The sequence below is a fragment of the Marmota monax genome, unplaced genomic scaffold, assembly GCF_021218885.2.
Source record: "Marmota monax isolate L192 unplaced genomic scaffold, Marmota_monax_Labrador192_F-V1.1 WCK01_AAM20220418_F8-fsc00011, whole genome shotgun sequence".
NCBI classification, from domain to species: domain Eukaryota; kingdom Metazoa; phylum Chordata; class Mammalia; order Rodentia; family Sciuridae; genus Marmota; species Marmota monax.
This window is the reverse complement of record NW_026693082.1, coordinates 21,915,450-21,987,538: the sequence shown is the minus strand read 5'-3', so window position 1 is coordinate 21,987,538 and position 72,089 is coordinate 21,915,450. Positions and strand designations below refer to the sequence as shown.

Genomic DNA, 72,089 nt, shown 5'->3' with positions numbered 1-72,089 from the left:
TTGCCAACCTTCCTGTATTACAAATTATTAAAAAGAATTCCAACAATCAGTTTTAGGAGTTTGTTTTGCCACATTCTAACATAACATCTGTTAAACAAATTGTTGGGAAGGTTGTAGTCATATTTTTAATACTAATTCATCCAGGTTGATCTTGGATTTTAAAAAAAGTCTGAATTACTTTGACATATTTTTTTCCAATCTGAAATCTATACTGTTCTGACTCACTTTTCCCAAGAGTTTATATGGAGGCATTCAGACTGTGTACATCTGTGTAGAGAAGTCAGCAGGAGCTGCCTAAGAAAACAGAATGGCCACTCAGTTTCAAATTATTACAGCCAGTGTTCTAGAAAACCAATTGCCACCCATCCTCCCTAATCTCCTCATCTGCTCATTCTTACCTTCTTCATCACACAGTGTGCCTATTTATTTGTCCATTGTGTAGGGCCTTATCGCTCTCAGAACATGTGTAATTTGTGGCAATAATATCTACATAATAATCTGATGTCCTCTTTACCTGGATTGTGTTCTCACTGCACTGAAGACCAAACATGGGTCAGACCCCAGCAATTTTGATACTAGCAATTTTCTCCACTTTATTGCAGGATGACTGATATCTTGACTTTTCAAGAATTTAACCCCTGAGATGTCATGCCACAAACATCATCATGAGCTTTTTAATCCGAATGCCAAAGGTGAAACAATTCCATTAAAAAAACAAGTGAGAACTATAGTACCATTTTGTAGGTGGAAGAACTGAAACTTGACCAGAAACTCTATCAATATCTGAATTCTGTACAGAATCAGATATTATGCAGATATCCCATAAGAAGACCAGATAACATACAAATTTCATTAACATTAATGAGAGTTTTTGAATATTGGTAAAAAATGAAGAGACAGTGGAGAGTCACATCTAAGAGTTCTGTTAATTCAACAGCAAGACTTTTTCCAAGCTGATGTGGGTGGTCAAAATAATGGCTCGCTCAAAGCCAAATGCTACCCTGGGATACCCCCACAGAACAGAGAGGAGAAATGTGAAGTTTAATCAAAAAGAACTCCTCAAGAGGTAAAAGATAACATTTATTGCTTAATTGTAGACAGTTCAGAGCACTGAACACATCTCTTACGTCTCAGGCACACTTTGTCTGATTTTGGACTCTTCTGCACTGAGTTGGAAGCCAGCCAAATAGTGTCTTTTTTTTCTCCCTAAGGAGACTAGACTGCTCATTGTTATGGTTCCACTTAGGATTTCTTTTCCAGGCCAGTAGGGCTAAGGCCGTATGGCATTCCCCTCCCCATTCCCTTCAATGAGGCTTCTTTCTAGACCTTTGGCACATTTGGGAATGGCACCAAATCCCAGCCTTAAAAGGTCACATGTGCCCACATGAAGACTGGTTCATTTTGGAGATTCAGAGAGAAAGATAATGGTGGTATGTGCAAATCCTTGCTGTTGATGTTTCCCCCTCTTACCGACAAGACTCTAAGGAAAGTTGAATCTGAATGCTAGGCTACCTCTCTTGATTTAGCAGAGCCCTGAGAATTTTCTGCCCTCTAGGAGCTGAAATACAAGTACGTTGTCTGGTGAGACTTGTGAAGTATCTTGATTCTCCACCCTTTTCTGTGGGTATTCTGGTCATTTCCTTGGCCAGTTGAGGACAGGGAGGGGTCTCACAGCCAATCAGCTATAGTCTTTCATCTTTCCCACCAGTTGATCCCCTCTGGAATGGGATGTACTCCATAGGATGCGCCTGAAAACTAGCACTTATTTCCTAGATGGTTCTCCACAATCTATTCTCAAATCCCTTCCATTAATTCATCTCATAGAGTCAGGACTGTCCGTGGGTGTAAATGGAGGTGATCTGTGAGAACTAAAGGACCCAGTCATTCAAACTAATATTTCTTTTGAGTTATGCCTCAATATTTATTTGCTTTCAATATTGAAAAAAAACCCTTTGAAACATGAGAAGACACAGTTCCTCAGGGCACCCAAGGTAAAGTTCAAATGGAAACATTCACCCAGTTAATACCCACTAACATTTTACCACAGTCCAGTTGGTCCCTCATATAAGCTCGTGGTATTGTTAGCTGAGACATGGAATCAACCTCTGTGTCTATCAGTGGAAAAACGGATAAAGAAAATGTAGCATACTTACACACTGGAATAGCATTCTGCTTTAAAAAGAAGGGGAAAGTCCTGACATTTGCAACAATGTGGATGAATCTGGAGGACATTAAACTAAGTCAAATAAGCCAGGCACAGAAAGAAAAGTACTGTATGATCTCACTTGCATGTGGGATCTAATAAAGTTGAATTCATGGAAGTAGAGAGTAGAACAATGGCGACCAGAGGCTGGAGTGGGTGAGGATTGGAAGGGAAGGAATGGGAAGCTGTGGATCAAAGGGTACAAAGTTTCAGAAAGACAGGAGGAATAGGTGGAGATCTCTTGCCCAACGGAGTGACTATAGTCAATAATAATGTATTCTACATTTCAAAATAATTAAGAATAAATTTCAAGGGTTTTGAAATTTAGTAAAATTTTAAGAAGAGATAAGTAAGTGAGCTAAGTAAGTGAGGTATTGGATATCTTAATTAGCTTGATCAATCATTTGTCATTGTATCCACATATCAAAATATCACATTGTGCCCTGTGAGTATACAGCTATGATTTGTCAATCAAAAACAATATTGATAATAAAGAAGATTTTGATACTGATGAGTAGGAAGAATTTTTTTCCCATTTTAAAAATTTGTTCTTTTTAGATATACGTGACAGTAGAGTGGATTTTGACATATCATATATGGAGTATAATTTCGCATTCTTGTGGCTGTACATGATGTGGAGTTACACTGTCGTGTATTCATATATGAATGTAGGAAAGTTATGTCTGATTCATTGGGTAGGAAGAACTTTAAAGCTTATGTAGACCTTGTGCTTTTCAAAAGTGGAAAATGAGACTCTGAATTTAAGTGACATGTAGAAACATTGAAGTTTGCAGTGGTGTAGAATCAGAACACAGGTCTTTTACTCCCTGTCAGAGGCTCTTTCTATTTTTTTTTTTTTTTTTTTTTTGACTTGGAAAAGTTTAGCACAACCAGAAGAGACTGGGATATGGTATTAGTCATACCACAGGGAAGGGGCAGGTGCCGGGGATGCATATGAGCTCTGGATAATGGGAAGAGTGGAAAACAAAGTCAAAGCCCACAGCCATCTACACGGACCAAATTCTTCTCACAACACTAACAGGCTCTGTGCCTATTGGCAGTGGACACAGGGACAGATCAGGGGGTCAGTAACATACATCTGTAAGTCACAGCCCTAAGGGAATGGGAATCAGAAGCCATGCTACATTTGGGAAAGATTATCAACCAGCATAGGAGATCCTTGGAGAAGTAAGACTCAGGAGAGCCAGTTGGGGCCTGGCAGAGTAAGGCTAAAGGTGCCCAAATAAGTCACAGAGCAACAGAAGACTAATTTTTCTCCCATATTTTGGTCTAGAATAGGCCCCATTAGAGTCAATAGTAGAGATCCACACTGCTAATCTCAGAGTCCAAATAAGAGCCATACCAAACGCAAAATTGGGTAAAGTCCCATCCTGACGTTAACACCTTGATATTATAAAGCAAATTATGTCAATTTTCTCTTGATGGGTGTGTGAGATCTTTTACAATCTTCTTATAAAGTGGATAAGTAGTGTAGATTTCAACTTATAGACAGAAAAAAAATCAATGTGGCCAAACAATTTACCCAAGAATATAAAATGCTTAAAAGATGAGCATAATCCACGAGTTGAAGATATAAGTTCTTAAATCCAGGATCCTGTCCATGGCTAACCTGTGGTTCAAATGGAGTTCCAGAAGTTCCAACATGCTCTATTCCTCTTTTGTGGTTTTCAAATTAGTTTTAAAAAGTGTTTTTCAGTGAGCTAGGGTTGTGGCTCAGTGGTAGAGCATGTGCCTAGCACGTGTAAGGCACTGGGTTCGATCCCCAGCACCACACATACACATGAAATAAAACTAAATAAACAAAATAAAGGTATTGGACTGGGGATATAGTTTAGTTGGTAAAGTGCTTGCCTCTCATGCATGAGACCCTGGGTTCAATCCCCAGCACACACACACACACACACACACGAGTGTTTTGCAGCAACTGAGCTAAAGCCCATTTTATAGTTCAAATTTGTTCTTTCTTGATATTTCTTCAAACATCTACATAATCTCCCTATCTCACTGGCTGCCACTTTCCATTCGTCTTTGTCAGCTGGTCCTCCTCTTCCAAACCCCCAGGTGTTGGCGGGCAGTTCAGAGCCCCAGGATCTGCCCCATGACCTTACGTATCAGCTCTATCTCCAGGATCCCCACACTGAGTTCTTCAGGCTTATTTCCTTTCCCAGCTCCAGACTCATACCCAGCTTTTACTTAGTAACCCCATGTGGGTGGAGAGTAGGCATTTCACAGTTAATCGGTGCAAAAAAGAACTCCTGGTTCCATAGCCACTTCCGTCCCCAATCCCAAACCCACTCCTCCTTGTATTCTCCCCCTTGGTAAGTGGCACCTCCATTCGCCCACTTGCTACAAACCTGAAAGTCTTTCTTGTGTGTTCTTTTTCCTCACATACCCACACTTGCTCTGTCATCAAATTCCATCAATTCTACCTTCAGGAGGCATTCATCACTGTGACCTCTTTCATGGCCTTCAGCCTTACTCAAGCCAAGCTCCCCTTCCCTCCCCTCACCCCACCCTTTTTATCAGACTCTCCAGGGACCACTGGTAACCTTAGCAGTCATTCCCCATGCCGTAGTCAGAGTCACCTAATACATCATTTTACCCACTTCCTTACTCCACAACCTCCAATAACTTCCCCTTGCCTTGATAACAAACCTGACTTTCTGTAGCAGCCTACCCAGCCCTAATGATCTGCCCGCCCCCACCCTGTCAAGTTCAGCTGAGTTGTTGCTCTGCTCTTGCCTTCTTGCTTTCCTCTCATGCGTTGGCTCTTAACCTTTTCTGTGCCATGGACACCTTTAGTCAGCAGAGCCTATGGATCCCCTCTCTGAAGAAGGTTTTTAAATACCTAAAATAAAATGCACAAGATGACAACGATACGATTGCAACAAGATTTGGTTATCAGAGGATTGAGAACACATTTGTGTTTCAGTAATACGCGTGCATCTTCAATGTGTTAAATAATAACAGGGTTTAGCAGTAGCTCTCACCACTATCATCGTTTTGAAGTCATGATGAAAACAACATTTCCGGATATTGGTGACAAATGCAATACGACACGAAAGTGTCAGTGAGAGTCACGGGTGTTGCTGATATTGCTGCAGTTTGTTTGCTAAATGCTAGTTAGCACAGATTTATTTCCCATCTGATTTCAGGGACCTCTTGATTCTATGCGTGGACCCTCAGTTGAGAAGCTTAAAGCACCAAGCTCTTTCTTTCTTCCAGAACCTTATACTTGCTATTCTCTTCCCTGGAATGCTCTTCCTCTAGATTTCTACATTGCTCACTCTCACTGCACTGAAGCTTCTGTCTGAAGGTCACCTTCTCAGAGAGTCCCTCCCCTCACTACCCCCGCCCCATTCATCTGACATGTTCCTTCCCCTTGTTCTACTTCATCTTCCCACCTTATTTATCACTCTTTCAAGTCACATTGTCCGCTTGTTTACTGGCTTCCTAAAGGGAACCTTGAAGCACATGGTCTCTAGAACTATACCTAATACAAGAAGGCACTGAGCAAATATTTGTGGGATGAAAGAATGACAATAAAAGGATGAACACAATTTAGACTTTTAGATACATGATAGTGACTCTTCTGGAAAGAGATATTTTGTTCTGAATTTCAAAAGGGACATATTTCCACACATTTTCAAAAATGTTCAAAAGTAAGACTTTTAACGGGGAGAGTTTCATATTTTCTATTCTTATAAATATGGTTCATGACACAGCTTAGGCTTAGGCCTGGATGTCTACCAGAGGATTAAATGCGAGAGCCTCAGAAGGCTGGCAAACCTTTACTGCAGAGAGCGATTGCTTGGTTTGACTATGCCACATTCAAGTATGGCAAATTGCTTCTAAAAATGCTCACATTTTGAATGTGGCTAACCCAAAAAAGGGGCTTTCATTGATTTAACATTAAACTTCACTCAAAAGCAAATGGCAAACACAATGACTTATCACAGTATACGGAGGAAAATGAACCTTGTATTGCAAAATTTGACTTAATGTTGAAGACATTGTGTTTGGGCACTGTGGGACTTTATGGAATATCCCATTAGTTATTAAAAAATAAGGGACCTAGAAATCAGGAAAGTGAACACAGGTTCAGAGATAAATGGATGATATTTTTGCATAGGTGATACTGGAGCATTGGTAGTGGGTGGATTTCCCAGGTAAAAGGTATAGAATTGTATAGAAAGGTAAAGAATTGGAGAAGGAGCTCACATCTTCTCCAAATGAACCCACAGAAGAGGGAAAAAAAAACAAAACAAAACAGGAAGACTTAGAATCAGAAGCATTAAATCGTTCAAGTGTATACTTGCTCAAGTATAAACTGACTTACTAGTTGCCTAAGGTATGGTAATTTTTAGTTCTTAAAAAAGGAAAAGAAAGAGGGAAAGACAATGAATGCACTATGGCCTTTAGAGAGAGAGTGAGGGAGAGAGAGAATTAGATATAACACAAAACTAACAAGTAATATCTGAAAAATGTAAATCATTTCAATTAGCAAATTATCTTACAAAAGCAAACACCTAAATGGAAGAGTTGGCAAAATGTAGAGCTTGATAAAGAAAGCCAGAGGAAAATACTAGGGCAAACCTCAAGTGGATACAGGAATAACTCGGAGAGCTAAAAAGGAAATCTAAAGGATAAAAAAAAAATAAAGCTTATTAAATGCCAACCATTGGATGTGTCCCTGCTGTACCAAGAAATTGTTGGTGTTCCCAGGGCATTTGTGTTGAGTAACCAAAACAATATTTTTCTTATTCAAACAGCTGCATTTTGAACAGAAAACTAAAAATGAAGTAAAGCAGAAATAATGCAATTCGGAAACCAATATCCATGTCCTATGAACATGTAGTGAAACAGGGAATAGGTATGATCACCTAACTGCATTTATGCAACTGTTTTGACCAATAATCATTGGCAAATAAATTGATCATCAATAGTATTTCCAAGTGGCAGAGAGTACAAATCTAGGGAGCATAATGCTTGTTCCCCATGAAACTTAACTGAGAAAAATTTTCCAACATTTAAACAGAACACATTTATGTAATCCAGTTGAACCTGATTGAATCTGTCTGTCAGAGCTAGAGCTCTGTCTGCTGAACTCCCCTTTGCCCTGAGCACCTATTATCTGCCCACCTCCAGTGGCTCCAGGTGCCACCCTCCTGGAACCTTTACGGAAAAGCAGGGGTCTGTGTTGCAGGGTTTGACAAACACTTGATTCGAGAAGACAAGGTATGTGTAACATGTGTAACACGCAGAGCGTTTTGCTCAGTGACTGGATCCTACATGAATGTATCTGCCTATTAACTGGGATTGCTGGAAGCATCAGAAGAAAGCCAGCTCGGGACCCTGATTCCTGTGTCTTCTTCTTGGCAACAGCTGCCAAGTACGTGCTCATTCTAAGATCTAAGAGGAGAAAGGGGTTTGGTGGGCATTTTCCACTCAACTTTCTAGAGAAGCAAGGTGGGAGGTAAAGAAGGGAAGCCTATGAAGCTTGAGCTTTCGGAACCTCCCACACCCCCAGTTAATGAGTGTCACCAACCCAAAGAACACTGAAGATTAGATATTATGGAAAAAAACTTGAAATACCCTGGAATCTTACGGCTTACCTATGAAAGAAATTCACTGGGGCTTGTCCCCTGCCTAAACATTTACTTAAAGGTGATCAATAACATACCACAAAGTCCCAAATTGTTATACCATTAATAATTCTAAAAAATCATTTCCCACCAACCATGCTGGAAAAAATGACTAAATTATCTGGGATTGCTAAAAAAAATTGATGCCATGGAATAATGATAATATAAAGAAGCAATTAGTAAGTGTGCAGCACAAAGAAATAAAAGTGAAAAAAGTATTTAGAGAGGTATGCTGGGCAGTGAAACAATAAAAATTATTCTGATACTTTTCTAGGTTTGTCATTTTGTTTTTATTGGTCAACTTTTAAAATTGTTAAATGTGTTGTGATTTCTTTTCTCATTCTAAATACATATTTGTTTTTGTACATGACTTTGTATTTGACATTTTGTATTCTTTTTATGAAGGATAGTGCCCCAAATGGTATAGGCTCTGAAAAACCTGGAATCTGTACCTGTCCACCATGGAGGTCCAGAGGGGCTGGCTACTTGAGTCATATGCACTGTCCTATTCTGTTAGAGCTTGCAGCTTGCAGAACGGATGGGGAAGCACCGTGAATGAGAAAAGTCAAGGAACAAAAGCAAGTCTTAGTTTAGATCACATTCATAACAAAGGTCAAGTAATACCCCCTCCCCTCTAGCTAACCAGACCCTTTAATATCCAGTCATCACTGTGGACTTAGAAGAAGAAATTACTCATATATTGAGAACCTCACCTTGCATCTAAGCGGGGATTCAACTCTGGGCCTCAGTCATAAACCACTGGGATAGGCCTGTAATGAAAAACAGAGGAGCCTTCTGGGAAAGAACTCACCCTAAGGGAAGCAGGAACCTCGTGTTAGTAGCTTGACTTTAGTGATAAATTCTTATCACTAAAGGGAATGTGAAGTCTTGAGTATGACAGACTGTCACTAGCTTTTGCTTTTGACTACACATCCATGCTTAGTCACTTAACCACCCTGGGTCCTTTAAAGAGAGGACCATGATCCTCAGGCTCTGAAAAACCAACTTCCCTAAAGACTTGTGCAGATAAGGTAAATCATATGCAAAAGAGTATGTATAACAAGTTGCTCAACATGAGGATCTGGAGGACATTGTTGCTTTCCAGTGCCCTGGCAAGACATGCAGCACCAGTAGGTGTGAGCTGGGAAAAAAGAGAGACCTGGTGGACACAGCACCAGTAGCTGTGGGTACCCGGCTGGAGCGTTTAACCACAAGTATATGGAGAATCCAGAAATATTTGGGAGACATGCTGCAGAGGCCTGAAGAGATGCTGGCTTAGCTAATGTGGGCAGGAACAAGTGAAATTTGGTTTTTCACTCTGAACTTGGGCCAGCCTCAGGTAGGGGAGACATGGGGAAACTAGGGTAATGTATGTAATGATAGGGCAGAGGAGTTGGGGTAATCAGGGATAATAACAGTGCAGATGACCTGTGTGTTATCTGCCACAGACTTGCTATATGACTCACACCTCTGCAAGCATCAGATGGATGATTTGTAAGATGTCCACTAGCTCTGAAATTCCATGATTTAAAATAAAAATCTTTGTGAGTCTTTATTATAAGAGATTCTTTTTGAAAAAGTAATCATGCTGAGGAAAGGCAAGGACAAAGTGTTCCTAGTACAGTTGCCTCTTGAAGTTTTTGTTAGTCTCAATAATGAGCAAATACAACCATCAAATGAGGAAGCCAATGTAGGTCTCATGGTCCCAACACATGGCATCCACTGGAGATTTGTCATTAGAAGAAGGGCCCAGTTACCTTTTGTCTGGGCTTATGATTCAATGTAGTGCCTTGATATTTGGGGAAGCATCTCATTGTGGCCAGGTAAGGCAAGATCTACCAGACAATGACACATATGTGACTCTGGAAACAGCAGAGGAAACCTTTGTGTGTGCAGACTTGCTGCTTCTGAAGAGAAAGACAATCTGTTTTTTCTACTTGTGAGTTTATGATGAGAGAGAGTAGTATTTTATATGACTATATTTAATTGTGGATATTTATATGATCGTATTTTATATGACAGAGTGTGGCTGCTCATTGCATGATATAGTGAAATACCTTATTCAGGGTTTTCTCCCTGGTTGTTTTCTGAGATGTATTGGCTTTTCTTAATAAACTGGGAAATGTGATTCTTCAAAGAAGCACCAAATCTGAAATGTTTAAGACAAAGTGCTGAAGAGAAGAATTCCACCTCAGATCTGGCTTCAAATTGACGTTCTCTTTATTTTATTAAAGAGAATATATTCAAATGGTTGTAGTCATGCAAATGACTGGACTCCCACAGGCCTCTAGAAAGTGAATTTTAGAATCATGCCAACACCTGAAAAGCCCCCCTCAGTTTCTGGATGAACCAAGTGACCTGTGGAGCGAATGAGCCACCTTTCTGGCGCTACCCTTCTCAAAAGTGCAATGTGACCAGAACCAGGGCCACCAAGGTGCTGGAATTCAAAGAATGGTGCTTCTACCAGGATTGTAGGAGATGGCAGTGGGGGATGGGGAGTGGCATGGGCTTCTGGGACCATAGAATGCTGTGGCAGTCGTGTCCCTAAAGTTGTGCTGGGTCACCTGCCCAGCCATACATGGTGCCCCTGCTCTGTCTTCCTTGTCCCAACTCAGAATTATTTCATACCAAGTCCTATCACTGGCAGTCCCAGGAAGAGGATGGGTGGAGACCCTGGCCAGGCCTCTACCCTGCCCACTGACTTTTCCTCTCCTAGGACTGCATTTGCATTGGAAAAGTTGCTTCCTAAGCAGTTGATGACTTCCCCAGATGCCCTGCTATCAGACAAGGATACAAACACCGGGAAAGTTCAAATGAATTCTCATGTACATTGGAAAGGTTAGAAATGACAACAGGAAACTAGGGGAACACAAGGAAAACTGAAAAAATCCTTAGCTAATTGAGGAAGATGACAGGCTAGAATTCTCTAGCCTCTCAATTCTTTGCCAAACATAGTTACTGTTAGGGAGAATATGGGCTGAAGTGCCACAGTGTCTCTTTGAAGACGGTGACCTCCAGAGAGTGGGGGTCTTTGAGAGAGAGGCCGGGGGAGGATGCCACAAGAGTACCCACAGAAGACAAGGAAGTCAGATTTATTGTAGAAAAGCCGACCTCACTTTCCTCAAGCACAGCCAGACTCACTGACCCAGTGATATGGCAGAAAATAAGCCCAAGATTCTTTAGCCCTGCCCATATCCATGGCAAGGAAATAGAATTTGGTTTGGATATAAAGAACAAGCAGGCTTTGAACTCTTCTCTTACATTTTGCTCTTCCTGCTGGTGTCTTGGGTTTACTCACACACACAGGGCCCTGCTGTTCACCTCTGGGGTCCTTGCCTCCAATTTATCTCCTGTGTTCTCCTTTGTGCAATGCATATCCAAGCAGGAAAGAGAAGGGCCAAACAAGTTCAGGTTTAGAACAGTGGATCTCAACCCTGGCTGCACTTGAGAATCATCTAGGGGGCTTTGTAAAAATGCCCAGGGCCCTGGTTTCCAACCTAGACCAAATAATTCAGCATCTCAACCTGGAACACAGGCATTGATACATGTTCAAATACATGTTCAAAGCATTTTTCAACTATGAAAATTAAATCAGTGATTCTCAAAGTTTCCTCAAGTCCAAAACTATTTTCTTTGAATGTTAACTTTTTAGGAGCCCCAAATTCTGTTTGCATATTTTAGAGGAGCTTGAAAAAAGCTTCATGCCCAGACTGCAAGACTGCACTTTGAAGAAAGTAAACAAGAATTTCTGGGGGTGGGTAAGGCCAGGCATCCGTATTTAAAATATTTCTCAGATTCTTCAAAAATTGAGCCAAACTGAGAACCAATGAGTTACGCGATAATAATCTAACCCACACTGTAGGACCTAGGAGGGAGAGAACTGAAAGATAGAATGTCTTCCAAGCCAGGGATAAGAAATCAAGAGTTTGGCTAGAGCAGGGTTGGTGGTATTAACAAATCTAAAGATAGAGCATGTCGACCAAAGCAGGATATCTACATGGAACAGAGAAAGTGGGGTCAGAGAGGGGGAGTAGTGAGTGACCTCATAGGAACAGCCAGTCCTGTTTGGCAGGCCCATCTCCACAGAAAAGATGAAGGCATGAGCTTAAGAACATTTGACACCCTTTGACATTAGAACCATCCTCCAATGTCCCCTGGCCAGGCTGTGTACTGAAGCTACTTTCTCATTACGATTTGTCTTCCTGTTGAGTTTCCCACAGGGAGAGAACGCATTAGTCAAGGCGACACAAGTGTCCACTCTGCTTAAAAGTTCTTCTTTCTCATTGCAAATTAATAAATTGTCTGTTGGGTTTATGCAGCAGTCTCTTGAGAGCTTGAATGACGTGAATCTGTCCCTGAGAACCTGACCTATTCTCACATGTTAATAAAGTCCAGTTTCCAAGACTGCAGATCAATTTCACCAAAGTGGCGCCATCTCCAAATTCCTGGGACTTAGCACAGAGCCTTTTTCATGAAAATTCTCTGCCAGGTTGGGAACCCCTGGCAGATAGTGGTCAGTGTTTTATTCTTTTCAGTGTTACCAGCTTAGTGCTAGGACATTACAGGCAAGGGCAAGACTCTAAATATTTACACTGACCAATGGCAGTACCTTCTCTGAATGATGCCAGTCCAAGTGCTGGAATAGAATCCTGGAGGTCCCCAGGGGCCAGGTGCTAATCAGAAAGGCACATGGTCTTACAGGATTCAGGGGGTCCTGGGGAAGGGATTGGTATGTCTGTGGCAGAGAGAAACTTTCAGGATGTGTAGATATAGCCACACTGATGCATGACAGCTGAATGTCAGTTCTAAGTAACAAACATCAATGGATTAAAGCATCTTTCTCCTAGCTGGTGGCATTCCTCTATCTGCTGTGGCATAGAACACTCTCTTTCCCAGAGCCCTTGACTTCAGACCCAGGAAAGACTGATCATGCATGGTCTTGACTTTCCATCACATACCCTTAGGAACCAGTTGAACTTTGAAGGGTGAGAAGGGAAAGAGGTGTGACCTCTTTTCAGGATTAAGAATACAAATCACAGGGCTGATTCAGCTTTCACTGAAAACGAGGTTGCACAATGGAATATTACTCAGCATTAAAAGAAAATAAAATCATAGCATTTGCAGGTAAGTGGATGGAGCTGCAGAATGTCATACTAAGTGAAGTAAGCCAAGCCCCAAAACCAAAGGTCGAATGTTTTCTCTGAAGTGGAGGCTGATCCATAATGAGGGTGGGGTGGGGAGCATGGGAGGAATGGAGGAACTTCATATAGGGCAAAGGGAAGGGAGCGGGTATGGAGGTAGGAAAGATGGTGGAATGAGATGGACATCATTCTCTTAGGAACATGTATAATGACACAAATGGGTGACTACTTCGTGTACAACTAGAGAAATGAAAGATAGTGCTCCATTTGTGTACTATGAATCCAAATGCATTCTGCTATCATGTAAAATGAATCAGAATAAATAAATTAATTTAAAAAAGAGGTTACAAAAGTCTATGTCTTTTGCAGCTGTGAAACTTCTTTAACAAAAATCACCATTCTGCACCAAGTAATAGGAAAGCCCAAAACCTGCTAGTCTAATATTTGTGGCAAGACCCCCCAATCATATGAGAACAAGACTTTAAAGTGGGATGGACCCCAATTCCCCAGCAAAGCACCTGAGAACTGCCTTTCTAGCACACAGCACTCTCTCCTCCTCTTGATATTCTGTGACAAGTGTTGGGGAGGGATGTCACCAGGGAGAACACTGAGGAATACTTGTTTACCATGCCATTGCTGCTTTGTTATTTTGGTCTGTGTCCCTCCTCAGGGTGCATTAAGGAGACCTGTGCTGCAAGAGAAATAGAGCTGAAGAGTTCTTCCTGTTCGGTCGTGTTGTTATTGTGACATGCATATATGTTGGTTCATAGTTTGTAACTTTTGAGACCTTTCCCCTCTATCTAGCTCTTCCTCTTCTGCCTAATCTCCACTTTCTTAAATATTACTGACATGCATATAACGTGTCATGCTGTTGAAAATCTAGTCTAGAGATGTATTTAAAGAAGGCTGGCCAGGCGCGGCGGTGGACTCCTGAAATCCCAGCGGCTCAGAAGGCTGAGGCAGGTCCTTGCACAATGGAATATCCCCAGCCTCAGCAACTTAGCAAGGCCCTGAGCAAACTTAATGAGACCCTGACTCTAAATAAAATACAAAAAAAAAAAAGGCTGGGGATGGGGCTCAGTTGTTAAGCGCCCCTGGGTTCAATCCCTGGTACCAAAAAAAAAAAAAAAGATTGGTGGTTTTTTTTCCTAACATAGTTTATACTCTCACTAATACATAAGTGATTTATTTCCTAGCTTTTAGGTCTATATGGCTAGTAGAATGAGGGTTATTTGGTATCTGCTACTGATAAAAATGTCTGAACAGATGGATGAATACCTATCATGTTATAGGACCAAAATACTTCTCGAACAACCCAGGATGAGCCACAACAGCAAACCATTTGTTTCCAAGTTACTATTTTGGTGTCATCTTCTGGGCATCTCAGAAAACTCTCGGCCAAGATAGAAACAGAAAGAATTTCATTATCCAAAAGGAAGAATCTATTCTACCTTGTGAGCTCAGAGTGCACACAGCACGTGAACTTTGGGCTGCCAGCGACTCTCGCGCCAGCTGGTTCAATGGGCAGAAGTGAGAATGTTAATAAACACCCTCACGAAAGGAAGTTGGTGGATGGTAATTAACATATGCCATTAGTAACTGTCCCTTTGGCCAGACACAGCAGACAGGCTGAAACTATACATACAAATGAGTGTCTGCCAGGACTGTGTGGGGAAGAAAGAGGGACGGTGTCATTGTGAGTGGCTGGTGTTGTCAGCAGCTTTAAATCACAGGGCCACTTAGTAACAAAAACAGGGAAGGCTTTTGTAATCCACAGCAATCACAGGGCTGACTTTTTTCTTTTTTTTTACATTTAATACATATTTTTCATCCATGTTTGCTTTTCTTTCAATTTAAAGCATACTATTTTGGTTTTTAAGGAAAAAAATACTTTTTTCTTCTTTCTTTTTAAATCAATGAGTGCAAGAGTACAACTTCAGACTTTATTTTTTAAACCACAACTTCCTATTCTCTCCAGGAAGAGAGGCAAGTATGTGGGTCCCATGGAGTGGTTTTTCTCAAGATCAGTGTGGTGGCACAGGCCTGTAATCCCAGCAGCTGGGGAGGCTGAGACAGGAGGATCACGAGTTCAAGGCCAGCCTCAGCAAAGGTGAGGTGCTAAGCAACTCAGTGAGACTCTGTCTCTAAATAAATTACAAAATAGGGCTGGGGATGTGGCTCAGTGGTCAAGTGCCCCTGAATTCAATCCCCAGTATTTAAAAAAAAAAAGTCTAAATCTTACCAGCATTCTCCTGAAACATGGAAACTGGACACACAGAGGTCAGGTGGCTTTTATGGCCTCTTTTTGCCACTGAGAAGCAGATGTCCAAAAAAGTGAACGGAAGTTCCTTAAATCTCAGGCCTGGTGTGTTGACCATGGCTCAGGCCTTTCCCCATCCTAGGTCACCCTTGTCTCCTCACTAGCTTATTTCCCATTTTGACAATGACTTGGAGTGATGGATCTGACACTACTTTGGTCAGAAAAAAAGAATGTGGCTCCCCTTTTGTGTTGACCTTCCGGGTTCACACACAGGTAGAAGGAGACAGCAGGAGACGCAAAGCCGGGGCCATTTGGCTGTGAGGTATCACAAGGAGTTAAGCTAGAACATCTCACGGGAACAAAGGATCACTAGAAAAAGAAAAGAATTAGAAATCAGAGCGATTACAGTAAAATATGAGTTGCCAAGGAAGACGGATACCACAAATAAGTAGGTAGAAGCCTCTGGAAGAGTCTAATGTGTCATTTAACAAATAATTTTCCTATTATAATTTGAGTGACTGCATTTGGGCATCTGGGGATAATTAAAGCTGGCTGAGGTTTCTCTTTGTGTTGTCTTTGAAGAAAGAACTTATTAAACCAATTAAAGGATAAAGGAAAGTATAGAGAAATTAGTTCAACCTACTTAACAAAATAACTTTCCAGCATTCTTCTTTTTAATGCAATGCACTGCCTTTAAGTGAGTAGAATCTACCTGCTAACATAGACACTAAAATCCTTTATTGGTCTCTCTTCACCAGTGGTTAGTTCACCGTCGTAAATGAAAAATGAAGGGCTCTGTGTGGTGATAGATCAAAACGGCTTTTGTTTAAGAAGTCTGTGGAAAGAGCCAGGCTGGGGTGACAGTGTTCTTCTCATTCCCTGCACCTTGGGAAGCTCTTATCCATCAACATTCCCGTCCCTCCCCATCATTCACTTTGTGTTTCCTTCGGATTCATTTTTTAGAGGTAGCTACTGTTAACCATTTAATGCACGTATTCTTCCAAAAATAACTTTGTGCATTTTACATAAATATATTTATAAAATATCTATTTTAATATGCATGTTATATGTGCTTATTACCTGTGCTACCTGTAATGTATACATATAAACAATTTATAGTTTTGTTGGCACACATATGCATTTATAAAGTTTTTCCAACACAAATTATACAATTTCATATGTGCTTTTGTAATTTGCTTTTCTCATGAGACAACACATTATTTTATTTTTCCATGATGATACAATACGTTATAGGTATGGATATTCACATATTTATTTAATGAGTCCCAATTGATGAACATTTGGTTGTTTTCTTTTTATGCAGCATTGGGGATTGAACCCAGGGCTGCTTTACCATTGAGCTACATGCCCAGCCCCTTTTATTGTTTATATTGAAACAGTTAAGTTGCTGAGGCTGGCCTCAAACTTGCGATCCTCCTGCCTCAGCCTCTGGAGTTTCTGGGATTACAGGAGTGTGCCACTGTGCCTGGCCAATCCCTTATTTTGATAAATAACCTTCAATTAACATTAGGTAACTTTCTTGTTCTCTCCCACTTCCCTGCTTTAGTTCAGTTATATAAATGTACCCCTGTATCTTGATTCTATGATTAAACTATGGAGAGCCAATGATTTTAAAAACCGATAGTCACTCACGGAGCTGAGCCGAATTTAAATGCGACATAAAGACAATGACAAATGCATGGCCATTTAACATAACAGAAGCAGTGATGGGGAACAGGTTGAAAAGGAGAGGAAGGGAATTGTGAGGATAGAGGAGGATGCTGGAGGAGCCGGGAAGGTGGTCCCAGAAGGTGAGTCTCAGAGCTTGGGCTCTCAGGTCCAATGAGCATGGCTCCAATGCTATCTTCTGACCACTGAGCTTCACTGCCTCTTTCACAATTGCAGATGGCACAGCTCACACCACCATCAGCTCCTGAGCTCACAGGAAACAATCAGTACATGAAGCAGACATCCCCTGCTATAAGGGAAAGCCAGTTTCTGTGCTCTGCCACCGGAGTCTTCTCTTGACCTCTGAGGACTTTTTCTTGCCTCGACTTGCAGTCTTTTGTCTTACCTATGATCGCCAATAGCCAGATGCCCAGCCCTGGCATGGCTCCCTGCTCTCTCAGTCGTCGACGGCTCACCCCAGCAACCCTTTGCAAGACCTGAGGAAAGTGACGATGGTATTGCCAATGACTCAGATTTGGTTTCTAGACCTGGCTCTGTTACTTATTGCTGGGTGACCTTGAACAGCAAGTCACTTAGCTGCCCTAGGCTTCAGTTTCTCATCTAACAAATGTGGACAATCCTACAATGCCTCATGAGGTGTTGGGACAAGTGAGTGTGACAACCAGCACAAAGCTCTTGGCGCAGCAACCTGAGTGAGGCTAGCACCTGGCGGGAGTGAGCCAGGAGCCACTCCCCATTGTCCTTTCTGATGTGGGTCTGGCTCTTTGCCCTGCCTCCTGGTGGCCCCAGGTGCCCCCTCCTACCAGACCTCCTGCAGGGTTGAACGTTGAAGGGGGTGGGGAGGGTTGGCTGGATAACCTGCGGAGATGTGCTTACAGAAGGAAGAGCAGAGTGGTTTTACTGGGAAAAAAGGCTAGGTGTCCATCTGTTCATTTTCATTGCAGATGATCCCCAAAACACTTTACAGCCACATCCTCTTAAGTTATATAAAACCTTCAATTTGTAGGAAAAAAAAAATGACATGTTGGGGCTGGAGATGTGGCTCAAGTGGTAACACACTCGCCTGGCATGCGCAGGGCATTGGGTTCAATCCTCAGCACCACATAAAAATAAAATAAATATGTAGTGTCTACGGAAAACTAAAACATAAATATTAAAAAATTCTCTCTCTCTCTCTCTCTTAAAAAAAATGACATGTTCTACAAATCTATAAAAAATAGGAAAAAACATATGTTGGACAGGAGTTCTTAGGATTGCTTGATGACCTCCACAATTCTTTGAAGGCAATTTCTAGAAGGCTACTTGTTTTTAAGGCGAGTGTACAGCATTTGGAATATAATTTATGTGTTATGATTGGACTGAGAATGGTATACTGAGGAATACTTCCATGATTCTAATCTTTTAAAAAATGTAATTTTTTAAAATATTTTTTTTAGTTGTAGATGGACACAATACCTTTTTATTTATTTATTTATATGTGGTGCTGAGAATTGAACCCAGTGCTTCACACATACTAGGCAAGCGCTCTGCCACTGAGCCATGACCCCAGCCCCTAAAAAATGTAATCTTGGTACGATTGATAGAATTAAGAGATTAGTTGTCATGTTGACTAATATATATATATATATATATATATATATATATATATATATGTACATTTATTCATCAGATTTTCCCAAATTCTCCACTGAGGTTCTTTTCTATTCCAGCACTGCATACTGCATTCATTTTCCAGGTCTCTTTAGTATCTTTCAACCTGCTACAGTTTCTTGGTCTTTCCTTATATTTTGCGACCTTAGCATTTTTAGACTCCAAGTCAGGCATGTTGTAGAAGTTCCTTCCTTGTGGGTTTGTCTGGTGTTTCCTCCTGGTTAGTTTGAGGTAATAGAATTGGGGGAAGAATAACACACGTGAGGTGCCCTCTCAGTGCATCATATGAGAGAATATACAATATTGTCTCATTAATAGTGATGTTAACACTGGTCATTTGGTCAAGGGGACACCTGCCAAATTTCTCTCACATGCTGTTTCTCTCTCTCTCTCTCTCTCTCTCTATATATATATATATATATATCCCTAATTTTAGCACTTGTAAGTGCTAAGTACAACACACAGGACAGATTCTTGCCTGTTGGAATTATCACTGCAATATTCTATTAGTTCTATTGGTTTCCTTCATTTGTTGTCCATTTATTAATTTGAATTCTGGAAAAAAAAAGTTGTCCTTTCTTTCTTCCTTTTATTTACATCACTATAGACTCATGGATATTTACATTATTCCTTGTATTAAAATTTAATGTTATTGTTATTCATTTTTTAGTGCAAAATGTTCCAGTTTGGGCTACTGGAAGCTCTTCAGGTATCAACAAGTGCCATCCAGTTGTTGGGTTTTGTTTGTTTTTTGTTGTTGCTGCTGTGTAGGCTTTTGTGGTTGTGTTGTCCTACAAAATACTTCAGATTTATTTTGTATTTCCCTCTGCCTCAGTCCTGAAATCAACCATTTCCCTAAGAAGCACTAGTTCCTTTTATTGAAGAATGGTACTTAGAAACCAAAATCTGGGTGGGAGGTGAGCTCATTGCTCCTGGAGTGCCACTAAGTCCTCTCAGTGAGCAGAGTTGGGAAATTATATATGTATACTAAACCATGCATATACACACAGCTGCCTACTTCTAATGTCTAATTCAGTGGTTCTCCAATTGGGGCATTTTTACTCATACACACACCCCCTGAGGATATTTGGTTTCAAGACCTGGCTGTGCTACTTGTAGCTGGAGATATTCTGAGTGTTCAGAGGATGGGCTCTACTGGCATCTTGTGGGTAAAGGTCAGGGATGCTACTAAACATGCAACAATACACAGGTCCGTCCCCAACAACAAAGAATTATCCCATCTAAAATGTCCATAGTGCCAAACTTGAAAAGTTCTGCTCTCACGTATACATATTTAGAAACACAAAAACATACATGAGTTCGAGCTGATACTTAAAATCCAGCCCAGCACATTAGGGCTCATTGTAGCATTCTTTCTTTGTTTATATGTGGTTTTCATTATCTATTATGAATTTACTTATGTAGAAAAAGTACTTTCAAAATTGCTAACCCATATCTTATGAGAGACAAATGCACTTTCTAGAGCACAGGGCTTGTGAACATTCTCTTTAGTCTTTAGTTTTACAGTGCCTACTGAAACTTCTTTCTGAAGTTCCCCAGGTTGGCCCCATTTCCCCCCACCATCCCCACAGCATGGTATAGCATTCGTTTGTCACACTGTTAAAATTTGTTTGCTATGGTCTGCATACCATGTTAGGCCTCTGACTACCTAGATGATTTTTTTTCTTGTATTGAGTAAAATTTATTCTTTGGGCTGTACAACTCCATGGATTTTGACAAATGCAAAGAGTAACACCACCAGAGTAACATCAGGATAGCTCCATCATCCCCCAAATTCCTTTGTATTGCCCCTGTGTAGTCAATCCCTCTTCTATCCTGACCTGCAGCAACTGTAAACATCTAGGAGTGGGATTGCTGGGCTGTGTGGTAGGCATACTGTTTTCCAAAGTGGCTGTGCCATTTTGAATCCTCAGCAATAATGAAATAAGATTTATCTTCACCAACACTTGGTTGTTTTCTTATTTTTAAAAAACCATTTGAAAAGGTAAATCTCATTGCTGTTTCAATTTGAACATCCCTGATGACTGAAGATGCTGAGCATCTTTTTTTATGTGCTTATCTGCCACCTGAATGTCTTCTTTGGTTAAGTGTGTGATCATCATCCTCTTCTCACCATTGTAAAAATCTTGTCCCTCTTAGCCTGGCACAGTGGCGCACGCCTGTGATCCCAGCAGCTGGGGAGGCTGAAACAGGAGAATGCGAGTTCAAAGCCAGCCTCAATAATGGTGAGGCAGTAAGCAACTCAGTGAGACCCTGTCTCTAAATAAATAAAACACAAAATAGGGCTGGGGATGTGGCTCAGTTGTCAAGTACTTCTGAGTGCAGTCTCTGGGTACAAAAAAAAAAAAATCTTGTTCCTTCTTCAAAAACATCAAACTCTCAAACCTTCTTCTGCTTCTAAAAAGCCAGTGTAGAGGGGCTTTCATAACTTCGCCCCTGTTGCAGTCACAGATTCTTCCAAATATCCCCATCCCCCAAGATGGCTTGTTAATTTCTACTTTTTGTAGTTTTTATTATGTGAGCATTTTTATTTACATGACAAATTTATATCTTACCTTTATATTGATCTGCTTTACCAATCACCACCCCTAAGATTCTGACATGACTCCTTAGGGGACACGGTTTAAGTATTTAGACTCCTAGAGACATGACCCATTAATATTGCCAAAAGAGTTGTGGAAACTCTCTTTGTCAGGATGAAGCATTAGAGGGGCTCAGTGTTGAGGGTTGGGAGAATCTCAGCGCAGGTGTCCATTGGTGAGGGAAATGTCTATGTGAGTCTGTTGGGGAGGAAGGAATTTATCAAGTCCCACAGGATTCCTGAGTTAATTAGACCAACCTCACTCTTAACTTTTTAAAATTATAATTCACGAAACTCTTAATAATAATACCTACAATGGGGGGGGTTGCTTCATATTTATTTATTCGTTTAATCCTCACAACTCACTGAGGAGCTGAGGAGCCCATTTGGCAGATGAGAAAACCAAACCTCTGAGAGTTACAGGGCTGGTGGGTTGGGCCAGAGCTGTATCTTGCAGCTGTCTGACTCCAGAATTTTGTCTCCACAGCAACATTTTACTGCCTCATGGATGGAATTCGTATGTAATGTTGAAAATACCTAAAGTGGTAGCAGTCTAGAGAGTCACAGGTACCCTGAAAACTGGAAGCCATTTGTGGTTGAGACTTGAGAACGCCAGAACTTATTGCTGGCTCTCACTGTGCTTAGTGAATTTGGAGAGGGGCTTTTGTTTTTGTTTATGTCCCTTTATTTATTTATTTATTTTTTTAGAAAGAGAGAGAATATTTTAATATTTATTTTTTAGTTTTCAGCGGACACAACATCTTTGTATGTGGTGCTGAGGATCGAACCCGGGCCACACACATGCCAGGCGATCGCGCTACCGCTTGAGCCACATCCCTAGCCCGTTTATGTCCCTTTAATAATGATCTCTAAACTATTTGATTATAAATCCCATGGGGGGGAAGTTTGAGCATACTAATTCACTAAATGTCTGCCTCTTTATAAAATGAAAACATATAACACTGCATTAACATAGTGCAGATATTTAAAAAACAGAAATTTTTCAAAAGAATGAGATAAAGTTACCATAACTCTGCTCTCTCATTAATATTTTTAGTTAGGACCATATGACTGATCCAAATTGTCCTTATTTTTACCTCATGTGACAGATAAATAAAAGAGGTGTCTGCTCTGCATCTTTCTGTTGTTAACTTGTGCTTATATTTTGTTATTAGCATTACTCTTCGATTCCGTTAGAAAAATGTTTCTTCATTACCTACTTATGTCAGATTTAATTGTACTCGAACTTAAATTATATAACCCATAAATTCACAAAACCTACCACATAGAAACTGTAGTTACATTATGTCCCAGTACACTGACAGCAAAACCAAAATATGGTGATGCTATCAGTCCTCCAAATGGTGGAATTCCCAGAGATTCTCTCCTCTGTTTTCCAGAACACCTGACCTCCTAATATGTGGACTGAGAAACCAATGTTGATCCATTTATTAAACACTAGTGAAGCTTAATTTCTGTCTTATTTTACATTGAAATAAAGCTAACTTTGGATATTTCCTTACTGTGAAGATGGTCTTGCAGGTCCACCAGGTACAAGCACTTCATTTTAGAGACTGCTGATCTATAAATGTATATCACCCCCCATCCACAGGAAAAACCTAGGGGTCAATGGTATAAGCTCCATTACACATTATGAACTACCCAGTAAACAAGTTAAAAGGCCTTTAAGAAAAATATTTTTGGATCTTTCTACTATTTTTTGCTGTAGGATCTGAGACAATTTAGAGTGTGGCTGAGGGTAACCAAACCAGGGAATCAGATTAAGTGTGAGCTCCCTGTGCTTCTGAAGAAGCCTGATTCCCACTGTACCTTTGACACTGAGGTCAGTCGTGGGACAGATGGAAGAGGGTACTTTGTTGGAACTGCAGGTCAAGTAACCAGATAGGTCTCAGATCCATTCAGAACATTCCTCTCCGAATTCTCTTTCCCATATCAGCTCATCTAAGCTATTTTAATCAGCTTGTTTCACTAGCTGAACCCAGGTCTCTAAGACAGAGTACAATCTTGGGCTGACCCAGACAAGATCATCCTATGCCTTGGATCATAGAAGCAACCCCCAGAGAGCATGAGCTGAGTTCCAGCCCCAGCCCAAGGGTTTTGGATGGAAGTGAGTCAACTATAGGAATGCAGTGAATTCCACATTTAGCCCCAAGTTAGTCACCCTCACAAATAGCAATGGGGGCTGGCGCTCTTGCTCCACCTCCTTTATAGCTGCAACAGAGTGGACAGTGGAAACAGGCCTGAGCACAGGGTAGGCCAGTCTGGATTAACCAGGGAAATTTAGGACTAGTTAAATCCCTGATCTGGCTTTAAGGACTAGCCAACTTCAGTGCTGTTGAAGTAAAATACTCTACAAAAAACAAAAACAAAAACAAAAAACACTGTATATGACACTATGGCCTAATTGGGGGCTCTCTTCAAGTTATAGCAAAAAAAAAAAAAAGTTCTAATGGCAAGTGGGGTGGCATATACCTTTAATCCCAGCAACTTGGAAGGCTGAGACAGGAGGATTGCAAGTTCAAGGCCAACTTGGGCAACTTAGTGAGAACTTGTCTCAAAATAAAAAATAAAAAGGGCCAGGGATATAGCTCAGTGGTAGGGTACCCATGAGCTCAATCTTCACCCAGTACCACGAAAATAAATGAAGACTTAGTATAGAATAATTAAAGGAAAAATGACATGAAAGAATCTACGTTTCAAAAACGTCCAAGGAATACATAATCCAACAATAAAAATATAACTTAAGTGACCTGAAGGTAAGAAGTTTGCAAGTCTCTGAAGTATGGTTCATGCCAACTAGAACTCCTGTAGCAAGGCAAGCCAGTCAATGAACATTCTTCTGCTGAAATATTTCCATAGTAATTACTTTTTGGAATAGGAATTTCTTGCACACTGGCGTTTCATTTAAATTCAAAAGTTAAGACAGAGCATAGAATAAAAGTCTTCCTAACCACCTTGTTCCTCTCAACTCAAGAGGGTGAGACCGTTCATCTTTATTGGCCGACAAATTAGTGAATTATGGGTGAGTTGGTTTGGCTTGTGAGTGAGGGCAGTAATCCAAGAACAAATTCCAGCAGAATGAAAAAATTGTTAATGAAGACTTAAAAAAAAAAATGCTTCCCTGAACATGCAATGTAACATCAGGAGCATTAGCATCAGAGATGGAGCAAGAGTGGAAACTAGAGAGTTTATCAGTACTCAATAGAAAAAACACTGGCTGAGTGGGAAGAGAGAACTGGACTTACCTTCTCTTAATTTTCTACAGGACAATTGGGAGCTCTTGACCACAAAGATCTTCCTGAAAGTGTCAGGGTTGGGGTTTGGCATAAAACTTAACCTGAATTACCCAGGCACAGCTGGTCCTAATTATTACAAAATCACATGCAACAAGGACTTCCCTTGGCACAGGAACACCCCCAAACCATCGGGTATAAAATCTAGTACTGTCCATGAATTTTCCCTTTCTTCTGATGTACTTGTAGATCCTTCCAGCCACCAGACTGCTTTGAAAAAGAAGCTCCTTTATGTCTTAACCATTACTAGTCTAGGTTCCAGGAACCAAGAAATGATGTAATTTGAGGAATTGCCAACAAATCTCCTTTCCCATGGGATAGGTGGTGAGAAGGTGGTGAATTGTTCATTTAGTGCCTGTTATTTTCCATTTCTTACTCATTTAATAAAAGATATACGTCCACCCCTTTTATATTTTCCATTTATTTAAGAAACATCATGAAATGAAACTATGAAAGCTGTGTATCCTGGTCCTAGCCATTTTAGAAACCTTTAACTTCAAAAAAAGGGGAAGTGAGAGAAGTGATGGTGTTTTACTAAGCAAAAGTGTAAAAATATACCTTTATAAATGAACATTTAAGAAATGTTAAGAGTCATAGATAGCTCCCAGCCCTAGATTATGAATCTCTGAAATGTCTCCATTTTATAATGCTCCCCATCACCCTCCTGCAAATAACTTTCTTGTAATTTAAATAATAAAGGAATGTGACTTATGCCATCTGGGTATTATGACACCAAGCAAATGGTAACATGGAAACTCACTGTGTCTCTAGGTCAATTCACGATCTGGGGGTTCCAAATTCATTTATTCGCACAGTACATCTATAACTTTTAAAATGGTATTTAGAATACCTGAATACTTAAAAAAAATGTCTGAAAGTTGTATTGCTGATAGTTGGGTCAAATAATTCTATAATATTTGTTACAAAAAATAAATAAAATAAAAGCTGTCCTTCATTCCTTTGAAGTTATCACTTTCAATGCTTCTAAATTATTATTTTCATGTTTACTCTGGTTTTTCATTTAAAAAAAAGAGTCCTGATATTTCTATTTGATTTTTTAAAAAATGGCATCATCTATTGACTTCCTACTACAGAAGAGTCAGAGTTAGCTTAATTTCAATATTCCCTACCCAACTCCCACTCTCAACCCCATTTCCCATCTTGCCCCATTCTTCCATCGTAGACATTTGGGAAAAGTCAACATTTAATTGACATTGCATTAATAATATACACTCATTGACATCTAAGCCATTTATAAAACTGCAATTACTTTTTCTATATGGCTACTTGTGTCCTTTGGACAATTCTCTGTAGAGTTAGTAATAGTATAATAGCTTGATAAGATTTTTTTCCATATATTTATCACTAATATGTCTACAAACTTTCCTTATTGCATAAATCTTCTCTCTACCTTCACACCCTTAGTAGCCAACAGTTTTATTTTCTGGAAGAATTTTATCCTGGAGTGTCTTACCAGCTGGTGAGGAGGCAGGTTTCTGGCTGAGTGGAGTGGTAGAGGGTGCCCTACTCCTCTGTAAGCAGACTTTCAGCCACAGTTGTTCTGTGTTCAATTTCACTGTCCCTCTTCTGCTTCTAGATGTAACAAGTGCTGCAAATTCCCAGGCCATTCAGAGTTTCTGGGTGCAAATCAAGGTGCTCCTCAGCTTCACCCACTGTGGCTTAGGATTCAGCTTTCTTGAATGTGCTGGGTAAGTTATCCTGTGTCCTTCTGATGACTTGTTCTAAAAATTTTGTTGCCATGATTGTTTCTCTCTTTCTATTTGTACTATTATGTGCTATTGAATATGTATGCTTTTAAAAAAATCTCTTTTCCCATTTTTCTTTTCAGCATTGAACCCAGGACCTTATACATGCTAGGCAAGCTCTCTATCACTGGGCTACATCCCCAGCCTGTTTTCCTCTCATCTTAATATTGTCTGGACTGTTATTTACATAATTGTTTCTATGGTGACTTGCTTTTATATTTTTAATTCATCCTAATGAATAGTATTAATGAAATGATGGTTGGATATAGGGAGTTTTTCTAAAGTACATTAATACATTTTAAAAAGAAAAAAAAAAAGACAATGTGACGTCCCACCAGTGCTATGCACTTCACTTAGGAAAGCACAGGATGGTCCAGTGCAGAAAGTAAAGTCCAGGGAATTAAATGGTCTTGCTGTAGATTTAGCAAATGGAAGAAGTGGGACATTCTTTGTGTCTCTTGAGTTCCCTACTGGCACTTTACCACGAAGCCATATTGTCCATGTACCTTACCAGGTACCTATGTCATCTGCTACCATTTAACCTGTTATCCCATTATCAAATTATCTCCCCCCACCTACCCAAGTAACAGATCTTGCTTGAAGCTAATGGTTGCAAGTTTGCTCCCCTTTAACCTTGAAAAGAGAGAGGTGTTGATGGAAAGATAATGAAGTCAGTATCTCTTCTACTCATCTGACAAGAATGGCTATTCATTAAGCAAGCAAATTTTCCAATGTGGCTTCCAAAAATCTGTGTTCATTCCGAAATGAACATGGAAGGGCACCGAGGAAGTACATGCTCTTTCCTTTGCTATGCCACGTAGGGGACCTCCATGTCACAGACCTCACATATTTCCCTCACAGAAAGTAGTACTGTTTGTAAATGGCAGAATCCATTTGTAAACACAATTTGTTCCAAACCCATCATTTAAATAGAAATGGCTCAAAGCCAGCATTACTTCAAGCATAGGAATTCTCACATCGTTAGTCCTCACCAACAAATTCCACAGTACCAAATTTAGCTGGGTGAGACCAGCATGATGCTGAAAATACTTCCTCTGCTGTTATTTGGCATTGTTTAATAAAAGAGGAACAGATGTTGAACCACACACACAAAAAAGGTTAAATTTTGAAATTACAAATGCCATTATAACTATTTAAGGCCAGAATAAAAGACCCAAATTTGAGATGGATACAGTCATTGAAATAGCACATCAGAGTTTGTTTTAACAAGATTTGATCATGTAATACATTTCATAATATTTCTTTGTATTGTACATAATATACATATTAGCTCATAACAATCTTACTTCAAATAATCTTATCCCACTTTACAGTATAATAATTTTACAACAGTACACTTCTATTTCTTTCTTGCCTTTGCAACTATTGTGATGCATTTGCTTCAACATATGTCATGAAGCAGGGAGTGGAAATCCCAGTGACTCAGAGGCTGAGGCAAGAAGATTGCAAGTTCAAGGCCAACTCTGGCAACTCAGCAAGATCCTGTCTCAAAATAAAAAATAAAAGGGGCTGAGGATGTAGCTCAGTGGTAAAATGTCTATGGGTTCAATTCTCAAATATCCAAGTACTGCAAAGTAAAAACAAACAAACAAAAAACCCTACAATACACTGTGTTTATTTTTGCTTAAAATGATCAATCATCTTTTAAAGAAATTATTCATATGTTTGCTATCTATGGAACCCTTCACTCATTTGTATAGATAATTTTCTTGTGTAGCAGCTTGCCTGAGATTTTTTTATTAATATTTCTTGTGGCACAGACTGCTAGTGATAACTTCTTTCAGCTTTTGTTTATTTGAAAAGTTTTAATTTCATTTCTATTTTTGAAACATTTTAGCTGGATATAAAATTCTAGAGTGACAATTTTTCTTTCATTACTTTAAAGATGTAGCTCCATTGTCTTCTGGGTTATGTAGTTTTTTTTTTGGTTGTTGTTGTTGTTTGTTTGTTTGTATGTTGGAAATCTGCTGTTGTTGTTCCTACATATATAAGGTGTCTCTTTTCCTCAGGCTGTTTTTAAAATTTCCTTTTAATATTGGTTTTCAACAATTTGTTTATGGTGTGTCCTGGTATATTTATCTTTCTGCCTTTCTTATTTTGTGTGTGGTACTGAAGATTGAACCCAGCAATGGGACTCAGTGGGAAAGCTACATCTCCAGCCCTTTTTAAAATTGTATTTTGAAACACGGTCTTGCTAAGTTCCCCAAGGTGCACTTGAACTTGTAATCTTCCTGCCTCAGCCTCCCAGATAGCTGGGATTATATACAGGTGGACCACACTTATAATATCCAGCTCCTTGGTATGCTTTTCTTAACGTTTATTCTGCTTAGTGTTTGTTGAGTTCCTTGAATCTATTAGTTTGTAGTTTTCATCAAAGTTGGAACAGTTTTACTTATTATTTCTTTATATATTTTCTCTCTTTCTCATACCATTTCTTGGCCCTTTAATTATACACATGTAGTATGCTTAGATTATACATGTGAAATCCGCAAGTTACTAATGCTCTATTAATTTTTTTCAGTCTTTTTTCTATCTCTGATTCAAAGAGATAGTTTCTCTGCCTCCAATGTCACTTATGTTTTCTTCTATGATATTTGAGTAGTTATTTATCCCATTCAATATTATGCACTTCAAATACTGTATTTTTCATCTTTGTTTTATCTGGGTCTTTTTTATGTCATCAATTTATCTTCTAGACAAGTTCATGTTTTCCTTTACTTATTTTTTTTTCCTGCAAGTATGAGTTTATTAGTATCATCCAGGACTCAGATATTCAGTATTCCTCCTGAAATTACATAAACAAATGCAAATGGAAAGAATCCAAGTCAAAATTATTTAACAAAACAGCCCTTCATCACAAAAGTGTGTAAAATTACAAGAATGCTATTTAAAAACACTGGCACTTTAATGATAAATCTCAAAAACCACAAAATTGTCAGATTGTTCCCTAAACTGCTAAGCAGATAAAGATGACTCTAATGAATGAGTTTGGATTTTGTTAAAATTTAAAAAAAAAAGAAAAAGAAAAAAAAGATCAAAAAGTTTGATAATTGGTAGAGATGCAAAGTTTTTTCCTCTTGTCTATTTTGATTTATAAAGGGGCAAACCACAATATAGGAAAATATACGGGGCTGGGATTGTGGCTTAGTAGTAGAGCACTTGCCTAATATGTGTGAGATCCTGGGTTCGATCCTCGCACCACATAAAAATAAATAAATAAAATAAGGTATTGTGTCCAACTACAACTAAAAAATAAAATATAGAAAGAAAGAAAGAAAGAAAATATACCTTACTTCAAACTTGGCCTTGTAATTTTAAAAGCTGGCCCAATTAAGTAAAAATACTTTCAATGGAGTCTCAAGTTTCCTGAGCAGTCCATATTTAGATAAATGGGAAAAGGCATTTATAGCCAGCACTTTCAGAACCTTAGCTGGGACTAATTTCAACAGAAAAATTTAATATGCCAGTCTTGTATTCTAAATCACGCTTTTGGGATGCATTCTCAGCTCTCCTTTAATGTGGTAACTGCAAAATATAACTGCCATTACATGGTAATGGGAGTTAAGAATGTGGAGTCCTCAAGTAAAGATCAGAACATACTTCTCTATTAGTCCTTCAAGGACAGACTTTCAGATTGCTTGATTCTAATAATCCCATGCTGTGAATAGAATTGACTGCTCTTCACTTGGTAAGTGTAAGTGGGCTATGTGAAATTTGCTATCAACTGATTAAAGTTTTGGAGTTTCAGTGATGGATGAAAATGTCCTCGATTTAACTTTTATTATCCCCATGATGATATGCAGGGTGGGTAGACAAAAAGTTTTTATCATCTAACTATATGGTAAGATAAACACTGTAACAATTCATGGGCTCTCAAATGGGCAGAAGCAAGACTAGCTTCCCCTCAAGAAGAAAAATTTTAGACCTATGAAAGGGACTACAATGCTAAATTTTTTAAAATTGTATTTACTTAGAAGCATTCAAAATGTCAACAAAGCAGCTGCAACTTTTTTTGCAATTACAGAATGATATTTATATAAATTATTTCATATAAACTGTATCAGAGACAACTGAAGATGGAAAAACTACCATCCCCGTATATAACTAATTGGTTCTGTGCACCCACAAAAACCTGATTTAAATTTCCATGCCAATTTACAGCCCCCATACTGTACCAGGCAAGGCTAGTGGCCATTGAAAATACCACCAGGACAGGGCTGTCTAAAGACACATTCAGTAGAGTGTTAACTAACACCGCCCCCCCCCCCCGGCAAAAAAATACTGTACAGCTAAAAAACAAATCTTATGCAGCCTTACATTTTAATTTTTTTTCTTTAAAAGGAGTGAGTTGTGTACAGGGGGATTAAATGCTTTATAGACAAGGGGAAAAAAAACTGTGCTAGAACCAACTTATTCATCATCATCCTCTTCTTCTTCCTCTTCCTCCTCTTCCTTCTTTTTCTTGCTTTTTTAAGCCTTGACAACTCCCTTTTTCGCTGCATCGGGTTTTCCTCTAGCTCATAGGCAGTACCCTTTTCTTACTTTTCCTTCAGCTTAGCAGCTCTCTTTTCATAGGCTGCTTGTCATCTGCGGCAGTGTGATGCCACCTCTCTCCCAGTTTCTTTCCCATTGGTGCTCCATCACCAATGGATAGGCCAGGATGTTCTCCTTTGATTTTGGGGTGATACTCAGAACAGTATGCTTAGAACAAGAAGAAGGCCGAGGGAGGCCTTTTGGGTGCATTGGGATCCTTGAACTTCTTTTGTTTCCCCTTTAGGAGGGATAGAGGTTTTCATTTCTCTTTCATAACGGGACTTGCCCGCCTTTGCCGTGTCTTCCAATTTCCCTTTCTCTTTGCAGACATGGTCTTCCACCTCTCTGAGCACTTCTTAGAAAACTCTGAGAAGTTGACTGAAGCATCTGGGTGCTTCTTCTTTATGCTCCTCCCTGCAAGTTTGCACAAAGAATGCATATGATGACATTTTGCCTCTCGGCTTCTTAGGATCTCCTTTGCCCATGTTTAGTTGCTTTTCCTCAGTGAGGCCCAGAGTCACCCAGTGCCTGTCCAGCTCTCACTTGCCCGGGCACTGTCTCCATGGAGCTCAAGGTGCTGCCATGGCTGTGAGAGCGGAAGCCAGACGCAGCCTCCTCACCCTCTCGGCTCTGCCGCATTATTCTCCAGCCAGTGCAACTCTTATTTTTTCCTTTACTTTCTTGTAATTCAGCAGCATATATTACATTGACGACTTAATGTTCTTATCTGCAAATTCATCATTCCTATAACTTCTGTTTCACAATTAATCATTTTTAATCCTCATTGTGAGTAGTGATTTTCTGTTTCTTTGCATACCCTGTGATTTTTAAAATTTTTTTGTTTAGTTGCTGATAGACCTTTATTTATTTATATGTTGTGCTGAGAATTGAACCCAGTTCCTCACATATGCCAGGCAAGTGCACTACCACTGAGCCCTAGCCGCAGCCCCAGCCCTGGTGACTTTTGACTGAATACCTGATGTTATGATTCTACACTGTTAGTTGCTGGATTTTGTTGTATTCTTTTAAATAGTATTGAGCAATTCTGGAACAGAATTGTTACTTGGGATCCATTGGATCTTTCAAAGCTTGATTTTAATCTTTGTTGTGGTGAGTTCAGAGCTGCCTGTAGTCCAGACTTATCTAGTCCTACTTTTAAAACTAAATAAGAAGACTTCGCCCTCTAAGGACTTTAGGATATCTTTCTACTTTAGCTATGGGAGCATAAACCATTCTATTCCTAGTTCTGTGTAAGTCTCAGGAATTGTTAATCCTTTTGCTTTTGAAAGTGATTCTTTCCCCTCAGAGAGTTTCTGTGTGTGTGTGTGTGTGTGTGTGTGTGTCTGTGTGTGTATAGGTCAGTACTCAGCTAAAGCTTCAAAGTGATCCCTCTGCAGAGCTCTGGAATGTGCTCTCTCTCTCTTCCTTGCTCCCTCCCTCTCTCCAGCTCCCCCTCCCCCTTTCTAGTGATTTGACTCAAAAGGTCTAGTGGTTTGACCTCCCTTGGTTTGAATCTCTAGCTCCTCATCTCCAGGAGATTGCAGAACTCCATTTTTACCTCTTGCACGCAGGCTGGAAATCGCCTCCAGCAGCATCTGGGACAATTGTAAGACTTGCCTTTTTTTTTCCTCCCTCTTCTCAGATCAAAGTGCTGTGAGGCTTGTCACCCAATACATGAGAAGTATTATTTCATTTATTTTGCCCATTTTTATCGTTGTTTAAGGGAGGAGGAGAAATCCATTCTCTGTTACTTCATCATGGCTGGAAGCAGAAATCTCTTGATCTCCTACAATGAATGCTTGTGACTGAAAAAAACGACTTGGGAAAAAAAATTCAATACCTTCCAAAACATTTTTACTTGTTTATCACTTTGCTTTTTACCACCAATGAAATGTGAGCATTTCGTCCACTTCTGTATACTTTAGCGCTTATATTTAATCTTTTTTTTCTACCTTCTATCTCTCTATAAAATCAGTAAAATCATTCTCTCATAGTAATCTGTGAATAGGCAGCAACAACTATATGATATAACTATATAAACTATATAACTATATAAACTTATATACGGCCTAAGCCTGGTAAGAATAAACATGAACACATACCAGGATGTCAAAAGATGGCTTTTGTCTGCTCATGATCGTTTTCCCTTGTTCTTAGACAATGATTTGGGTGTGGTTGACACATACTTTGACTCAAGAATTGGGCACATGATTTGGGTTAGGAAATCAGAGTAGTTGTTTTGAGGATGGACAGAATCTCCCCAAGGTCTTCCTGGAATGATTAAAAAATCATTAAATTTAAATGATTAAAAATATCTCTACTTTTTTTCTCAGTTGCAATGATTCATCTTGGTGGGTATCGTTGCTACAGAGTAGAGAGTGAAGGCAATATTGGAAACATGGAGACAAAAAGAGAGTGCAAAGTATTATGATACTATGACTTGGCCTCTGAGATTCACTGCCTAGATTCAATTTTAGAGTTCCTGAGAATCTGTAATTTCCCATGTATGTTTAAATTTGTCCCAACTGGGTTTCCATCACCTGTAGGTTTAGGCAAACTTTTAACCTTGAACACCAAGATGTGTGTGAAATACAAGGAAAATGGCTATGTGCATGGAAGGATAACTGGAGTCTTACAGCAGCCGCCTTCTCCCACAGCCTGCAGGCACCCCCATCTGCAGGGAGGCGGCCAGTAGGTGACCTGAGCCTCAGGGGGTGGGCACCAGGCAGATTCTGCCCCAACCTGTGGACTCCTGTCACTTCCAGGCTGTTCAAGCTGTACCTCTGTGGCAGTGGGAGAATGGCAGAGCCACTTCTTGCTGACTTGAACACAGACCCCAATCTCCATCTCTGAGCCCTTGGATCACAACCTTCCGAGGCCCCAAGCTGCTGTGGACCAGGCAGAGTGGCAGTTACACATCCACAGTGTTTCTGTTGCTTTCATCTCGATGGAAGTTGCTTCTGTTATTTCAGTTTCTCGTTTCTGCCTTGGGCAATGAGAGGCAGGTGGAGATGGAGGTGCCTGGGGAAAAGACAACTCCACCGCGTTCAAGTGCTGATACACTCCTGAGGAAAACCCTTGCTGCCTTCATCATCCCACCTTGTTGACTTGGGCGTCCCTCTCCCAGTTGTCCTTTGGCAGAGGTACAGAACCATTTCCAGAAAGTTCTCTGATTAAGATAGTGTTGCCAAGGGTCTCCTGAGTCGAAGAGGCCAAGTCTCAGTTCTGCTACTGATGTGCCCCCAGGACGTCTCCACAAACCTGCACCAAGAAGAAATCACCCCGCCATTCATAAAACACTCCAGGATGTCCAAAAGAGTGCAGGGTTTTACTGTTGTGTCATTGCAGTACAAGGATAATGTATTTTGCAATATCAACTCCCTTTCCAGGTTGCAAAATGGGTTTGGCAAGAACCACATCACTGATAGACAAATCATGCTAAGGTATGCTTTAAAAGAATAATTTTCGGGGCTGGGGTTGTAGCTCAATGCTAGACCACTTGCCTAGCCTGTGTGAGGCACTGGGTTTGAGTCTCAGTACTGCATATAAATAAAATAAAGGTTCATCAACAATTAAAAAAAATTTTTTCAAAGTAGACTTTTAAAAAATAATATTATAGGCTGGGCATGGTGGTGCACATCTGTACTCCCAGCTACTGTGGAGGCTGAGGCAGGAGGATTGCAAATTCAAGGTTAGCCTCAGCAACCTACAAGGCCCTAAGCAACTTAGCGAGAACCTGTTTCAAAATAAAAACTATAAAAAAAAAAAAAGGGCGGGATGATGCTCAGTTGTTAAGTGCCCCTAGGTTCAATCCCTAGTACCAATAAAAATAAGACCAGTAATAATAATAATAATAATAATAATAATAATATAGGGACAATAATAAGAATAAACTTTCACACAGACCTCCCTTCTCTGCAAAGGGATTGTTGCCATTTTACTGATGTGGAAAGTGAGGCTGCTGGGGTGGAATAAACACTCTTCCTTCAACATCTCAGAGCTTCTAGCTACACCACGCAGCCTCCCGAGCTAAGGAGTCCCTGCCACTGCGGCCCCTCACACACACCTGACAGTGGAAGGCAGAAGAGGCTGCCTCGCTCATCGGGATGGCTCTCCTTTCCCAGGAAGCTGGCCTCCCTGCCTTCCTGCCTCTCTTTTCTAATTGTCCTCATAGCCTTCCGTCTCTGTGAATTTCACTGTTCTGGTTACTTTCTGCATCCCCTGTCTGTCAGTGGGATCATACAGTATTTGTCCTTTCCGACTGGCTTATTTCACTTAGACTCCATCAAGTTTCACCCACTTTGGAGCCTGTGTCAGAATTTCCTTCCTGGCCGGGTGCCGTGGTGCACGCCTGTAATTCCAGCAGCTTGGGAGGCTGAGAAAGGAGGATCATGAGCCACCCTCAGCAACTTAGAGAGGTCCCAAGCAACTCAGCAAGACCCTGTCTCTAAATAAAATACAAAAAGTGGCTGGGGACGTAGCTCAGTGGTTAAGTGCCCCTGGGTTCAATCCCCTGTACCAAAAAAAAAAAAAAAAAAAAAATTTTTTTTTCTTCTTGTTTCAAGTTGCATAATATTCCATTGTGGGACTCTACCATGTTTTGTTTATCTATCCATCCATCCATGGCCTCAAGATATTTTTGAACAACTTTAAGTTCTTCCTTATTTTGAACCCAATTCTAACCTGTGTTTGCAGGTCTCAGTTGTGACACTCTAAAATCTCACAAAATCAGCCCAATTCTTTTGCCCATGGTACTCCTCCACTTATTTGAAAACCACTTCCGGTCATTTCTAGAACCTTCCTTTCTGTTCTATGACATGAGGCCTGAGGAGCTGCTTCAGAGGGGAGCCGTCTATTGTCCTTTCTTTCTTCCTCTCCAGCTGACCGGGGATCTCAATGCCATTCTCTCTGCACCAGTGGCTTCTGCCTGGAGCATCTTGCTCATCTCTGGGGTCTCCTGGGGCCAGTACTGCCGGCCACACTCACCCCTTAGCCCAGGGGGTCAGCAGGACTCCTAGACGCCAGCCCAGCTGGCCATCCCCAACAAAGCAGAGCCGCACATCTGCTCCGGGCCATGTGGAGTTCTGGTGGACGGTTTCCCAATACACATTCCTGCCTCGGCAAATTATCTCCAGGAACACAGAGAGGAGGAAGACAGGGGAAGGAGATGCAGCATAAGAAACCAAGTCAGTCCTTCTAGACCAGCCAGTGCCTCCGGCTGGCTCTGGGTAGAAAGGGGAGATTGCAGCCTGAGCTTCTCCCCAGAGGGCGAAGGGGCAGATCGAGTTGCCTTTCTCCCTGCCCCGCCCTGAGGAATGGGCCTGGGGACACAGCGGCCCTTTCTCTGCGCTGATATCTTTGAGTCAAGGCGCCGTGTTGACCAAGCGGGTCAGAAACAGGACTGCAAAGCCATTGTCCGAACTGCCCAGGGAGGATGCGGCCAGCATTCCTAGGTGTGTTTGCAAGTGTGGCTGAGAGAGGAGGTGCCAAGGGAGACACTGGCACAGCCAGCCTGCCTTTGGAGGCCAGAAGTCCCCTGGGACAAGGAGGTACTTCAGATTAAATCCCTCCCAGGAGCACACCCAGTGTCACCCGCAACCACCGTAGAGGTCTGGCCCTGTGCTCAAGACTTGCCAGGTGACTTTCACAATGACACACTGTTCATTACAACAGAAGTCCTCTGGCTTCCCAGAACCTAGTCACATATCACTTGGCCAACTTTCCAAACTTTAAAAGATTCTAGAAAATTTGACTCATTTATTTATTGCTTATACATTATTCTTCCAAGTGATACCATGATACCACTGAAATCATTGAAAATTCCATGTGATAAATATCCATAAAGTTATTACCTCATGGACTTACAGACAGAAGACAAGTAACAACATGGATTGAAAAAAAGAAAACAACCATGTTAGAAGACAAACCAAGAAAGTTTAGCTCTGAGCTTGTACAATTAGATAAGAAAGAAAAAACAAGTTAGGCTGCAGAATGTTTTCCAGGTATGGTGGTGTAATCCCAGTGACGCAGGAGGCTGAGGCAGGAGGATTGTAAGTTTGAGGCCAGCCTCAGCAACTCAGACCCTCAGTAACTTAGCATGATCTTGTCTTGAAAATAAAAAATAAGAAGCCATGGGATGTAGCTCAGTGATAGAGAACACCTGGGTTCAATCCCTAGTACAAAAAAACCCCCCAAAAACCAAAAATAAAACCACGCATATATCCCCTCTTTAATTAAAGAGAACATATAGGTTCATCAGGAGATGTTGCCTTGGCAAATTTCAAAAAAGGATCATTCACAAAAATAGAATCTATATACAACTTTTTAGAAATTCATCTACTATGTATATAAGACCTATGCTTATGCGTGAGTATGCCTCATCTATATGGAGGTACATATAAATCTGTCTGCCATCTACAGTCTCTTCTTGTATACGTATTTCACAGATTTCAATCGCAACTTCCAGCAGACTGCAAGACCTCATCTGTTTCAGTGTGTAGCAATGGCTGCCTATCATGAGAAGAGTCGGGATCTTGTAGGAAAGATGCGGGGAAGGTAATCCCACAACTCCTATGGCCTCCTAGGTAGCCGAGCTGATCCTACACAAGTTTGGTTGGCTTATAATCTGGGGCCCTTGCCCCCACGGGGGGAAAGGAGGAATGGTCAGTCTTGCTAAGGCCAAGACCCTAAGGCTAGGACCCAGAGGCCTGGAGAAAGCTCTTTGGCACCCAGATGTCCTGCCCCAGGACATTTCTGTCTAAACCCATCCCATGGGCCAAGACTGGCATATGACTGGGCGCCTGCTCAGCTCCCATTTGGACTCCACCCCCTGCTGGCCCTGGAACCCTGCCCCAAACCACAGCTGCCTGGCTTGGGGCCTGACCATCTGCCTCCTCCTTGCCAGAATACTCTCTCTCTTTCTGGAGGGCAGGAACTTGTCATCGTACCCCTCCCTCAGCTACTGTGAAGGGTCCTGCTTCCACCCTGATGACCCAGACAGCCTCCACCCCTATGCAGTGATCCACTATTTTGTGGTCTCTGTTCCTCTATCCAAAGACCCTACCTATCCCACGTCTTCACCTCTTGGATTAAACCTGTTGGAAGTTTAGACCCAAGTCCACCAAGCCTGTGAGTGGTCACGATGTAGACTCCAAGCTGTTCTCCTTAGAAGCCAGCCTTTCCCCACCAACTCACTGTCTTAAAAAGGTTATGAAAGCAGAGGAACATGTCATCTTTCCCAGAAGGTGGTCCAGGCCCCCTAAAACCAGGGGGTTATTTATAGACAGTGCCCAGGGAGGGGGTGCTACTCCTCCACCCCACAAGCAGAATCAGGAGGAACTCAAAAGAGTCGAAAGTTACCACACTGTTTTCAAAGGCACAAAGTTTTCTACTCCTCCTGGCCATATTGCTATAAAGAAGCAGAATATATGTCCCATGGCCAGCCCCTTAGGGAGAAAGAGGTAAAATGACCCGTTCAATCCCACCCTTTAAGATGGGAAACATCCGAGAAAGAGCTGAAATATTCCCTGAACCTCAGAGGCTTTCCAGAAGAGGAGAATACTTTGGAATCAGTTCTTGGGACACATCCAAGGTTGAGGGGAGGTAGGAGGGTGGGGCTGTATCAGCTGACTGTGTCCCATAGAAACAATTTCCAGGTTTCTCCAGCAATGGACGTGGCTAACCAGAAGGGACCACATGTGATCTTTGAGAGGCTGTCAGGAAAAACTGCCAAGCCTGGGTTGTGGGGTATGTGCTTCCTGAGGCTGAGGGGTCCTAGAGGGTACCAACCACCGATGGTTGATGAATGGCGGCGTAGCCCTATCTGTTTGGAAGAAAGCCATGTCTGTAAGTATGGGAAGCAGTTCTGCAGCGGCTGGTCCATAGCAGGCTCCCAGGGTACAGTCATAGCTTTGGACATTGGAGACCCCACCACTGATGTAGAGACCGAGCCATGGCCCCTGGGGCTGGAAGAGATCGCATGAGGTAGTCCAGGACTTCTCTCAAGTGGAAGCAAGCTCCTCTGTAGCTGCCATGCCTCTGGGAGGGACTTTGAGAAGTCAAGGCTCTGTGGAGGGAAATATGTTCTCTTCTTTTCCACCTGATTCTGTCCTCCAAGAAAATGTTCCTATGGAAAACAGAGAGACAGGAACCTGAAGGTGGGCCAGCAGAGGCCGAGACAAGGCTTGAGAATAAAACATTGATGGGTCACTGTAGTTTTGCTCTTCAAAGTGCCTAGACCCCATTAGCTGGGGCCTGTCTTTTGTAACTTCAGTTACAAGTGCCCAGGTATTTATTTTCTGGTAGTGATTAAAAAGTAGATAAAATTCATAAATAGCAAAGCTACATAGCTTAAGCAACCTTCAAATAGAGCGGTTAACAGAATGCAATTACATAAAGAAGTACATCTGATGTTAGATGTGCCAAAAAGCTAAACAAAATAGAAAGAAAATCCATCATTCCGGCCAAATAAAACAGGGAGTGATTATGGACAATTGAGTTCTTTTCTTAACACAAGGAAGTCCTAACCGGCAGTTTGGCCGAGTGCTTCAAGATGGGAAAACACCCAAACCAGCCTCTCCTGTACCTTCTTCAGCTCTGCAAAAACCCAGGCACAGACTGAGGTTTCTGCTGTGAAGAGACGGCTGTGTGGCAGGCGCTGTTGGACCAGGAGCTACAGAGAACTCGTGGCTGTGGTCTGCACTGCGGCTTAGAGTCCTGCTACCGGGAAGCCACAGGGACAGGCTTGGATGTGAGGACAGTGGTCACAGGAGAGGTGTCCACTGAGAAGGAGGAAAGGAGACAAGGTAGTTATTAAATAGCAAAAATAGTTTGAAAGCAAAGTTTGCTAACTGTGACCGTCCCCTTGTGTTACCATAATAAAATACCATGCATTGGGTGGCTTGTAAGCAATAGAAACTCACTTCTCCCAATTCTGGAGGCTGGAAGTCCAGGATCAAGGTGCCCGCAGATTTGGTGTCTGGTGAGGGTCTGCTTCCTGGTTCATGGACCACCCTTTCAAGCTATGCTCTCACCTGGTGGAAGGGGCCAGCTGGTTTTCTGGGGTCTCTTTTATAACAACTGAAATTCCATTCATCACCTCTCAAGGGCCCCACCTCCTGGGCAGGGGATGTGGCTTGGTGGTAGAGTGCTTGCCTAGCTTGCACAAGGCCGTTGGTTTGATCACCAGCACTGCCAAAAACTTATGGCACCAAGGGCCCCCCCATCCCGGTACCATCACGTTGAGGGTTAGGACTTCAACATACGGATTTGGAGAGTCCGTAAGCATTCCACCCACTGCTCTGGAGAAGATAGCTGCCTTAATAATAGGTATGAACAGTCTGTGTTCATTTTTAAGTCCTTATAACGTGCACTGGGACAACAATTCCCTAAGGAAGACTCAAGTATTACCTGTGCATGGGAACTGGGAAAACAAGTATTTTAGTCGGCATTTTTTTGCTGACTAAAAGATTGGACTGGAACAATTTTAGGGAGGAAAGGTTCATTTGGGGGCTTGTGGTTTCAGAGGTCTCAACCCGTAGATAACAGTCTCCATTCCTTAGGGCTCGGGGTGAGGCAGAACAACATGGCGGAAGAGTGTGGTGGCGGGGAAGCAGCTCACATGATAATCAGGAAGCAGAGAGAGGCTCTGCTCACCAGATACACATTTCACATCCCAACCATAACAACAAGCAAAGGTCCTTAGCACTATCGATTTTCAAGGTGTGGTCTTGCTAATAGATATTTTTATTTCCTTATATCTCCCAACTCACTACAGACTTCCAGGCCCCCTCAGAACCACTGAGTTAGAATCTCCTAGGGCAGGGCCCATGGATTTGTATTTTAAAGCTTGTAAATATATTAATTTGGAAAACCATTAACCCACAGGGTAAAGGACCAAATAGTTACCATATATCTCACCTGTAATCTTGTAGTAGCTGGGAGCTGGAATGCACCTTGAATTTGGAATCCAAATGCTTGGGTTAAAATTATGCTACTTAGCCTTGAGCAGTTCACTTAATTCCCTATGACTCCAGATTTTCCCATTTACAAAATGGAAATTCTACCTAGAGTTGTAAACATTAATCGGGAAAGAAGTTAAATGCATTTACACTGTAAACCCCAAAGGGTTTATAAACTTTATGACCATCGTGGTATCATGAGTTCCCATCCAGGCACCGGGTTTAAGTTGCTGCCATTTCTCCTCTAGGCCAGACAATAACCCCCCTAACGTTGCCCCTTTCTTACCGTTTCACACTCTGCTGATTATACGTCTGCCTTACTGAAGCCCTCCAAAACCTTCCTATTGCCCTTGGAATGTGGTCCAAATCCTCCATAGAACCGATGGATAGAGAGAAGGTAGCATGATATGCAAATGACCTAGAATACCATTGGCTGCTCAGTAAAAATATACCCAGCTTCATTTTAATATTTGGGAGCCCCAGGCAGCCAAGACGCGTGCAGAGGATGGGGCCCTGGCTTCAAGCAGTAGAGAGGTGGGGCAGGGTGACAGACAAGCCCCTGACCTCATAGGCCTGTGGGCAGCCCATTGAAGAAAGAGATGAAGATGTGAATTTGGTGTCAACATACCTTATATACAAGCAGAGGTATGATAAATTGTGGTATAAAGGTGCATTAAGAATCGTAATGAAAAAAAAAAGAGAGCACTCATGTATAATGTCATAATTTGGCGTGAACATACTTTATATATAGAGTTACGAGAAATTGTGCTGTGAATGGATAATTATGAATGTAATGCACTCCACTATTGTCATGTATGTAAGAAATAAAAAAGAAAATAAAGAAAAAGAGAAAAACACACTATCAAAAATGTAGATTGTTAGGGGCTGGGGTTGTGACTCAGCGGTAGACTGCTCGCCTAGTACGTGGGAGGCCCTGGGTTCGATCCTCAGCACCACATAAAAATAAATAAATAAAATAGAGGTATTGTGTTCAACTACAACTAAAAAAATAAATATTAAAAAAATATGCCTATGTGTTACATTATTCCCTTCTCTCCCTTTTTTTTAAAAAAATTATTTGTTTTAATTAGTTTTAAAGTACATAATGCATTTATGCATTTTGATATATCATACATAAATGGGGTATAATTTCTTATTTTCATATTGTACATGTTATAGAAAAAAAAATATATATATATAAATAATAATAAAAAAATAGAAAAAATAGAGCTGCTAGACTGTGTGAACCTAAAGGCATTAATTCTAATTCATAGTGTTTATAGTAACATAATTAAATATAATTTAAAAGGCTAAAAGAACACATAATTTTTAATATACAAAGATACTTGCTAATAGATATTTTTATTGATGGGAGCATTTTTCATTAAAAAAATAACCTTTTATTTTACAATGGTATGTCCCTAGAAAAGTTGCAAAGATACACCAGAAGTTCCTTCTACTCCTCACCTAGTTTCCCGAGCTGTCAATCTTACATTAGCATATGCATCTATCAAAAGCAAGATGCCCATGTTGGTGCAGTATTGTTAACTGGACCCCGGTCTTTATTTGGGTTTCACCAGTCCCTCCCGTTGAGGTCGGGGTCTAATCCAGGAGCCCACGCTGCTCTGGGTCCCCTCATCTCCTTGTCTCCTCTGGGCTGTGAGGCTTCCTGAGCAGGAGCCGGGTGGACTGTGCTCCCTGGGATTGTGCGGTGCTTTCTCAGGACGGGGCTGGACAGTGGTCTGGGGAGGCAGAGCCCAGAGCTGAAGGGCATCTTTCATCACCCACGTGGAGGCGCCTGCCATCAACATCCCTTTCCACTGTCGATGTTGACCTGACCACTCGCCAGGGAGGAGGTGCCAGATGGCTCCCCATAAAGGTCACTTTTGTCCCTTTTCTGTGCGGTACTCTTTGGAAGCAAGTCCCTGCTTAGCACTCTGGCCATGCTCCAAGCAGGTGAGTGCAGGTGAGGGGTTTGAAGCTCCCCTCCCTGAGAGGAGGAGTCCTACCAAAGTGACTTGGAGTTCTTCTGTAGGAAGCCTCGTGTCCTGCCCCAGGCATAACCTTTACCTTTGTGATAGACACAGTCCTCTTTCCAGGGGACAGATTAAATGGATGCCTGGCTCTCTGTTCCAGTTTCCCTGCCCTTCCCAGGGTCTTCCTTATTGACATCATCAGCATCCACACAGCACTGCACAGTGGCTGTCCTCCTCAGTTCTCCCACAATCCCTATGGCCTGCGCAGGACTTCAAAGAATATTGGTTGAAAGACCGATTTTTTTTTTGGGGGGGGAGTACTGGGGATTGAACCCAAGAGCTCTCTGTTACTGAGCTACATCCCCAGCCCCTTTTATATTTTGTTTTGAGACAGAGTCTCACTAAATTGCCCACTAAGCTGACCTTGAACTTGCCATCCTCCTGCCTCAGTATCCAGAATCTCTAGGATGACAGGCTTGCACCACCCTGCCTGGCTTAGCCCAGAACCTTCTGCTCACCATTGAGTGTGAGGGTTGTTCTAAATGTTTTACGTGTAATAATTCCTTTCATCTCAACAATTACAGATGAGGAAATTGTGATGCAGAAGTAAGTTACCCTTTCATGTTATGGTTGGATCTGGAATGTCCCAGGAAGTCCCATGTAGGCAGAGGAGGAGCTTTGGGGAAGTGATTGAGTCATAAGGGCTCTGACCTCATCAGGAGATTAATCTGTTGAGGCTGAATGGACCACTGGGAGGTGGGACCTAATTGGAGGTGGGACCTAGAAGATTTTACATCTTCTTCCCAGTTATCATGAGCTGAAAGTTTCCTCGGCTGTCCCCTTCTGCCCCACCTCAGGCCCAGAACAATGGAGCTGGTCAACCATGAACTGAATCCTCTGAAATGGTGAGGCAAAATAAAATGAACCTTTCCTCTTCTAAGTCATTTTTGTCAGGTATTTTGTAACAGCAATGAAAAGCCAATACACTTACCCTATATGCAATCCCTATGTCACTTCATTCACTCATAAGGCTTCAAAGATTACTTGCACTGAATGACTCAGTCTTAAATGTAACCTCCATGAGATCCAAAATTTTCCTTGACTGTTGGGTTCTCCCACAAATCCCTATAACCCACTCCAGGACTTCAAAGAATATCAGTTGAAGAACTGAACAAGTTTAACCTGGATTTTTAAATTTTTTCAACACTGGGGCTTGAACCCAAGGGTGCGGTACAACTGAGCTACACCGCCAGCCTGTTTTACTTTTTATTTTGAAACAGTGTCTTGCTAAATTGCCCAGGTTGGCCTTGAACTTGTGATCCTCCTGCCTCAGCCTCCCAAGTTGCTGAGGTTACAGACTTGAGCCATCCTGCCTGGCTTAGCCCAGAACTTTCTGCTCTCTAGCGATCCTAGCAACTCTATTTGTGTGGCCCACGGGCACTTCAGATTCAAAACATCCAGAAACAACTTGTCACCCCCAATTCTTCTCCACCCTCTGAATACATTCTCCATTTGGTATTTTCTTTCTCTGTGACTCCATCATCTCCCTGTCACATAAGTCATTCCCCTTTGTTTACCACAGTCAGCCTGTCTTCCGGTGCCATAGTTCCACTGCCCAACATCTCTCAACTCATCTACTCGTCTCCATTCCTACCCTAGTCTTAGAGGTAACGCAGACGTAAGACCCTGGGAGTAGGTTTCCTGGGTTTAAATGCTATTCCCTGCTACCTGTGGGACTTTGGGCAAGTAATGGAAATGCTCCTCAGCTTCTTAATTTATATCATTTAAGATTAAGGTGTAGGGCTCCAAGTAATAGAGCCCCATTTCAAACTGGTTTCAAAAAGCAAAAAAGGAAATTTGTCATTCATCTGAGTCACGGGTGTCCAGCTGGATGGAGGAGAACATCATGGTACTTCCTATCCTGTATGGCTGATATACTCTGTGTGGGGTTTTATTTGTGCACAGGCTCTTTCTTCATGGTAGCAATATGGCTGCCAGAGCACCAGTAGTACATCCTATCCTCTCAAGAACTCCAGAAGAAAAACAATCATTTCCTGTTTTCTTTCTTTCTTTCTTTCTTTTGGTAAATAAAGCAAACAAATAAACTCAGGACTGTTTGGAGTTGATTAGACAGGGTCTATCACATGGCCTTCAGACCTAGAGATGGGATCAATCTCATGCAACTACATGGAACCAGTGTAGGACAAGGAGGTCATCAGTGAAGACCCGAGTGTTGCTTCCAGGAGAAACCGTGAGGCATCAGCCCTGCGGAAGCCTGACCCGCGTCCAGGTTCACACACGTCGTGGCTTCCCTGTGTCCTGGCTGGCTGTCCTCCAGTGGATTATTCATATGATCGCTGGAAGGAGCTTTCTAAAGCGCGAGTTCATGAGCACAGCTCAAGCCTCCCACGAGGACGACCGGCTCCTGCTCGGCCTCAGGCCTAAGCTCAGCCAGGGCCTGGCGTGGGCCGATGACCTCAGCTGAGCCTGACCAGCAGCAGGAGTGCCAGGGCCCATGGGACGGCTCAGGTTACACGTGGCAAAGCGAGCCGGGAGCACCACATACCAGGTGACGCTAGGAGCCACCAGAGTGGGCCACGCGGGGATGGGAGAGAGAGGCTCTGGGCAATGACAGGGGTCCCAGTGGGCCAGGAGGAGGCTGCGCGGGGAAGCCCAGTCATCAGCAAGGACAGGCCGACCTTCCTGGAGCCACAGGTGGAAGGGAACCAGGACATTGCTTAGATTCCAGCAGAGAAAGCAGATCTGCAGATAACTCAATAATGTGACAGGCGCATGCTGTCCCCAGGGCCCTTGCCCATGCTGGCCCTGTGCACGAACGCCGTTTACGTCACCAGTCTCTTTATATCCTTCGGTCCCGGCACTAACATTACCCCCTTGGAGAGGTGTCCAGGTCTTGCTATTTAAAACCACTCACTGCATCATCACCATTTTGTTTCTTTGCAGTGTTAACACTGTCTGAAATGATCCTGTTGACAGGATCTCTGTTGTCTCTCTTCTCCCATTGTCCTATTCCTCCAATATTTTTAAAACCAATGATTTAGTAAAGGGAATGACTTTTCTAGCTTGAGACTAGCATGCTTTAAATGCATCTTACGTGACATCTGGCACATAGCAGATCCTCAATAAAAGGTAGCTATATAACCAATGGAATATTACTCAGCCATAAAGAAGAATGAAATTATGGCATTTGCTGGTAAATGGATGGAATTGAAGACTAATAGAAGTTCATTGGATTAGACAGAGGAATGAAGGGAAGGGGAAAGGATAGGAATAATAAAGAATGAGACATAGCTTTTCTATGTTCATATATGAATACACCACCAGTGAAACGCTACGTCATGTACAACCACAAGAATGAGATCCTGTGGCTGGGCTTGTGGCTCAGTGGCAGAGCGCTTGCCTAGCATGTGTGAGGCACTGGGTTTGATCCTCAGCACCACATATAAATAAATAAAAAATAAAGGTCCATCAACAACTAAAAAATATTTTAAAAAAGAGAATGGGATCCTAATTAGAATAAATTATATTCTATGTGGAATATGTCAAAATATACTCTACTGTCGTGTATATCTAAAAAGAACAAACAAAAAAAATTTTTTTTTTAATTTAAAAAGGTAGCCATATAATGACTATTATTACAAATGTCTTGAATATTGGAAGCCTTGTGTTCGATGGATCAACCTCCTCAAAGGCATGACCCAGAGCCCATCAGGAGACACGGGGGTAAGACAGGTGGAGAGAGGGAGGGCGCCCTCCAGATCACAGCTGCTGCTGGCCCACGAGGAAAGCAGGTGGCTGGTGGGAGGTCCAGGAAGGTGCAGAGCAGGGGACGGGGCCGGGGGTCCCTGGGACCTCCATGGAGTGTTGGGAGTTGGGTCGTGGAGGCTGAGATAGGGAAGGGAAAGAGTTCTGATCTAAATCTTATTTGCCATCAGTTGAAGACTCAAGGTCTAGTTCAGTGCACCTTCAGAATCCCAGGCAACATCTACCGAGCACTCTCTATGTCTGAAGATTTTAGTCAGAGTTGACTCAGAGAGGTCCCAGGCTTCTTAGGAAATGCCTTTTCTTGGGGAGGAGAAAGTGGGTCACAGCAGCTATGACATCATGACGTGCCTGATAGTGACACTCCGTGGAGGGGGGTGGGCACAAGAAGGATGCCTTGGGAAGGGGAGAGCAGCTGTCAAAAAACAGGTGAAGAGGCTGGGTGTGGGGGCACAGGCCTGCAATCCCAGAGACGCTGGAGGCTGAGGCAGGAGGATCTCAAGTTCGAGGCTCAGCCTCAGCAACTTAGTGAAGCCCTGTCTCATTAAAAAGTAAAAGGACTAGGGACATAGCTGAGTGGTAAAGCACCCCCGGGTTCAATACAAAAGAAAAAAAGAAAAAGATGAAGGGAGATGGGGAATGGACATCGTGGTAGTGATTAAAAACACAAAATTCAGGGGAAATACCTTTGGCTTGGTTTTGTTTCTTTCTGTTGGGTGTTTTTATGTCCAGTTCCGTGTTACTTTTACCTGGCCACGATACGGCTGGAAAAGATCATCTCACCAAGATAGACCGGGGCGTATCTGAGCTCGGCCTAGCTATCGATAATTGGTTTTTGTCTTTTCAGAAACAAAATAAGCTGCAATTCAAGATCCGGGCATGAATGGCTGAGTGTGTGACTCATCAGAGCTGAGCCGCCTCCACCCCGGAGCTGGGCCACTCACAAGGTGTCCTGTCCCCCTTCACCAGGAAAAAAAAAATGCAAGAATAGGTGGCTTCTCCACTTCCCTGACTGTCCTCCTCCAAGATTCTGACTTTGAGGAGGAACAGTCAGAAAGAGCGCTGTCTCCTCATCAGGAGAAAATAGCCTCTGGTTGGACTTTTCTCAGGACCTTCACCTTGAAGGGTTGAATTTTTTTTTTAAACCATCCTCAGCCCCTCGTCACCACCCTTTTTGAAATGAAGAATGTCCCTTGAAGGAAAATCTTCCCTTTATTAAATCGGTCCAATCTTCAATTAACAGAAGGAAAAAAAAAGGCCTTACAAGCGAGAGGATGGATAGATGGATAGATGATAGACAGACAGACCTAGATAATATTGCAGCCGATGTATGCCAAGAAAAGGAAGAGATGGGCCCTCGGTCGTAGGGATGGTGCATCTTTGAAGATGCCCCGCTGTCAGGATCCTGAGTGCTGGAGGCTGAAGTTAATGGAGGTTGGGTTGCAAAAAGAAAAGAAAAGAAAAGAACTTGGGGATACTTTTATAGATGAGCTGATCTATCAGCCTAAAGTGGTCATGGAGCACCAACCAGATGGTCACAACCCTTCCGAGTTCACCCAAGTGCCGTCCAGGCTGTCTCCAGCTTTACACAGAAGGTGTGTGCCCAAGTCCATTTTTTTTTTTAACTCAGAACACATTTCTTGTAAACAGACGTCTTTGTGTCTTACATTAGGTGTTGAATAGACTTTTGTGGACTGTCCCAGGGTGTGGCCAGCGTTTATTGTTCTTATGGAAGGTGTTACCCGTGGTTTCCATTACAGCTCCGTCACTAGGACCCACCGGCTCCTTCTCTACCACAGAAAGAACCCAAGGGCTGAGGTGGGTCGGCAGGACTCCCACCGTGGCCTCGGGGCTCTCCGGTTACCTCGGAAGTCAGCACTTCAGTTGCTGAGCCGCTTGGTCTGTTCTTAGGGAAAGCACGCGGCCTCCTCTGTGTTTGGACCCCGCTCACCCATTGGCTTGGGAAGCCATCTCTCTTGGCTGAGGTTGCCTCCGGGGTGCTCTGGATTCCTCTCTTGGATCCATTTCTTCCCCCAAGAATGGCGCAAGAGCTCCCCAGGCTGGTCGTGTTCAGAACAGGAGATGATCCCGGGCCATCAGAGGACGAGGGAATCTTGGCTGGGTCAGTGTCTGGGCGAGGCCACTTTTCCAGGGTTCCCTGGGGACAGGGCGGCCTGGGTCAAGGAGCTTTGCCTACAGCTCTGCTCCCCACCTCCGGCCAGGGGCTCATCCCTCATCCCTTCAGGTGACAGGAGGCTAGTGCCCCAGCTTGAGAACAAGGGACCCAAATGTCCAACTTTGCCAATAGTCATCCAGGTCCTCCTAGTCAGATCCGACATCCAGGGGCCATTTCAGGGATGGAGCCACCTGTCCCTCCTGTCTTCAGGGAGCAGTGTCCTCCTCTGCTTTTGGAGGGCCCGGCTGAGCCTGTGTTGAGGACTGAGCAGGCCTTGTCTCGTTGGAGTCCCGTGTTCCAACTGCCCCACCGTAAATGGCCCTGGACCAATCGGTTGCAGAGGTTGCCTTTGTCTGGTTTCCAAAGTAGAGTCTCACCACAGAGTCCCAGGAAGAGTTCTGGTCTCAGAGCTGCGGTAGGGGACAGGCATGGGCCTCACAGGAAGTCAAGAACCTTAGTGAGTTTCATAAAGGTCACCCAAGGCCCTGAAATAGGTTCAGGATACCTGTATCTAAGTGGTTTCATGGGTCAGAAGTTCGGTCCCCAGGGTGGGGATATGAAGGTGGTAGAAACTTAGTGTAAGGTGATTAGGTCATTGGGAGAATTGTCCTCAGAAGAGATTAGTAGAGTTCCTGTGGGACCCCAGTTAGTTCTCCTGGGAGGGGACTGTTATAAAAGAGCAAGACTGGCCACTTCCTGACTCATCTGTGATCTCTCCCTCTCACACACACTCCTACCATGATACTATCCACCATGATGTGAGAGAGACAAGAGGGCCCTCGACAAGGGCCAAACCAAGGGGACTGTCCAATCTTGCACGTTCAGCCTCCAAAATGGAGCTTAGTGAACTTTTTTTGCTTTATACATTAAATAGCCTCTGGTATTTTGTCATAGGGACAGGGGAAAAAAAAACTAATACAGGTCTATAAATGAAATCTTTCTCATTATTACCAAATATAGAAGGTAAGCAAGAATTGACCATGTAGGTGTTAAGGAAAACTGAGAAATAAATGGTGGTCCTGTTGAGAGTAGGGAAGGGCAATGGTCAGGAGTTTAACTTTGATGTTATATTCGGAGTATGAAACAATCTCAAATGCAGAGTCTCAGGGAGCCAAGGGAGGAGGGCAACATTTAAAGATTCTTCAAGCAACAAGAAATCTCAAATGGGTCAGGCAGAGGGGAGTTGAGACATCAGAAGTGTCTACAAGGATTTAGTAGAAGCCTGTCCCAGAGCTAGGGTTGAAAGCTGGTACCACCTGGTGAGAAGGCAGACCCACCTGTTGGCTGGGGTGTAGTGAGCTGCAGTGCCCACAGAGAACCTGGATTTGTTTTTTTTGTTGTTGTTGTTGTTTGTTTTGTTTTGTTTTATAATTTTTATTGTTGGTTGTTCAAAACATTACATAGTTCTTGATATATCATATTTCACATTTTGATTCAAGTGGGTTATGAACTCCCATTTTTACCCTGTATACAGATTGCAGAATCACATCAGTTACACATCCATTGATTTACATATTGCCATACTAGTGTCTGTTGTATTCTGGTGCCTTTCCTATCCTCTACTATCCCCCCTCCCCTCCCCTCCCCTCCCCTCTTCTCTCTCTACCCCCTCTACTGTCATTCATTTGTCCCCCTTGTATTATTTTCCCCTTTCCCCTCACTTCCTCTTGTATGTAATTTTGTATAACCCTGAGGGTCTCCTTCCATTTCCATGCAATTTCCCTTCTCTCTCCCTTTCCCTCCCACCTCTCATCCCTGTTTAATGTTAATCTTCTTCTCATGCTCTTCTTCCCTACTCTGGAGAACCTGGATTTGAAGGTCCAGACTCAGCTCTGTTAGGCAGAGTAGCTGCGGGGTGGGCTGAAGGCCACGCACGACAGCACTGTGTCTGTCTTTCAGGCACAAGTCATAGTTTCTCCTTCGCAAATAGGAATAGTATGGATTTTAGTCGGGACTCTTTTTATTGCAAGTGGGAAAAACAACTTCAAAGTCTAAAGTAAAAAAGAAGTCAATAGGGCTAGATCACCGAAAAGTGCGTGAGTCAAACTTCAGGAATGGACGAATCCAGAAGTCCAAATGACGCAATTCTGGATGTGTCCTTTCTCATTTCCTGCTTCCCTCTGTGTCAACAGTTAGTTCATAGTCCATTTCAATAATGCGGGCTTTGTGGTGATAAGGTGGCTGCTAGCACGCCAGCCTCACTTCCTAACTTCCCTACTTCCTCTTCTAGAGAAAAGAGACTCCCTCCCGAGGAAATCCAAGAATCAAGTTTTTATTTGCCTGATATCTTAGATTCATCCCTGAACCAGTCACAGTGTCCAGAGGAATGCCGTACTCTGGTTGGCCATCTGTCTATCACACTGGGCAAGCCCCATCCAATCAGATGGAGAAGAAGTAGGAAAGAGCTGGTTCTCCATGGAAAATCGGTGTCCATGATCAGAAGGAGGGGGTGTGGATGGTGGACAGGCAAGAGCAAAAGAGGGCACAGGGAGGCCTTCATTAGTATTGGGCCAGGCAAGGTCTCCCTGGCCTGGTTTCAGGTAAGGCTGAAATGACCCTCCATGTTTGGGGACATCCTTGAGCTGACGGGGACTTGTGGTGCGGCCAATGTAAGAGAAAGTCTTCTACGGTCTTATGTTTATTGAATGTTCATTAGTGTTTTTACCAAGTGCTTTTCTCAAAGATTATGTTATTAAATCATATTTTCTTAAATGAGCTGCTTAATATGAAAAACATTACATTCACCACGACGGGGTTGCCAAAATTGAGGCTCTGAATCAGGCATCTGCAAATGTTCCTCGGGTGAACTTGGGGCTGAAGTCTCGTCTCCAAACCCATTGTGTTGATTTCTCTCCAGCACAATATGCTTGAGAAAAAAAAATGCTTCTGAATGTCGCAGAAAGTTTGGACTCTTTCTCCATGAAGTGATAGCTGGGGTCATCCATGGGACAATGACCTGAGGAGATAGGTCAAGGATGATCTTGCTGGTCGAGAGAACAACACGGAGGTGTATTTTCATAATGTGAGGCCTGTGTTCAAAATCTGATAAAAATAACGCGTGTGTTTTGTGAGCTCTTAACTGTTAACACTTTTTACATCTGGGTGCGTTTGTGAGTTATGTAAAATGCTTTCTGGGTAAAAACAGGAAAAAATTCCATCGTGGTATTACTGATAGAAAAAAAACGAGCAATTCTAAAAGCGAGGTTTGGAGGGAAATGGGAATTTTAAATAATTTATACTAGTGATCAAAACAGTTGGTAGGTGATGTTTTTATGCTGGTAATGCGATATCAAATACAAATTTAACCCTGCGCACATTTGAAATGCACCGAGTTTTCGTTGGATTGTTAAGGTGACTACCTCACTAGGCTTGTACCTTCAGACAAGTGACTGGAACACTTTCCATCCCTGGAGAAGGGTCTCAGAGATTTGCCATTGATACAGGGGGAGGAGGCTTCCTGAGGGAGCACTGCCTGACCCCCATCAAAGCCTTCACAAAGAACAGACGTGGATCGTGGACAGCTCTGTGGTTCTCTGTCCTAACCCACCCCAGTTCCCCACCAGGAAGGAGCAGTCAGCACACCCATTAACCAGGGGACAGTTTATTCTTCTGGGTCAGCTCCAACAATGCAGGTTCTCCATCTGAGCTCTCCTGTTTCTATTATAATCATGAGGACATATTCATTGCACTTGAAATTCTACAGCTATATTGAAAATTTTACAGTCTAGGGTAACCCAGCAGGTAGTCAAGTTGAATGAATATTTGCATATTTAAAAGCTGTTCAAGGTAAGAATAATACTTAAATTATAAAATGATTCCTTGACAACAGAACAACAGGTTGAATCCTCATTACTGAATATGTTCATTTTTCTTCTGTGGATTTTAACCCCTATCCAACAAAGGGCTTGAGGTGGTAGAACTTTCTAGAATAAGAGTTCCTCCTCGTGTTGTTCTACAGCATGCAAATTAGATTTTTCTTGAGGCAAACTGTTTGCGCCTTAAAGCACCTCGGGATCTCTGTCTATCTGCAAAGCTTCTGCTCTGAATCCTGCGGTCAGGTGGATATTTTAAGTGACTGTTCCTTTTTAATGATATAAATGCCATCCTTCTTCCTTTCTAGAGCAAGATCTTCAGCCTGGTGAGGATGATCTCTGATTTCCTTTTTGGTCGAGAACATTTCCTCATGATAATTGCCACCCCTGGGCTATGCTTTCTGCTACCTTGAGACCTTATGTGTAATTGGGGTAGGCTCTGATGTCACCTAACTTTTTAGGCTGTGTGTGTGGGGGGTGGGGAACAACCGTGAAGCCTTCTTTTCAATCTCCCCACAAAACAAAACAGAAACAAAACACTATTGTTTGCTATCTGACCCCTGAAATTCCAGCCTTCCTTTAAACCATGATAAGCAGCTTTCAACATAACTGCCAACCTTGATTGGTAATGACAATGGTTCTAAGACCAGATTCAGGCTTGGCAGGAAAAAGTGATATTGGGAGGACATTGAACTCTGCTATCTTGCAAGTCCCGGGATGAAAAAACAAATCCTCCGAGCTGCTGACAGCCTCTCGACCTTAGCGGGACTGAAATTCCTAAAGGAAACCGACACTGGGAAAAAAGGGGATCCACAGGAGATGCGGACTCCGGGGAGGAAGAGTTATGAGTGGGGGTAGGAGGAGGTCAGAGACCTTCACCGCTGCGGCCAGCTATAATAAAATAGGATGATATGTTATCCTAATAGAATTGTTAGAGAGTATTTCAAGGCTGGATTTGAGGTCACTGCAGGACAATGACAGTCCATTCTTGCTGGCCCCAGCATTTATTACAGTCCTTACAATCCAGTGAAAGCTCAACAAATGTTATTTTTAACAAATGAATGTTTGTTTGTGTTTTTTATGCATTTAAGAAAAAGCTATTTTCATTGGCAAGACATAATTCCCCTGGCCAATAACTGTAAGAACAGACATGTTTGAATCAAAGTTGGGGAGGAGTGAACACGGGCTTCAGGCTTTGCAAAAATGAGGATCGGGTTCCCAAGCAACCTTCCCTGGGTCCAACCAGCTGGAGCAGTCAGTCCAGGCCACCAGGTGAGGGATGGGTGAAAACAATAGCAACTGGAGCCTGCTTTGGTGTATTTCTTCATTGCACTTAATATTCAACGCATAATTGTGCCTCTCGAAGAACACCTCTGTCACTCCAAGATGCACCTGCATCAGTCCTTGATTGCCTCTCTACAATCACATTTTTCAATTAACAAAGAGATTATCTATACCAGGAAACCAAGGCTCAGAGAGCTTCTGAATGCAAACTCCATGTTCTTCCTAATATACAAATAATAAAAATCTGGAAATATTGTCAGAATGCATAGTCCCAACCTACCTAGACTTTTGTACATCTCAGAAGAGCAATAATGCTGAATCTATTGAAAAGAAAGATAGTTAAGTGAGCTGGGTATGATGGCACACACCTGTAATCCCAGCGGCTCAGGAGGCTGAGGCAGGAGGATCCAGAGTTCAAAGCCAGCCTCAGCAAATGTGAGGCATTAAGCACCTCAGTGAGACCCTGTCTCTAAATAAAATACAAAATAAGGCTGGGGATGTGGCTCAGTGGTCGAGTGCCCCTGAGTTCAATCCCCAATATCGCCCCGCCCCCTCTCCCCAAAAAGAAAGATACTTAAGTGGAGTGGACCCTTCAACTAAGGGGCCTCGTAGAGGGTCAGTGGGGATTTCAAACTGTCTGAGTGCTTTGCCTTCTCCATGCTCTTGCTTCTCTCTACCCAGAGAACAGTTGTTCCAAGGTAAGGTGTTGAATTCCTTGTCATTTTAGAAGTATTATGCAGTTTTCAGTAGAGATTATGGTATAATTGATCAGGGACAGAACTTTTTATCCACCTCCCTCACATTTTGCTATGTGGTCCTAGGCACTAATGCAGGACTCTGGGAAGACATAAATATATTCTAGGGCACTCCATGGTGCTGAGATGTGGAGATGTACATAAGGACTTCTCTAGACTCCAGGGTGAGTACCATGTAGTATCATAAGACAAAAGAGCCCACAATAGGAGATAAAATCACTGGTAAACCCACAAAGATAAAATCTAATTGATTGTGAATGTAACACAAGGAGGTTCTCTTCTCATTTCTTTAGATCAGAGATCAGCAAACTTTTTCTGTAGAGGGCCAGATACAAAGTACTTTAGTTTTGCAAGTGATAAATCCCTCAATTTATCACTTACAATTCCACTGTAGCAGAAGTTTACTTAGACAAGATATAAATGAATGGATCTGGCTGGATTTGTCATATAAGCCACAGTTTGGTGACTCCTGCTCTTAGCAATAATCATAATAAATAATATTTTAAGTGCTATATGCCAGGTATATTATTCTACTTCATCTTCATGAAGTGATCGCTGTTCCTCTCCTATGAAGTGGATACTATAATTTTTAGTCTCGATTTACATGTGTGTCTTAGTCCATTTTATGTTGTTTATTTTGTTACAGCAACGAAACAAAATAACAGTTTTTTTATCTGCATGAAGCCATTCTCTAGGGCTGTGCTCCCATGACCTAATGACCTTCCACTGGGTCTCCTCTCTTAAAGACCCGCCACCTCTCAACATTACCATATTGGGGACCAAGCCTCCAGTACATGAGACTTTAAAGGACATTCAACATCTAAACCCGGCCCATATGTAAAATGTGAGTCTTCCATAGATGAAGGTAAGCTGCTTTCTGTCACTGGCTAGAAGGCAACTTCACCAGCACTTGATCCCGGAATGGCCAGAGAGAGAGAAGTTGATGTGTAACGGCAGAGCTGAGAGGGCATTGGGAAGACGTTCACAGATGGAAAGAGAAGGAAACTGTTAACCTTTGGCCAGGGTTAATTTTCCCCAGTTGGACTTGACACGTACCATCACCTCCTTTGGGACTGGGGCAGGCGGTAAAGCCAGTCAGGTCTACTTCAAATTCTGCAAGCAGGTAAGCTGGCAGCTGGCCGTGTCTCTGAATTGCTGTTATCTTGTTGCCTAGAGAGGTCATGGCTACTGGGAAAGGCAGTAGTGGCATCAAGTATTTTATAACTGAAGAGTACTTTACAGGCTTTCATTGAATCTCACGGTGTCTGATCTCCGTGCTTTGTCTCATGGTCTCTCTACTTGAGAAGGTCTTCTTCTAATCACCCTCCTTCAAGGTCTTCTTCATGTTTCCACTTCTGCTGTGCTTTCAATAATTGTTCCCCAAAGTCCCATGTGTTAAAAGCATGGTCCCCAGGGTGGTATTATTGGGAAGTAGCGGAATGTTTAGGAGATGGAATCTGGTGGGAGGTCCTTTGGTCATTGAGGGTACCCCTGGAAGGGGATTTTGGGACCTTCATCTCCTCCTCTTTTTCAGTTCTTCCTAACCCTGAGATGAGTAGTTTGCTTGGCCATGTGCTCCCCACCATTGCCATCAGAGGCCCAAAGCAGTGGATTTTCCCAATCTCAGACTGGAACCTCTAATACAGTGAGTCAAAATAAATCTTTTTTTTTAAATAAATTAATTATCTTAGGCATTTTGTTATAGCAATCTGAAGCTGACTTATATAGCTTCCACAGTCTCTCCCAGTAGCACCAGTCAGAATTAGTGCTTCCTTTACTTGTATTTGGATCACTCTGTGCCCCTGTCACCTAGAGGGTACGATACTTTCTACTATGAATATATGTATACTGGTCTTTCAACCTATGCTGGTCCATAAGTTCTGTGAAGGCAGGAGGGTTGTTTAATTCTTCATCTGTGCCCACAGAATTCGACATGGCTTAGTGAACACTAAATATTTGATGAATTGAATTAAATTTATTTATTCTCATAACAACCTGGTAAAGACAGTAATGAAACTGTTCTGGGGTTTCAAGTTCCTTGTTGTAATAGCCTTTCCATGGCTCTAATTAGGTATGGAGAAGTGACGAAAGTTAAAATTTAAGCACTTAAAACCTGCAGAAAATTGTTGCTTATGACATTTCTCACAGCAACAAGCATTGCTTGTTTTCTTTCCTTTGCACAACAAAAGTACCCCCAAGATATGCTGGGAACAGTAATCAATACATAAAGCCACTCAGGATATGCTTAAACTCTCCTTAAATTTAACATAAGTTCATAAACACAAAACATGTTTTTTTTTCTGATACCTGGGATTGAACTCAGGGTCACTTGACCACTGAACAACATGCCTAGCCATCCGTAGAAAGGAGAGAACCGTCAAAAATGGCCTCAGGAACAAGACTCACATTCCTCAGGCCAACTCAGCTTCTGCCCCTTTGGACAGGAGACAAGGTGACAGGTGGGGCGAAGGGTGGCTGCTGTTTTCTTTCTTTACTCCAAGCTCTTTTGTTGTTTAAACACACATACACAACGACCTTCAAGTTTTCAATTCAACTGAAAAAGCCAAGCAAGCAAACTGTGTTTGTATATTCCATATTTCACATGCTTGGTGACCAGACTGAGTTACTAAGGCGTCAGTCGTGAGGGATATTCCAGCAACACTGGCTGTGGATTATACCATGGAATCTGAAAGTGTTTTATGACTCAGGAGGCCTTATCTTATCTGGGTTGCAAGTTCCCTGGGCTGGTACAAGGCTTCCTATAATTAAGACAGTCCTTGTGGGCCACTTGCTCGTTGATCTCTGTTTTATAAAATCCATGGTGGTCAGAACTGCCATACTGAACTGGATTACTTTTCTGAAGTGTTTGAACAGAATGCCATTTAACCAAATGCCATTTAAGTCAAACTGATGCACTCTACATAGCTGTTTCTGTTTTTCAAATAACCCTGCTGCGTAAGTCTTGATTCTACCACTCCTTTGGTTGTGTGACTTTGGGTAAATGACTTAACCTCTTTGTGCCAATTTACTAACCTACAAGGATGCTGTGGGGAGTAAATGAACAACATCCACGCCTTCATCTAACAAACGTGTATTTCTTGAGCACCAAGGAAGTGCCAGGCAGTGTTCGAGGCTCCAGAGAAACAACAGTGAACAACATAAGTAAAAGCAACTGGGTTCCTGGAGGTCACATTCCGATCAGAGAGACAGGCGATAAACAGGTGGATGGGGACATATAACATGTCGGGTGATGGGGAAAACTATAGGGAAACGCTAAGCAGGGTAAAGGGCCAGGCGTTGAGCTGTTTAGGGGGGTGGGGACCAGGATCACTGAGGTACCATTCGACACTCTGATTGATGCCTGGTGCACAAGAACCATTCAACCAGGGTCAGCATTGCCAGTGTGATTGTTATTAATAAAACGTGTACTTAACCCATTTGCTTATGAAAGCTTCCAAGAGGAACTCAGGAATGTTAAGTCTCTGCCAGGGAGATGAGAGTCACTCTCCAGCACAACCATTAGCATCCCTATTTGCTTTGGCAATTTACAGGCTGAGCTCTCTCCTCCTCCCACCCCATTCCTGCCATCTCCCCCACATTCTTGACATCACTGCATAAATGTCACCTTCCCTGGTTCTGTAGCCTGGGAGGTGTGAACTCCATCTGCTGCGCTTTGGATATGGTTGGATCTCCCCACAGATCCGTGCTGGAGGCTGGTCCCCGCTGCCATGATGTTAAGAGGTGGTGAACCTGTAAGAGGTAGGGCCTGGTGGGGTCATTAGGTCATTAAGGGAGCTGCTTTTGGAGGGGGAATAAGGTAGTCCTCATATGGTTCTGGTTAGTTCTCAAAAAAGGGTTGTTCTAAAAGAGCAAGACTGGCCCTAGTCTGTCACACCGTGGGAGTTCTCCCGCCCACCATTGTGATACCATCCACCATGATGTGACACAGCCAGGGTGGCGGGGAGGCCTTACCAGAGCCAGTACCATGCTGTGTCAGCTTTCAACCTCCAGAAGCATAAACTACATAGATCTCTTTTTAAAATAAAATACCCAGCCTTGGTTATTTTGTTATAGTAATGGAAAACAGATTAATGCATCTTCACGGTCCCTCGTGTCTTTTCTTCTTAGCATTTATGTTGCATTAATCATGGTCTGATTTATGGAAGTCTGTTCCCTCACTAGACTGTCATGAAAGCAGTAATGATCACCTTTTTCTAAATGGTACCCACCCCTTATTTGGCATAGGAGATGGGTGAGTGGTTAGAGGTCTCCACTCAACGGTGTCTGTGATTCGGCATATGCAGTTGGCAGGCACCTCCATCTTGGCATCTATATCATGTATCTCTTCGTGTGTTTCCATTCAACATGTTTTGAACTTCCCATTATTTGAACTATAGACAAAGATCAAAGCCAATTTACACGACAAACAGTCTTTGAAGAAATAGGCGATAAGTGGCCCAAATAAAGAACCAAGCTTACCATTCTAGGGCACCAGGAGAAGAGTTCCCTGGGGTAATGGTAGTCTGTTTTGGGTAGCCAGGTATTTAACCTTCTGGGCCGAGTCTTATTTATAGTTACCATTCTGAACTAGCCGTAGGCATCTCGCCAAGGTAACTCAGAGACCGTAAGACAGCACCGCAGCTGTGTGAGTGTGTGCACACAGGGAAGGGCTCAGGGGACAGTTCGAGATGATCAGAACAGGTCAGGTTGAGGGGGGCAAATGTGTGCGTTTTGATTTTTCTCTTCAAAGCCAAGTTGCTAGGGAAGAATAATAACCTTGTCATTATCTACTGGGGGGCGGGGTATCACAGCACACGCATCAGAGAAGTGATAGGAAGAGGAGATCAATGCAGAACAGAACAGAGCCAGGGAGACATTGTCACGTTTCAGATTTTCAGGTTCACCTGCGTGGCGGTGGGTGACTCGGCAGAGCTGGGAAATGAGCAAAGCCGCGCAGCTGAGGGTCGTCTGTCAGTCTGCTTGACAGACGCGCCTGCCCTCCCACCCTTTGCCTTTACTTCCCCTGCCTGCACCTCCTTGTTATTGTCCACACAGCTGTCTTAGTCTGCTTTGTCACAACAGAATACAACAGAGTCATTTGTAAGTAATTGAAGTTTATTTGGTTCAAGTTCTGGAGACTGGGAAGTCCAAGATCAAGGGGCTGGTGTCGGGTTAGGGTCCCCGACGGCATTGATAACATGGCACAGACGTCACCTGGAGGGAGAGAGTATGGGAGAGATGGAGAGAGTGGGGGCTGCACTCACCCCTCCATAACTAACTCGCTGCCACATAACTCACTCACTCCCAAGGGACCAGCCTTAAGTCATTCATGAGGGCAGGGTCTGGAGACTAAATCCCCCAGCTCGACAATGCTGCCCTGGGCGCCACGTTTCCAACACATGCATTGGGAGGACACATCCGGATCCATATTGCTTGGTTGCCAACAGTTACTCCAAGGGAGAGGCAGAAGGTCCTCAGGGTGGCAGTTGACTTAGACAACAGTCTTCACTTCCATAAGCTGGTTTTGCTTCCCTGCTGGTCCTGCCCTCTAACACTATGATAGGTGAGCAGGAACCAGCCATCTCCAACTCGCTCTTCTCCCCACTGCTACTGCAGGGCTCTTCAGGGGGAGAGGGAGGGCTACAGGGCTGCCTCCAGCCCAGTTGCTCTCCTTTGTGGAAGATCACGTGTCCTGGGTGGAAAGGTGAAGGGGATGGGGGAGGGGGGCAAAGAAAATGGCCACCGTTCAGGATCTGACTCACACTGGGAAATGGAGTGACTGGCACTGGCACTGGTTGAAGCAGAGGACGAGGACAAGGTACAGGCTGGCACCAGGGAGCAGAATAGACGGCGAACAGCCTGGCCAATGTCTTTATGGTAAATGAGAATCACAGAGCAGGCTGCCCAGCAAAAAGGGGGGTCCACTGGAAAGGGCCCTGGGGAAGTTGGGGGTAGAAGGCTGGGGTAGACAGGGCTGAGGGAAAGAGGGAATCAAGTCATTGGCTGTATTTTCTGGAGTAAGATGAGACGTTGGTGCCCCTGTGCCAGAGGAGACCTAGCCATGACATGATTGATTTCACACCCTGTAAGGGAGCATTTCAAAAGAAGCCAGGCTGGTTTTGAAATATGAGGCCACGGTGTGGTTGACTGTATATCTTTGGCTATTTTTTTTTCTGTGAGGCAATTACATTAAGTGCTTAACATCAATCCAGAGGGGGAAATGAGGGCACTGTGCTTTGAACAGAGGATTTGATGAAGAGAGGTGGGGTGTGGTGGCGACACTGTCTCCCCACCCAATACAAATGCAGCAAGTGGAGAAAACAGACCCTGCAGCCCCTGAGTTCCAGTGACCGTGACAAGGGACACATAAACGCCCAAGAGCATGAGGTAGTATCAGTTGTGTCAACAGCTGCATGTTACAAATGCCGCAGGTGAGTGAGACTTGCCAACTGTTAATGGAACTGCTGGAAATGAAAGACAACCGGGCACCTGCTGCAAGCCGCCCTCCCTGGCCCACCCCACCTGAGCTGTGGCCTGAGCCAGCTCTCTGCCTCACTCTTTTCTTCTTTCACATTGGGTCCAAAATAAAGCTTGTTCCTAAACATGTTTTACAACCTGGCTGGACCCCCACAGCGGTCCCTCCAGGTGTGAAGGGATGCTGGGCATCAGATGCCAGGGTAAAAAGTTCACCTGCAGGTGCAAATGCCACCAAGAGCCTCCTCTCACTCCAACCTCTCCTCCCAATAGCGTTCTCCCATCACAGAAGGGCCACCCGGGGAGGGTCACAAGAGCAGCCAGGAAACAAGAGCACTCAACATTCTGTGGAACCCTGTTCAAAGGACAGAGGGCAAGAGAGAAGTCCAGGCAAGTACATAGAAGAGCCAGGGAAATATCAAATAAGGAGAAAGGTGCATAGGGAATCACCAGAAGAATTTATACAGAGAAAGACATCCATTTAAAAAGGGCTGAAAGCCAGGTGAGCTGGCACACGCCTATGATCTCAGCCACCTGGGAGGCTAAGGCTGTTGCATTGCAAGTTCAAGGCCAGCCTCGACAACACTGTCTTAAATTTTTTTTTTTTTTTTAAAAAGGGTTGAGGTTGTAACTCTATATTAAGTACCCTTGGCTTCAAATACAGTACAAAAAAAAAAAGTTCTGAAGGAATAAACATAATTGTATAATCCTTTTATTTTTTTAAACATTTGTTTTTTAGAAGTAGTTGGACACAATCCCTTTATTTTATTTATGTATTTTTATGTGGTGCTGAGGATCGAACCCAGGGCCTCGAACGTGCTAGACGAGCACTCCACTGCTGAGCCACAACCCCAGTCCTGTATAATCCTTTTAAAAATAGACATTTTCAATGATGTAGAAAAGCAAAAAGAACTGTCAAAGGAACCCTGTGTGTCTATCACCCAACTCTAACCAACGTGAACATGGGCCCTTCTTACTTTATCTGCTCCACTGTCTTGTACCTGGACTATTTTGTGTGACTCAACTTGCTGTTACTATAACAAATATCTGACTTGATCTACTTATAAAGAGAAAGGTTTACTTGGGTTCTTTCAGTCCCTGATGGCATGGCCCCATTACTTTGGGCCTTTGGGGAGGCAGCACATATGGCAGGAAGCATGTGATAGAGCATATAATGCCAGGAAGCAAAAATGAGGAAGAAAAGAACTTGGGGGTCCCACTATCCCCCGAAAGAGTGTACCCCTAATGACCTAAAGACCTCCACACTAGTCCCCAGCTCTTAAAGTTTCCACATGGAACCTAAACCTTTAGCATAGGAACCTTAAAGGGACATTAAAGATCCAAGCCGTAGCATATTTTTTTAAAAATCCCAGAGATTTCATTTCACCATAAATTTCTCAGAATATATTCATAAAGCACTGTGTCTTTTGCATTTTTGACAGAAATTTCCATCTGAAAGATAGAGAACTTAAAGAGGAAATTTGAAAGGAGAGGAAGGTCTTAGAGAGGCAGTAACAGAATATTGTACTCTACTGCATGCTTTGCCCTGCAGTGATCCCCAAGGCCCTGGGTAGGGTACTGTACCAACACCTTTTTATGTGGCTTCCTGAGCACGGACTGATTTCTTTTCCTTGGAAACTGACCAGTAGTAATGTCTGCTCTCTATGATCCTGCCCTGCTGGCCCAAGAGGTTATTCCAAAGATAGAGACTTTGGGCCAACAAGGCCATTGAGATTCTGTGCTGGGGATTTGAATTTGGAAGAAGAAAGTCACAGGTAGGCAAAACTCTAGATTAAAAGAGAAAGCCTCTTTGCTCTTACTGCAGAGACTCTAGAAACCGCCCTTCTTGAACTTGGGGAAGCTTGGGGAAATTCTTAGCTTTCCCAAAGTTTGGGGTGGAACATTTGCTTAGGTTCTGTGAGATACCCCATAATCTTTCAAATAAATTTCCCTCTGATGGCACTGCTAGCCAGAACTAACTTTCACTATTGCAGCCAAAAGAACTTTAATTACTACAGATCTCTCTAGAAGGATTGTGGTCTAGAGATTCAAGCAAACTCAAAACTAAAATAGGGATGAAAACATCATGAAGCAAACCTTGTATGTTAAGTTCACTGCTATTTTCCCAATTAGCACTGTCCCCAGCACACAGTAGTCATTCACTACTTAACTATTGATTAAGTTGAATATCAATCTTTCTAGCAGAGAAGAGATGGTGTAATCAGCCCATTGTGGAGCAAGTCCAATCGTCTTCTAGAAGTATGGGTTTGGCTCTGACCCTGGCACTTCCTGGAGGGAGTCACTCAGCCTCTTTGGACCTCAGTTTTCTCATCTGTGAATTGGGGAAATCAGTTCAGCCAGATTTACAGAGTTATTGCGAAGCTCAAATGAGGTCATACTTTGTAAACTATAAACCGTTTGCAAATGAAAGGTATGATTATCTTTTCTAGCTGTGGATTCCATTCTACCTATCTCAGCCTTTCAGCCTGAGAAGCCTTCAGGGCAAAAGTGGATGATGAAGTCTCTCCTTCACCATTTTTTTGTTTACGTGTTTCCATTCTAACCATTTCTTTTAGCTTCGGATCTACTTTGGAGATTAAACCACAAGAAGCCTGAGAACCAAACTGATTCTTTTTTCCAAAACCTATTGCTTCTGCATTCAGATCATCAGGTGCTCAAGATGACTAGGTACACCATGACTGGCATCCATCGCGAGCATCAATGGTATGTAGATGGCAGCCTGATGCATATATATTACCCCTTCTGAGGAGCCTCACTCACTCACCCCAGGGGAAAGAGAGGGAGGCAGAGCATCAGGAGAAATAAGTAACTATCAGTTTCAATATGGTTTCCAGGCTCCTCCATCCTGCCTGAGAGGCCACCAGGTTGGCCAGAAGCAAGTGGGTGTCCTGGGACCCGAGGCATGAAACAGCTTGAACTTTCCCATTACCCGAATGGCTCAACACTTTTAGAACATTGCTGCATTGTTCTGCGCCCTTAGGTTTCCGGTTGGCAGGCCAACCCCAGGCGTTGCCAGCAAGCCCATAGCTATGATGATTCGTCTCACCTCCAGCCATTCATCTCCCTGAGTACACCAGGACATCATCTCACAGTGTTACTACCCAAGAGAACAGGGGCGGGGCGTGGGGGAAGGGGATTACATCATCATTATTATTGTTATTCACTTATCAGATGATTATTAATTACACTTCAATTAAAGGCTTGCAGTCTTTACAAGCATGAGCTCATCAGACACACAATGCCCAAAGGAGGTCAAGAACCAGGAGACGGGCTGATGTGTTCAGGAATGAGCTGACTTAAGTTGCAGAAATCCTGGCATTTGGTTTTTTCCCTCTCTCTCTCCAGTCTAGCAGGTGAGGGTCTCTCAATCCCCCCACGGATGTCTCCTGGAGTCTGTCAAAGTGACAAGGATAGAATTAGCCCTTCTCAATACTTCCATGGAGTTAAAAGGAAAGAAAGCAGAAGAAGCCAGTTCATGACCAGGAGCTGAGCCGCAGCCAGCTCACCCCCAAGATAAATAAGCCCAGGGAGTTAACTTCTTGGGAATCCAAGGAGCAACAGCTGGCGTGGTGGATTTTAAATGTGCAGTGCTCTGTGGAAGGTTCCGGGAAGGTTCTGGCTGGGGAGGTGGTGGGGCAAGGCTTTAGATATCAGGAAGTCATTTTGTCACTGGAGGCCAAAGAACAGGGCCGTGGTGCCCAGAAACAGAAAATGGTGAGCGGCATCCAGAGCCCTCAGAAAAGTGCTGCGGCCACAGACAGGAGCGAAGCCCAGGGCAGGAGCCACAGGTGAACCCCTTTGAGGGATGCAGGTCCCACCCCTGTGACAGCATCTCTGTGACCTCTCATCATACCAAAGCCCCAGAAGACTGTTAAAACCCAGCTCAAACCTGACTCCCCCAGGAAAGGTGTCCCTTTAAAATAAGTAGCAGGTAGAACAACTGCATATGTTTTTTTTTCATTTCTTTTCTTTCTTTCTCTCTCTCTGTCTCTCTCTCTGTTTCTTCTTTCTTTCTTCCTTCCTTCCTTCCTTCCTTCCTTGGGGAGTGGTATGGAAAAGGATGGAATCTGCTAAGAGGCAGAGGGAGGCACCAGGTTCTTCAGTGAGCCAGACAACCTATCCCACAGTAGCCACCTCCAACCTGGCTACAAAGTTAATAAAACCTGAAGGGGATGGAAAAAGAAGCAGAAACCTGAGGCAGTCGGTCCCTTATCTTGAAAGAAAAATCAGTGCTTTAGTTAGCCGGAGAGGTTTGCCAATTAAAAGGCTCTTGAAAGAAGTGAATAAATAAAATCCCAGTTAGTTCTCCTGTGCTGGGTGGGGAGGGAGGGTCCTGGGGCTTTGTTCTATAAAGGGCTTGGGCTTTACAGGATAGGGAGTTAGGGCCTCTGTCCCCCACCCTCCTTCTACTATCTTTACCCAATGAGGTTTGTAGTGATCTAATCGGGAAGAGATAAAGCCCAATTTCCTAAGCTCTGGAGCTGATAAACACCAAGCCAAAGACAAGCTCTGTTCACAAAGCAATAATTAAAGCTCTCAGGAACCCAACCAGTACTGTGGTCAAAAGGACAAGGACAAACTCATATTTCTCAATGCCATTCTGGGCAGCTGTAAGCACCTCTTGTTGGAATTTAATCCAGAGGAATTAGCATTATCATCATCCACGTCTTTATGGATTCAACTAGACCGTAACAGCACATGACCAGCCTGGCTACCACCTAACTCTGCTGACCACAAGCACCAAGCATGCCATTAATGTAGCCTTCTGTCGAGATTCAGCAAAATAAGCTCTATTGTATTTCTTACTGATCGAGGGTCTAAATTCTAGGGATTATATGATTGCCTGTGAAGTGGGGTGCCCTTTTATTTGTAAAACACGGATAGCCAGATATTACCTGACAGTGCGGGAGTTTCTTAGTTCTGCAGAGCAAGTTCTCTCCCTTGAAGCATTTGGAAATAGTAATGTGCATGTACTAGGAGATGTGGGGTCGAAGCAAAGGGAAAGAATATGTACGGCCATGCTTTCTATACCCAACAGGGTTTTTTCCAGAGTTGTAACCTGGTGAAAGACAGGGAGAGGATGGGGTCAATCCTGCTCAGAGTGAGCCATTCTTTAGGTCCCTTTGAGAACACCAAGAAATGTCAACAGGAAATGGACAGGTCTCCATTTGGATCAGAGATAATCCTGGCTGGAACAGAAAACAGGGCTGTGGGTCTGCCAGCATTTGGACAGACTGTGAACGTCTTACTAGGATCAAGAGGAAGACAGGGTCCTGGCTGAGGCATCAATGTTTTCTCCTATTAAAAAAAAAAAATCACTGGAAACTGTCTTTTGGAATGAAATTTAACTTAGGCTTTGACTATAGAAAACAGATAAATATGGTATTTTATAAGTTTATTTCAAATATTTTTACTTTAAATGTTTATCAAAAAGGATAATGAGACAACTTTGATGAGCCTAAGTATCTGGAATTAAATGTCATGCTTTGCTTCGTATCAATCTCTGCATCCAAGTTAGTTATTTTAGTTGTCATTGGTTATGTTTTGATTTTAAGAAAGTTTGTGTGTTTCAAAGTCACTAGAAAATTCTAATTCACATAAGTAGAGGCAAATGGAAAGTATTTTTTTAAAGCTCTCCTTTCAGTCATATTATGCATGCCCTCCAAAATAAACGAATCTGAAAAGTTGGGCAAGAAGCTTAAGATATTTTTAGTTTCAAAATTTAATCACAGTAGTTTAAAAAAAATGGCTTGCCTTCTTCACTACAACTTGAAGGTCAGCAGCAAACATCCCAGCCTTATAGTAAATACTAAAATATCTCTGATAACATATGATGCTGCATATAGCACAATAGCAATACATGTGCCAAGGCCACACATAGAATGTGAAAGAGTTGGAACTAGATTTGGAGAAGCAAAAAAGATGACATAATCAGGTCTTCATTTTAGAGATATCACAGTGGCTTTGGTGTGGTAATGGTGTTGAGAAGGGATGATGGAGAGAGTAAGAGGAAGACAGACTAACTCTAACTCAGGAGTTGCTATGACAATCCAGGTGAGAGATGATGGTAGCCAAAATAAGCCACAGCACTGTGACAGGAAAGAACACCAGTGCCAACTGAAGAGTCGACAGGACTTGGTTATGAATTAGATGGGGGCTGAGGGATTGAGGGGCAGAGGAGAAAGAGTTATGTCAAATTCTGTGACACTGGCAGTGAAATGGATGGGGTTTCTGTTACGAGCGCAAGAACTTCAGGAGGAAGAGGTTGGGAAGGGAGTGGAGGAAACAGATGCTGAGTTCAGACAGGTTGAGTCTGAGGTTCACGTTAATAACTACCCACTGCATCCTTGCAGAGAAGTTCAAGTCCTTGCAAAAATTGTGCTAATCGGAGTCCAGCACACAAAAACAAATCTATCTTTCAAGAAGCTTGTAACATACATGAACAATCTGATTATAAGGCAGAGGTGGCAATGCTTTTGGGAAGGTATATATCTTTGGAAAAATAGGGGACGGTATCTTACAAGGGTTCATAGGACTTAAAAGATAAGTACAATGGGTTTGGGAAGGCTGGGAAGGGAGAGATACAGTGAAGACAGGGTTAACAACTTGAACCAGACAGGGAGAAGGGGAATAGACTAATTCTACTTGTTTGGCTTAAGGTAAAAATTAGTGAGCGAGAGGTAAGGCTGGAGGGGCACACTGTGGCAGTTGGGGACAACCGTGCCCATGGTGCTTTACTGCAGAACCTCGCCTCTGTGCATTGGAAGCCAATGAAAGGCCTTGACAGGGAAAAGCATGAGGTCATGGGAACCAAATCTGAGGCACAGCCTGCCTCCTTCACTTCTGAGGACGAGAACTTGGGCTGCAGGGGCTGCTGGGAAAGTCAGGTCATCTATTCCCCCTCTATCTCCCCAGGTAAATGTCACTGTTAGTACAGAGGGAAATACCAGTGGCAACCGAAAACCACTGGCAGTGAGGCCCCATGGGTGAAGTCATTCTCTCTGAGTCACTAATGCTGCTCTTTAACTTATTTTGGAATCTTTGCTTTGTGGTGTGGGGGTGGATTAATTGGCAGAAATTACAGAAGTAGCTATTACTCCATCTTGATTTGGGGAGCCTGGTTCAGAGATTTTGAAAACTCTCATTTTACTTTTGGGTTTGTGCCTCATTCATATACTTTTTTAAAGCACCATCCGATGTCATGAGGTGAAGTGCACATCTTACGTTAATTTTCCCAAGGAATGCCTGCGGAGTGGTTTTATCACCAGGATATAAAAATTGAACTTTTCCCCCAGTATAAAGCAGGCTGTGGTTTGATAAATACCGTGAATGTAGAGCACAGAAAAAAAGAAAAAGAAAAAAAAAACTTATTCTGTGCAGGCAACTATGAAAGTCATCTCGATTCTAACCACTGCCAATGGAAAAACCACGAGAAACAAGTCTGAAAAGGCCAAGATTTTCCAAATCAAGAAGTTTCTCCAGGCTTCTCATTTTGTTTATTTTCTGTCTGACTACATCAGACTATGACCTACCTGGTATATATATCTATGATCCGTTTTATACACAAATACAGAAACACACACTGTATGTTGGGAAGTTAGTAAGAAAATTCACTTGTAAAGTCCTATTTTGAACTGTTGATTTAAATGTGTTTTGAATTTCTCAGATGATGAAAGGCCTTGTCCTATTCACAGTATCTCGTAATGTATTTGGAAGCTTGCATGGACTAGTAAACCCAAATTAGTAGTCATCCAAACATGAATACACTAGAGAAGCATCCTGAGATGAAAACGGAGGAGGTTATCATCAGACAATCCCAGTTAGAAATGACCACTGTTGGGATGGTTGGCATGGAGAAGGAGACAGGCTGGCTAGACTCTTTCAAGCGAAGCCAAGTTGATGGAGAAATAGGCAGGATTTTTTCCTATAATAAATGGAAAAGCGGGGAGGTAAATATGAAGACCCCAAAATAATTAGGACTATTCAGAAGATCAATAAATGCATGTCTCCAACAAGTTACAAATCATGAACTGATGTTCTAACAGGACCTGGAGGAATCAAAAGCTTCATTTCATTGTTCTAAAGCTCCAAAGTGCTAGAAACAGAGATCAATTTTTATGCCTAGAGACTTTTGACTCAACTAAAAAATTTAGGTACGTTAACCAGCTTAGGTCTCATAGACAGCCAAGGTTAGATTAGGCAGTGGTAATTAGCTGGCATTGTTAAGGGCTAAAAGTAGCATGTTGTACCTAAGTATTTTTTTTTTTAATTTATATCTTGCTGTAAGGTGCATTCTTCCTTTTATACAAGTTAGCAATGAGTGGCGCCATGGTGACAGCTACCTGAACTGCAGGGGTAGTCCTTGGGAAATAAATAATATCTGAAGGATTATTTTTAAAACCGAAATTCACAAAATTGGACACAACTATCACCTAGCTATTTGGAACTTTCTGACTGAATTAAACCCTTTGATCCTGCATGTCAGGGCATGAAACTTCCATTTTATTTATACATAATTATGAGAAATCGGTCATCAAAAGTCTCTTTGAGCCAATCTGTTTCTTTTGCAGTCTCACATTACCAAAATTTTTGGAGTGGAACTCCAAATCGTCTTCCTTTAAAAAAAATTTGCTGATTATATAAGCAATAAATTCTCATTAAAATTTTGAATCATCGGTTAAATTAGAGATTATTTGATTTAATAATCCCCCAATATCTACTTTAGGCCCCCTTACACATTTTGATGTATATTGTTTTAAATATTTTTCTAATATATTTGAGTAATATTTATGTATGTGTGTATGTATAATATATATATATATTATATTATATATATTTCTTTTATGCCTTTTATATAGTTATACTGTACATATTTTTCTACAATTTGATTTTTTTTTAACTTATTAAATGTCTTAGAAGGCTAGGTTGTGGCTCAGTGGTCGAGCACTTGCCTCCCAAGCATGAGGCCCTGGGTTCAATCCTCAATACCACATAAAAATAAATAAATAAATAATAAAGATATATTTTTTAAAAAATGTCTTAGAGTTTTTTCCTTATCTGTGTTTAGAGATTAATTCTTTTTTCCTGGTTGGGGGGGAAGATATTTTTCTTCAATTTTTGAGCCTTTTAATTAGAAATTATTGTAGATTCACAAGAAATAATGACCATGTGCTCGCTTCGGCAGCACATATACTAAAATTGGAACGATACAGAGAAGATTAGCATGGCCCCTGCGCAAGGATGACACTCGTGAAGCGTTCCATATTTTTAAAACAAGGGAGAGAATTGAACAACAGCAGATGAGGTAGAGAGGGAAGATGGGAGGGGAGGGGAGGGGGGGATAGTAGGGGATAGGAAAGGTAGCAGAATACAACAGTCACTAATATGCCATTTTGTAAAAATGTGAATGTGTAACTGATGTGATTCTGCAATTTGTATTTGGGGTAAAAATGGGAGTTCATAACCCACTTGAGTCAAATGTATGAAAGATGATATGTCATGAGCTTTGTAATGTTTTGAACAACCAATAAAAAAAAAGAAATATTAAATTGGGTTTTAAATTAAAAAAAAGAAATAATGGCCACCAATAAATAAATAAATAGAGCAGATATGGTCCATGAACCCTTTGCCTATCCTTTCCTAGTGGTCACTTTGTATATAACTATAGTACATCAGAAATGGAAAACTGACATTGGTACACCTCAGAGAATGTTGACATTTCAGCAGTTTTATACAGACTCATTTGCATGTGTGTGTGTGTTTATGATAGTTCTATGTAATTATGTGTATAGCTTTGTATAAGTTGACTTCACTTTTAAAACTTTGTATTCTTGTTTAAGCACATTCCTGGCAATGTCTTTTTTTTGTGAATTCTTGAAAATTGTATTTTCAAAGTAGCTTTTTAAAGAAACGGTCTTAGAAATTTCTCTTAAGAAGTATTGGTTAAGGTGATTGTCAAGATTAAAGATGTAGAATTTTGGGCTAGGCATGTGGCTCAAGCAGTAGCGCGCTCGCCTGGCATGTGTGCGGCCCGGGTTCAATCCTCAGCACCACATACAAACAAAGATGTTGTGTCCGCCGAAAACTAAAACCCTAACCCTAACCTAACAAAGATGTTGTGTCCGCCGAAAACTAAAATAAATAAATATTAAAATTCTCTCTCTCTTTTTTTAAAAAAAAGATGTAGAATTTTAATCACATGTTGTTGTCCTTTTAGATCCTCTCTTGCTCTACTGTTTATTAGATACGTGTAGATACATATCTAATAGATGTGCTCAGTCTTCTAGACTAAAACCCCCTTGAGAGCAAGAACCACAGTCTTAAAGTCTTTGGAAACTTCAGAGTGTCTGTGTATGCCTGCTGCATACTTGCTGTGTGCCCCATAAATGCCTTTTGGTTGGTGAGGATTTGTGTTGTCTGGCACCAGAGTGATCCCACCTTACTACAGGAGCTAATGGCAGTGGCTTCAGAGGAGGATCTGAGTGAGCTAAGTTGCACCTCTTTGCTCAGAAGTCTGCTCCTGGGAAACTTTGAAACAAACAAGATTTTCTTTATACTGCTCTCAGTGTCGAAATGTTCTTGAAAACACCATAAAAACACAGACACTACAGCGATAAGGGTCATAGAAGCAGCTTAGAGAATGGGTAGGTGGATATTTACACTCTTAGCTCCAAATTTCATCCAAGAGAGTGGCAATTTCCTTTGTGACTTTTGGCAACTGTGTCATGCATGTTAATGAATCCAAGGATCAGAAAATACCTACTGCTTGGTAGTTGTCCTGAGGTTCCCTGGGCAGGACAAAGTTCAACTAGGGCTACATTTCTCTTCGTTTTATTTTTTAGGACATTATTATTGTATAGCATGTTTTAATTTCACAGAAATTTGATCATCTGGCAAAATAAACCAGAATATTAAACATTCAATGGATTGTAATTTTAGGGAACATTGCAATGATTATCTTCACCAAGAAAGAGATAAGAACAAGTTAGCATAGAAAGGTTGTCT

General features: G+C 42.4%; 2 long non-coding RNA genes and 1 pseudogene across 3 annotated transcripts; 2 read left to right on the top strand and 1 right to left on the bottom strand.

Annotated features, from left to right (window-relative positions):
• Positions 1-36,582: 36,582 nt before the first annotated feature.
• Positions 36,583-39,901, bottom strand: LOC124099268 (uncharacterized). The gene is made up of 3 exons (XR_006853907.2): positions 39,767-39,901; positions 39,430-39,625; positions 36,583-38,970 (listed from the first exon to the last, which is right to left on the bottom strand). It is a non-coding gene; the product is annotated as an uncharacterized LOC124099268 (long non-coding RNA).
• Positions 39,902-55,250: 15,349 nt separating this feature from the next.
• LOC124099257 (uncharacterized) lies at positions 55,251-66,578 on the top strand. Of its 2 annotated transcripts, XR_006853897.1 has the most exons (4): positions 55,251-55,713; positions 56,125-56,235; positions 63,641-63,788; positions 63,920-66,578. It is a non-coding gene; the product is annotated as an uncharacterized LOC124099257 (long non-coding RNA). The 2 variants fall into 2 exon arrangements; XR_006853898.2 differs by lacking the exons at positions 55,251-55,713; positions 56,125-56,235 and adding an exon at positions 60,344-63,495.
• Positions 66,579-70,253: 3,675 nt separating this feature from the next.
• On the top strand, positions 70,254-70,354 carry LOC124099275 (U6 spliceosomal RNA; annotated as a pseudogene).
• Positions 70,355-72,089: the final 1,735 nt, after the last annotated feature.